This window comes from Petromyzon marinus, chromosome 16 (assembly GCF_048934315.1).
Source record: "Petromyzon marinus isolate PM22_M1 ecotype Great Lakes invasive population chromosome 16, UKy_Petmar_22M1.pri1.0, whole genome shotgun sequence".
NCBI lineage: Eukaryota > Metazoa > Chordata > Hyperoartia > Petromyzontiformes > Petromyzontidae > Petromyzon > Petromyzon marinus.
Genome location: NC_133682.1, coordinates 17,974,759 through 18,046,847, shown reverse-complemented (window position 1 = coordinate 18,046,847; position 72,089 = coordinate 17,974,759). Strand labels below are relative to the sequence as shown.

At 47.2% G+C, this 72,089-nt stretch overlaps 1 protein-coding gene across 1 annotated transcript; it reads left to right on the top strand.

The window, feature by feature from the left end:
- Positions 1-29,143: 29,143 nt before the first annotated feature.
- LOC142924705 (exosome complex exonuclease RRP44-like) lies at positions 29,144-49,695 on the top strand. The gene is made up of 6 exons (XM_076067360.1): positions 29,144-29,257; positions 29,609-29,746; positions 30,900-31,061; positions 41,823-41,966; positions 43,370-43,544; positions 49,688-49,695. Exons 1-6 carry the CDS (start codon positions 29,168-29,170, stop codon positions 49,693-49,695), a joined length of 717 nt encoding a protein of 238 aa, XP_075923475.1. The 5' UTR covers positions 29,144-29,167.
- The last annotated feature ends 22,394 nt before the right edge of the window (positions 49,696-72,089 follow it).

The following is a 72,089-nucleotide window of genomic DNA, read 5'->3' as shown; positions in this document are numbered from 1 at the left end:
TGTGGATATTTCAAGCTTATTACACAAATAAATTATTGGGCTTGTTAACACATCAACTAACGTTTGTTAAAAAAATTCTCATCAACTTTAATTGACTGAATTTATGAAGTAATTGGGCTTATTAACAAATGAAAACGGTGTGTATATTTTAACTCACCTGTAATGGGAATAATGTTACGCTCAGTGGGAGCAGTGATGCTGCGCTTTGGTCTGAAGGATAGCTGGCAGGTCAGGAGTAAGTTTGGTGGTTGAGATGCGAAGGACGTCACGGAGATGGCTGTCGGTCGTTCTGGTTCTCAGCCTGCTTTTGTTCAGCGTTAACAGAGATAATGTCTGCTCACATATGTATGTTGTTATTATTCTGTCTCTCACTGTTCAAATAGACCTACCATTAAAATTATAGACTGATCATTTCTTTGTCAGTGGGCAAACGTACAAAATCAGCAGGGGATCGAATACTTTTTTCCCTCATTGTATGTGAGGAGTCTGTGGGTCGCAACAGCACGTACGGCTGGAAGTAGGACATTCCAGACTAAGAGGGTTCATAATGGCCGTGTCAACGAGACTGAACCAGCCAGCACAACTCACTGCCAATAACACATCACGTAATTCACCCTCAAGCAATTGTTCAATCAATTAATTGAATCACTACAATTAAAATCAAAGAATATCCCAGAACAAACACTTCGCACTCTCCTCCGTCAGCCACCTGCATCCACAATAGAAACGCATCAGTCCAGCATTGGATAAAACCTGGTGTGGGAGGTATGGGGGGGCGGCTTACACTTGCGGTGGACAGCAGGGGGGTGGCTGCATGCAGTAGCCATCGCAGATCAAGCGGTAGAACTTGTCATAGACTGCCATGCGCCAGGGTAAGGGGCCTCTCCTACACCCACACACATCACACACCGAGCGGTACACACGTCACACCGAGGAGCACGCACGTCACACACCGAGCAGGTTGCACAGGTCTCCTTTATCAAGACAAACGTCGAGCAGATTACACCTACTACAATACGCCTGTCACAATGCCCCCCTCTCCCCCCCCCCTCCAGTTTATGGGGGGGCACGGGCCTCACTCCCCCCTTCGCGTCAGCCCCTACTAATAAATGGTCCGGTTGCATTGTGAATGCACCACTCGAATGACGTGCAGTCCCGTGGCGCACTGTAACGGGCTCATGATTTACTCAATACAATTCAACGTAAAAAAATGAAAACGATCCCAAGACATTATTTAAAATAAAGTATGGCCATCGTGTGTCAGCATCACAGGCGAAAATTGGCATGTAAAAAAAAACTTCACTGCGAATCACTCAATTGGGATTGCTCGCAGCAAACAGCACTTGACCTGCTTGCAGGTTAGGTGCTGAATAACCGTGTGTCGCACAGAGAACAGTTGCCACTGAGGGTGCCCTTTTAAAATGCTTGATGAGATGTGATTATCGCGTGTAAATGTGCACACTAAAATAACCAAAAAATTATAAGCGAACTATTATCGTTTCAGGTGGCAGGGTGGTGCACCGGTGATCTTTGACCCTCGCAACAAGAAGCGCCTTGGTTAATTAATTATCCAGTTTGCTCACATAGCTAGAAAACACACAATCACAATGTAACTGGGTATTGGCCAAGCATCCCAATGCTAAAGTTACCTGCAAATTACTTCATTGGGATGACACTCGGCAGCAGAGCCGGATGATGGCATTGCTGGGGCCCTATGCCATTGTCAAGTTTAAGAGGCCCCTTCTAAGAATGCCTGTATATTTTTGTCAACAGAATGAAAATAACTGCTTTGGAGAGTCTTTTTTTCTCACCGATCTTTATTTATTAAGCAATTATGTTAAAACTCGAAACCTCGTGTCCATTTCTTGTTTCGTATTTAGAGATCCCCCCCTCTCTTAATGCGAGGCCCTAAGCTGCAAGTGTGGCCGGTGTGAGCTCGCCTGTGATGAATCACACTTATAATTGTGCACTCTAATTTTCTATGGGTGGCCAGAAGAATGGTGATCAGGGGATTGGATCCAGAGCCCCACGTACACAGTAGAGTACAAGGGAACGCCCACAATACAGATTTGAGCTGACCTGCGGATTGAGAAATTTAACTGTTTTGTGACGTGGAGGGTGTTTCTGAACGCTATTGTGACCGACCCGTCCCGACGGGAGGAGAGAGGACAGGGTGGACGGGCTGCATGAGCATACTCTCCGGCACTGCACAGCACAACATCGCCTCCCTACTGCAAAAATACTCGGCAGGACCCTCCTGAAAATGAAAGTCTTCGGAATCAGTGAGGCCTGTCCTTTGGAAGACAGGTGTAGTCTTGGTCGTCACAAGCGAACATTTGTTTCTCCACATTAATTTGTATCCCCGGGTTACCATCAGGGCTGGGCGCTGCAAGCTTAGCTTCTGAGATCTGATGAGATTGGTAGCCGTTTTTTAAAAGGTAATTTCGGCATCTGGAGCCCAAGCATGCAACAACTCTATGCAACTTCTTGGTTCTTTTGGTAAAGTTACGTAGAATAGAAATAAAATAATAAAAATAAAACATAATAAAAAATAAAATTCTCACGACGTTTCGGCCACAACACAAGTAGCCTTCTTCAGGTGAAGGAACAGAACTGTCGGGACGACAGCGCTTCAATAACTGCTGCTAAAATTCGCAGCGTCTTTTAAACTAGGTGGGAGAGGTAAAGCGCCTTGACAAAGGAGTTTACATATCAAACAGGAGAATTTAGCATTGAAATAGCTGTGTTAAAGTGTTGGATCAGCAGGGTGTTAAAGTCAGAAATTAGCATGTAACTGGGAGATTAGCATAATGTTAATGTGAGCGATTAGCATGCGACTGGTCACGGAAATAGCCATCTCAACAGAGGCATTTAGTATATGGACGCTAAAGGACTGCAACTACCCAACTATTATACAATTAACCGATGTGAAAAAAAACTAAGTATAAACTACATCAATATAATAAATGTACTCAATATGTTCTTCAATACGTTGAGCTATAAACATAAAGTAACTGTGTATACACTACACTATATAATGAATACCATATAGTAAACGAATTAATAAAACTAAAATATAAACTACATCAATGTTATTAATAAACTCTATATACTCTCCAATCAGCTGAGCTACTAACAATAAGTCATTATACATTACAATGCCATATGGCGAAAAAATGGGTGGCGGTTTTTTCCTTCTTTCCAACGTTAGCACCACGGAGAGCGACGAGCCTCGTTCAGACGGACGAGTCCATCCATGCTCGGAACGGAGGAGGGGGGAGAAACAGCCACGATGTGCTGCTCTGTCCTGTGTTGCGTTACAACCATGCCATAAACTAGACTACTATACATTGTAACGTTATACCTTCCAATCTAAACTACATTGTATAATATCGTATACACAGCCCAATGTAAGCTCGAACATTATGCAGTATATTTATATGTCTTCAACTAAACTTTTTCCTACATTACACGACTATACACCGTAATATACACTATCATAGACAAACCCACCCTTTAATTACACAATGCGTTACTTTACACTACCCTATACTTTAGACTGTAAAATGTTAGACTTGTAATATTACACTATGTATTATTCTACCAACCCTACTGTATACCACACTGCTGTATATTCACAATACAATTACGATACTATATATTGCCTTATGAATTATGTTAAACATTACAATGTTATACTATTTATTATTATATAACATGCTATAAACCATACCATTGACCGTCGTGTGAAGAGGCAGTGCCAGCGAATGGACTGCAGTCTGAATGTCACCATAAAATACAATCAATTAAGAACTGAAATTGTGTATAACGTCTTTCCAATGAAATTTTGATTTAAAGCTTTCGTGACTGCAGTAATTCATAATCTTAGTTCTTTCGGTAAAGTCACGTTGAAGGGAAACAACAAAATAATAATATATATAAAACAATAAAAATTCTCACGACGTTTCGACCATAACACAAACCAATTCCTCGACCACATCAATTCCATACACCCAGCCATCAGATTCACCATGGAGGTCGAAAAAGATGGCAAGCTACCCTTTTTGGATGTCCTAATTAAAAGGAGACCTGATGGTTCAATGAGCCACTCTGTCGACAGGAAAGCTACGCATACGAATGCTTACTTAAAACCGGATTCCCACCACCATGCATGCCAGAAGAACTCCCTCATCAAGACTCTATACCATAGAGCCCAATGCATTTCCGACCAGGAACACATTGCCAGTGAACTTAAGCACGTACACCAAGCTCTCAAGGCTAATGGTTACTCCGACTACACAATCCGCAAAGCCATCACTCCAGCCATGAAGAAGGATCCTCTTGAGGAGCCTTTCAAAACCATCACCTTACCCTACATTGCGGGGGTCACAAAAAAGATCTCCAAAATCCTGAATAAACACAATATCCAGGTCCGATTCAACACAGTACATAAAATCCGTGATCTGGTTCCGTCTGTAAAAGATGTGGTTCCAGACATATAGTACCCGGACGTCTACAAACTAAGTTGCCTCTGTGGTAGCAGTTACATTGGAGAAACCAAACGACATATCTGGGACCGCATCCGTGAACATAAAGCAGACTTGAAACACGGTAGGACGAGCACCTCAGCCGTGGCAGATCACTTTTATAATTCAGTGGGCTCACATGACATTGACTTCTCCAAGACGGACGTTCTCTGCAAGCCATCCGGCTACCATGAGAGATTCGTTCATGAGGCCATCCACATATACAAACACAGAAACAATTTCAACCGAGAAGATGGATTCTGGCTTAGTAACCATTGGAAAGACGTTATAAACCATTTTGGTACTTAATTGATTGTATTTTATGGTGACTTTCAGATCGCAGTCCATTCGCTGCCACTGCCTCTTAATACCTTTCACACGACGGTCAATGGTATGGTTTATAGCAGGGGTGTCCAAACTTTTTTTCCCGAGGGCCACATAAAGAAAAATATACGAAGGATTGGGCCACTCATTAGACGTGAGGTATACTGCCTCACTTCTCATGCACTAATATTGTCAAAATCAATCAAATGCAGGTAAATTACGTTTGATTATTGAACATGTTTGAAGAAAAAAAGCCTCCATCATAGCTCTTCATTAGTAGATTTAAATTTTATTTTTTACAAAAAGGTTGGCAGGTAATTCTCTCAGTGACAGCCTCAGATTGGTTCTTAGGGTGCTGATCCCCCTTCATTGTCCACATGAAGGGAGAGCCAAGAAGACAAATAGGGGATGTGGATATTTCAAGCTTATTACACAAATACATTATTGGGCTTGTTAACACATCAACTAACGTTTGTTAAAAAAATTGTCATCAACTTTAATTGACTGAATTTATGAAGTAATTGGGCTTATTAACAAATGAAAACGGTGTGTATATTTTTAACTCACCTGTAATGGGAATAATGTTACGCTCAGTGGGAGCAGTGATGCTGCGCTTTGGTCTGAAGGATAGCTGGCAGGTCAGGAGTAAGTTTGGTGGTTGAGATGCGAAGGACGTCACGGAGATGGCTGTCGGTCGTTCTGGTTCTCAGCCTGCTTTTGTTCAGCGTTAACAGAGAGAATGTCTGCTCACATATGTATGTTGAGCCGAACAGACTCATCATTCGTTTTGCATGGCGTCTCGTCAGAGGAAACTTGGCCTTTTCCAAACTCCGGTAGAAGTCAGGTAGGGAGAGAAGCTGATGCTGATTCTTCAGAGAATCATCACACTGAATTTCGATCAGTTCTAATTGCAGACTCTCCTCCACTTCTTTTGCATCCATTGAAAACGGAGCCGCAAACAGTGTGATTTCCTTCTCAATGACAGAAAAATCTTGGAAGCGCTGACTGAATTCTGTCATGAGAGATGTGATCACAGACACATATTCTCCCATTTTTGCAGAGAGCTTGGCATTCGGAAATGCGCATTGATTTCGGTCAGCGTGGGGAAGTGCGCTACATTGAAGTTGCGCAGTTGTGACTCGAAGAGACGGAGCTTCGCACGGAATGCTTTCATGTGCACATACAGCTGTGGTACCAGCTGCTCTTTGCCTTGTAGTCTCTTGTTCGGGGTGTTGAGATGATCAGTGAGATCAACTAAAAAAGCCAGGCCTGCCAACCATAAAGGGTCACTGATCTCATGGAGAGGTCTGCCCTTTTCTTTCAAAAACTTGTCGATATTTGATCTCAGGGAATAAAACCGCTGCAGCACGGAGCCGCGACTGAGCCAGCGCACTTGAGAATGGTAGAGTAGGTCCCCGTATTCAGCATCGACATCAGAGAGGAACGCTTGCAATTCTCTGTGGTAAAGCCCTCGGGCCATAATTTTTTTTGACATTTTTCACAACTGTGTTCATCACATCGCCAAGCTGGATTATCTTGGCACAGAGGGCTTCTTGGTAGATGATACAGTGCATTTTAACAGTCTCACCTCCGCTCTCCTGCACCTTGGCACTTACCATAGAAGCCATTCCTTTGCGCTCGCCTGTCATTGCTGGAGCCCCATCGGTTGTAATTCCACACAGCTTGTCCCATTTAAGTCCAGCCTGGTTAATTGAATCTGACACATCTTCAAAACATATCCTTCCCAGTTGTTGTCCCCTTTAGACTCCGAAGATCAAGCAGTTCCTCCGTAATGCAAAAATTCTCATCAACTCCCCGCAAAAAAATTAACAGCCGTGCAGTGTCCGTGGCATCTGTGCTCTCATCACATGCAATCGAGTAAAAATCGAAAGCACAAGCTTTATCTGACACTTGCTGTTTTAAGTTAGCCGACAAGTCTTCAATTCGCCGCACAACCTTATTTCTGGACATACTAACATCGTTAAAATCCTGCATTTTCTCCAGGCACATTCCCACGACTTTAGTGAGGCACTGTTTGATGAAGTCACCGTCTGAGAAAGGTTTCCCGTGTAGGGCAATGAGTTGAGCTACTTCATTGCTGGCTATTGTTGCATTTTCTTGAGCTTTGTTAGCACGGAAAAAAAAACCCTGCTGCTGCGTTAGCAGGCTAGCTTGCCATTTGCTTTACCTTCTCTCTCCGCTCAGCGCCAGTGTAGGACGTGAAGGTCTGATGTTTCGTTTCATAATGCCGTCGTACATTGTACTCTTTCATCACGGCAACACTCTCATTACAAATCAAACAAACACACTTCCCCTTGGTTTCTATGAAAAAAAATTCATTTTTCCACCGAGTCTGAAATTTTCTGCACTCGCTTGCAATCTTGCGTCTCTTTGGTTCCGGCATTTCTGGTGACCCTGAGCAAATGTTTTCTTCGATTGCTTGCTTTGTGGAGACGCTGCCTTGTTCAAGACAATAGCGCCATCTAGTGTTTAAATTAAGAAATGCAATACAGTGGGCCATAGTCCATTATATTTTTAAACTTTGATACGGGCCAATTAAAAATGGATGGCGGGCCGCAGTTGGCCCGCGGGCCGTAGTTTGGACACCCCTGGTTTATAGCATGTTATATAATAATAAATAGTATAACATTGTAATGTTTAACATAATTCATAAGGCAATATATAGTATTGTAATTTTATAGTGAATATACAGCTGTGTGGTATACAGTAGGGTTGGTAGAATAATACATAGTGTAATATTACAAGTCTAATATTTTACAGTCTAAAGTATAGGGTAGTGTAAAGTAACGCATTGTATAATTCAAGGGTGGGTTTGTCTATGGTAGTGTATATTACGGTGTATAGTTGTGTAATGTAGGAAAAAGTTTATTTGGAGACATATCAATATAATGCATAATGTTAGAGCTTACATTGGGCTGTGTATACGATATTATACAATGTAGTTTAGATTGGAAGGTATAACATTACAATGTATAGTAGTCTAGTTTATGGCATGGTTGTAACGCAACACAGGACAGAGCAGCACATCGTGGCTGTTTCTCCCCCCTCCTCCGTTCCGAGCATGGATGGACTCGTCCGTCTGAATGAGGCTCGTCGCTCTCCGTGGTGGTAACGTTGGAAAGAAGGAAAAAACCGCCACCCATTTTTTTCGCCATATGGCATTGTAATGTATAACGACTTATTGTTAGTAGCTCAGCTGATGGAGAGTATATAGAGTTTATTGATAACATTGATGTAGTTTGTATTTTAGTTTTTTATTAGTTTACTATATGGTATTCATTAGATAGTGTAGTGTATACCCAGTTACTTTATGTTTATAGCTCAATTTATTGAAGAATATATTGAGTACATTTATTATATTGAAGTTTCTACTTAGTTTTTTTTCACATCGGTTTATTGTATGATAGTTGGGTAGTTGCAGTCCTTTAGCGTCCATATACTAAACGCCTCTGTTGAGATGTAAACTTTGACTTTAACATAGCTATTTCCATGACCAGTCACATGCTAATCCCTCACATTAACATCATGCTAATCTCCCAGTTACATGCTAATTTCTGACTTTAACACCCTGCTGATCCAACACTTTAACGCAGCTATTTCAATGCTAAATTATCCTGTTTGATATGTAAACTCCTTTGTCAAGATGCTTTACCTCTCCCACCTAGTTTAAACGACACTGCGAATCTTAGCAGCAGTCATTGAAGTGCTGTCGTCCCGACAGTTCTGTTCCTTCACCTGAAGAAGGCTACTTGTGTTGTGGCCGAAACGTCGTGAAAATTTTATTTTTATTACGTTTTATTTTTTTTATTTTTTTTCCATTCTACGTTACTTTATCGAAAGAACCAAGAAGATGAATCCCTGCAGTCACGAAAGCTTTAAATCTGAACTTTACGCAATTAAAAATCATAGTGTAAGATAAGACTAAAATCGTTGTCTGCTGTGAGGATCTTCTGTACTCAGGGCCCCGAATGTTTGTGGCAAGTGAAAGTTTGTCTCAGCAAAATATAAGATTTCTCACAGTAGCATACCGTATGACCACACGTCGCTCTGCACCTTGTAGAGCCCATGGAACATGCTTTCTGAAGACATCCACTTTACAGGCAGAGGCACCTAATGGACATGACCGCATGGCCACAAGCACAACAACAATACGTTCAGTAAATTCAGTTCAGGCCGATGCATCGCGATTCGTCATACGTTTTTTTGCGTCAGGCCACATTCATCTGGCCAAATTAGCGTCATCTAGCCCTCCACTACCCTGAAGGGTTAAATGTGTAGTGACATCACGGGATGTCACTGTGTAGTGCCGGCCCTATTGACATCGCGGATACCACTCTGGTGTGGGTGTAGTACCGGCCCTAGAGGGGCTCGGTCAGCGCTGATTGATCCCGCTGGATGGCATCACGCTTGGCGTGCAGTGCCAACCCAACAGGATAGGGTGTGGGAGTGCCGGCCGTAGGAAACGGGTTACTAAATGCCATGGCACTCTGGTTGACCCGAGAGGACACGTGACCGGTTAAGTCTACAAAGGGGCCCCAAGTGGGGGCTAGGGGTGGTCACGTGGTCGGGGTCCAGATCCTGCTGCTCGATGATTCTAGAAGGTGGTCGTGGCCAAGGGCGGAGCCAGCCACGCCACAGAGAATATAAGCTGGGTCCCCCAGAGGGACCGGCGTTGTTGTTCATCCTGAAGAACCTTTGTCTACGTCTACGTTCTACCGAGTCTCCAACACATGGACTGGGACCCGAGCTGTGGTCCCGTTCTGTCGTAGCTAGTCATGTTGTAATTAGTGGAGTTAGCCTGGTGGTCACCACCACAGGTTGTTATTCTGGGCCAGTTACCCCGTGTACCACACGGGGGGGGGGAGGAGGAAGGGGATTTGTGAAATTGCATCCATATTTTGAACTGTCGGCAGAGCAGGGAGATTGAATCCAATTGCCGACCTCTGGATTGCAAGTCCAGGGTGGGAGAGCCATTGCACCACCGTGTGTGGCAGCACCACCCACTCTTTTTTTCTTAGGGGCTGTGCAAAATAAAATAAAAACATTGAGTACAATTAAAGTGATGGGCCTTCCATTCCGATGATGGTGATGACATTGGCGATACTGATAATGATGCTGATGATGCTAAGTAAGGTGAAGGACTCACTTTGCCCTTCACCACGTAGTTGGGGTCAGTCTGGACGTTTGAAATAGGTGTAGCCCAAGGGTCATAAAGAAGTGGGCGGGGATAGTGATGTTAATGTGAGAAATTAGCATGTAAATGTAAGATCGGAGAGCAGCCTCCTCGACGAGGGCTTCAAATCAACACAGTTAAACACGCGCAGTCACATATGGTCAAATTGAAACACAGAGGTGAATTTCCGGAGGTTCTTAAAGATGGTCATGGCCCTGTAGGGATAGAGACAGACAGGCACGGAGATACATACAGAGAGACACAGAGACAGGTTAAAATCATCACGTATTTTCATCATTATGTTCCACCACTCTTTCAACCGAGGAGAGAGGCTCACTGCTGATTCACTCATCTCGCGACTCACGTTCTTGTGAGCGAGGAAGGCCATACCGCTCGCGACCTGCTCCGAGAAGCTCGGGAGGTTGTCCACCCCGGATGGAGTAGAGTCGCTCACGATCGCTTCTCTCTCCGACGACGACGCGTCCCAGCCTGCGGCGCACAAGGAAGCCCGGCTATTCAGAAATTCCCTAACTATAGAGTATCTATAGTAGATCATCGATTATTCGGCGGCTACGGGGAGGAAGGGGACGCCAATTTTTTTTTAACAACGCCGGATATTCACTACATAATAATTTTAAAAAAGCTAATTTTTTGCACATTCTTGCATAGCATTGTTTTTAAATGTTGTGAATGTTTTGTTGTCTTTTAAATTAGTTTACTATATGAAATTGGTGTGAATAAACATACAAATACACAGGAATAAATATCCTACTGTAAAATGTAACCTATTTACTGTACCGTACTTACCAATCCAATCTCGAAGACTCTGAATCGAGTGATGTATATACGTGCAGTATTGTCATTTTTTAAAGTTGTATTTAGTGTATAATGTACCGTCTGTAATATTTAACACTGAAATGAAGTCGGTGGCCGCTCTGGTTAATAACGCGGTCTACTTCGCAGTAGACACAGTTAGAGCGAACACGTACATGATTAGAAAAAGAGAGCCGGCCAAGTGTTGTGTGGTGTAATTACCCAAATTTGAGAAATTTACTCGCAAATTATTCCATCGGGGAAGCTGCCTAATAACATCACAAACCCACTTGGCAGGGTAAAGCCCGCTTGCAAGGCTGTGGCTGCACAGGGGCAGCTGCCCCCAGTCCATGGAAACTGGTACTGATATAGTTTACGAATCGCCATGGGCGGCATGGTGGCACATTGGTAAGTAACCCTTGCGCCTTGCAGCAAGAAAGCTGGGTTTGATTCCCGACTCGGGCGCGTTTCGGCGTGGAGTTGTCATCTTCTCTCCCCCTGTTCGTCAGAGTGTGTAAGTGCAATGAAGTGTTTGAGTGAGTGTGTGAGCGAGTGAGTTAGCGTGAATGTGTGAGTGTGTGAAGATTGTATGTTCTCCCCCTCTTCTGGGTCTCCTCCGTGTTCTCGAGTTTCCTCCCATAGTAAAAAAAATACTCAATACAACGAGTCTGGCATTGGGCAAAACATCCCAATACTGAAAAATCACCTGCAAATTACTCAATTGGGACTACACAGTGACAGCAAAAACTTCGCAGGACCCTCATGAAGAAGTCTTGAGTTTTTGCACAGTAAACAAATGTAATAATAAATCTTGACTTAAAGCTTTTGTAACTGCAGGAAGACATTCTTTGGGTCTTTCGGTAACGTCACGTAAATAGGTTCAAATGAAATAACCAAAAATAACAAAAAACTACGACGTTTCGATCACAACACAAGCTTTTGTCATCAGGAAGAAAAAAAGAGAGGGGGACAGCTGCTGAGGCAGACAGTCTGCCTTATCTCAACCGGTGTTGTCCCTATCCTAGGTAAACTCTGTCTTAAATGAGTACCTGGTGCAGTGTGTAGACATGAGCACTGGGGAGACAGAGGTGGCTGCATGCGCGTAGTGCTGGCCACCCACCTCCTCGTGGGCCACGCCGCCTAACAGCAGCACAGTCTGTTAAGGCTTATTTGGGTGATCTTCATCTTTGTTGTACGCTTGTGCCATCTTGTGTGTCCGCTGTCACAGATTCCAGGCTACAACCCTCCGGAGTCCACCCCATGGGGCTCCCCTTCTCCCCGGCCCAAAAAACCCAGACAGTACTCGTGCATCATGCATGCGGTGTCAGCAAGAGGTAAGAGGTGCATGAGTGGGCACACACTCTGGGTTTTACATCTGCAGAGTTAGTTAAGTGTACAGTGTTCTCGCAAGCAGAGGTGAACAATAAAAAAAAATCAGTGGCGGTTATGAGAAACGCTACCCTGAAGTAACGGGCGGTTTGCACTCTGAACTTGCAATCCAGAAGTTACTGGTTCGTTTTCCCATCGCAGCGTTTGAAACAGTGGCGCAATTTTCTTAAATTTACAATTTTTACCTTGCCAACCAGTGCAAACAGCCAGGTGAGGTGTATAAGCGTCACTATATATGAATAGTTTAGGACATCTTATGCTCACAAACTCACCCGTTCACGCACTCAACCACCAACTCAATCTCACTCAAATCACCAACTCACTCTCACTCAAACCACCAACTCACTCAACCATCAACTCACTCAACCCACCATCTCACTCAAACCACCAACTCACTCAACCATCAACTCACTCAACCCACCATCTCACTCAAACCACCAACTCACTCAAACCACCACCATCTCACTCAAACCACCAACTCACTCAAACCACTATCTCAAACCACCATCTCAAACCACCAACTCACTCAAACCACCATCTCACTCAAACCACCATCTCACTCAAACCACCATCTCACTGAAACCACCAACTCACTCAAACCACCAACTCACTCAAACCACCACCATCTCACTCAAACCACCATCTCACTCAAACCACCACCATCTCACACAAACCACCAACTCACTCAAACCACCATCTCACTCAAACCACCATCTCACTCAAACCACCATCTCACTCAAACCACCATCTCACTCTAAAAGGTTGAAGGTTAAGGTGCAGGCAGCCCCGAAAATATATTGGCTCGTGCCACTGCAAGCTCCCTTCTGGAGGATATGTTGTTGAGCCAGACGTTTGGAAGAGGTGGGAGTAACCCACATTTTACCCCACCACACACGACCTGCCGATGGACTACCCATTGACAGTGCTGAGTGGACAACGGCAGGGCCAGTGAGGGGGGATTTAAGAAACGGTTCAATCACCTGCCGCGCTTGGAGGATGAACCGGCGGCATTTGGGTTGCCAAGCCCAGTGTGATAACCGTCACATTATGGCAGCATCATAATCTGAATATTTTTCCTGGATCAATCCGATGAGCTATAAAGCTCTTTTTCACAGGTGTCCAGCACCACTTCATCATATGGATGAGGGGTTCCTGAATCAGGTGAGAGACAGATTTGTCCTCCTCTACCAGGTGAGGTCAGGCAATTTTACTTCTCACTTCACCTTCCTCACCTCAACTGGTAAGGTAGGAAAATCATTGCTCCTGAACTAGGTGAGAGCCCAATCAGGTGTGACCCGTGGTGCATAAGGGGACCACACCAATGATAAAAAAAATACTAAACTATTTTTTATTTTCTTGGTTCTTTCGGTAAAGTCTCGTAGAAGATAAATAATAAAAATATAAAACAATACAATTCTCACGACGTTTCGACTGCAACACAAGCAATCATCATTCCTTCTACGTGACTTTACCGAAAGAACCAAGCATATGAATGCCTGCAGTCACGAAAGCTTTAAATCAAGATGTATTTTTTATTTATTTACCAAGGTCACATCTATAACAGCAGCCACTATACCTGACCAGTGTTACTCATTTCTACTGTTACCTATTATTATGATTAGTGTGTGGACCCACCACAAAATTTCATCCTTAACTTGCAGTTCATCAATCTTTGTAATAGCGTAATCAACCAGACTATGCGTTAATTGTGTTTTGACCGACCGTCTGTGTTGCTTTATATGGTTTCCAAATTTTGCTAAATACTGTTTGTTTGGTATGCTTCTCTCTCTGTGTCCCCTGTTGTATCTGTGTTAGTTTCCCCCTACTTGTGTGTCTGTATATACATATGGGGTTATGTGTTTCCTCTCTCTCGTAAATTTAGCTCTTCTGTACCTGATGATGGCTGCTTGTGTTGCAACCGAAACGTCGTACGCTATTATGTTATTTTATTATTTCTTATTTATACGTGACTTTACCGAAAAAAAACAAAGACTAATTCCTGCAGTCACGAAAGCTTTGAATCAAGTCTGTAGTGCCTCTTGTTAAACAGTGCTTCAGTTAAACAGGAAAATTAATAAATCCAGCGGGCATGACTTGAAAAGTAACACATTTACATTTTGGGTTGCACTCGGTAAATCGTGTCGCCAATTATAATTTCTGCGTTTATCTGCGCGTGTCTGTGTACCCCCAGTGGAGGAATACGTGCGCAGCTTGCTGGACAACCCTGAGTTGATTGACCGTCTGGCACTGGCCTCGGAGCAGGTGAGACTTCGTATGCGTGCATCAGCTCTGCCCCCCCCCTCATATTTATGGTGCGGGCCTGTACCCTTGTCCGACCCCTCACTTCCGCGTTGCATCCAGCTGCCTCACTGAAGAAAGGGACACTTGCCTTGCGCTGAGTACGACGTTTCGCTGGTTGTAATCGCCAGGGAAACGATATACTCGATTTGTAAGTGTTGTGGGTTTACTCTCCAATACACTGGCGTGCTGCAGTAGTAACTAATTGACACGTTTTGTTTTACGTAACAAACCTTACTAATTGTCTGTGCCGGGTTAACTACGCACATTTACGCGCTCTTACCCAAAAAACCTTTATTATGGATAATATTGGTCGCAAAAGAACACGTGTTAAAAAGCTCCCGTTTAGAACGTCTCATCCTCACCATCAATGGTCAATCAATCAAATAAATCCTAGATTTATAACGTGGCATATTTACCAAAAAGCAGAGACGGAAGGGTGAAACTCTAGAGGTAGCTCTATGATATCCGCTTTTGTGGAACGTTCTCTAACACGGATGGCCGTACTGCTCTGAGATAAATCAGACTGGATCCTTCGTCTCGTTACGTGATGGCGGTTGCAAAATTGTTGTTGACGCGTGCATGTGCCGTGCGTGTGCTGTGTACGTGTGCAGGATGTGGTGGAGTCCCGGGTAATCTTCCCCGAACATCTCCCGCTGTCCCAGCTGCAGCAAGGTGTGCGCTCCGGCCGGTTTGTCCAGGGAACCTTCCTTGCGAGCCGTGAGAATTATCTGGAGGGGACTCTGAGGGTGCGAGGGGACGGTGACAGTGATAAAGAGGTACACGTTTCACAAGCCTGCGTCTGGAAGGAACAATGCTGTCCGATCGTATCTGTGTGAGTTTTAAAAACAAATTTATAATGAAGCAGTGGCATAGCGTTCTTGGCATGAGCAGTAGCTCTTAACCTTTACTGCAAGGCTGCAGTAAAGGTTAAGAGCTACTGGGCTAAAATATTTGTATTTTGAACGTCTTTTGCACCCTACGTAGGTGTCATAGCCTGGCTCCTGCCCCCCCGGCCTGTGAGTCTTGGTGCAGTTGCACTGCCTGCACACTCGATAGCTACGCCACCACAACTACAGTATATACGTTAATTGTGACTACTTTAATAACAGGGTTTTTCCCTTTTTTTTCTGGCAACAAAACTGAAACCTTTTACAAGGAATCATGTGTGCATTAACCACAATACTTGTGGTCAAAATGCAAACAAAAAACACACTATGATAATATATGCATTGTCCTTGAGACTGACTGGTTCACACCAGGGACGGCTTTCTTTTGAGCCTCGACCCAATTGGTGCGAGACCAGAGGACGCCAAAAGGCGTACGCATATATTGCAAATATTATCAGTGTGTTTTTGTTTGCATTTTGACCACAAGTATTGTGGTTAATGCACACCTGATTCCTTGTAAGAGGTTTCAGTTTTGTTGCCAGAAAAAAGGGGAAAAACCCTATTATATTTTTTTCTACTGGCAAAGGAGGTCTAATGATGGTTGTGACTACTTTGTTAACAAAATGAATGGTCTATTTCCACCTCCAAAATGTAACGTTAAATAACAATTAGGTACATTGGCCCTTTGTTGGAAAAAAAAACCCAGTCTAGAAATTGCCCTACTTGAACATATGTTACTGAAAAACATTGGTTTCAGAAGATTCATGGGCTCATAGTCCTACATTTTAAATTGTTTATTCGTGGTATTAAAACTCTTGTACAGTAAAACCTTGGATTGCGAGCATAATTCGTTCCGGAAACGTGTTTGTAATCCAAAGCACTCGTATATCAAAGCACTCGTATATCAGTTATGATCACGTGACGCTCGGCAGTACAAAGCTGCTCGTATTGCAAGACCCTCGCTCGTTTATCAAATTAATATTTATTAAAAATTTTGCTTGTCTTGTAAAACACTCGCAGACCAAGTTACTCGCAATCCAAGGTTTTACTGTATATGCTGCTCTCTAACAGCACTTGGCCCAGCGGTCTGTTAAGACTATACGGGGGATCTTTTTTGTCTGCGTGCAGGTGTTGATCCAGGGGCTGCAGCATTTAAACCGCGCGATGCACGACGACATCGTGTGCGTGGAGATGTTCCCCGAGGAGCGCTGGGTTGCCCCCTCCTCGCTGGTCCTGCACGATGAGGGCGTCGCAGGGGACGTTGCAGAAGAGAATGAAGAGGATGTGGTGAGTGGAGCGTCAACACTGCCGAACCAAAATCAAACCCAGACACCTGCAGTGTGCGTGTCTCTCTCCCCGTGGTCGCATGGATTTTTCTCCAGGTCCTCCGGCTTTTCCCTCCACAGTTACAATCTGACATGCACTTAGAGTATGTGGCTGCTATCAATTTCAAATGTGATAAGATACTTCACTGAACGATCATTTGTGGCCAGGTCACTTAAAAAGAGCTATAGAGCTCTCAGGGTCCTTACCTGGTAAAGTTATTTAGTTTATAGTTTTTAAATAGTTTTAATATAAATTTTGATTTAAAGCTTTCGTGACTGCAGTAATTCATATTCTTAGTTTTTTTTCGGTAAAGTCACGTTGAAGGGAAACAACAAAATAATAAAATATATAAAACAATAAAAAAAATTCTCACGACGTTTCGACCATAACTCAAACGGTCGTCTTCAGGTGTGTTGGTTTGCATAAATTTATTTTTAAACGTCGCATTTATTTATTTATAAAAACGTTAGCGCCACGCGCAACGATTTGGCAGTTTATTTAGGACTAGCCCATCTATATTCTGAAAAGAGGAGGGGGGAGACGAAATTTTTTATAATGAATGCTGTCTGAAAGCCACTGTAAGCGTGAACAATCAATTAAGACCTGAAATGGTTTATCAAATCTTTCCAATGATTGCTAAGATAGAATCCATCTTCTCGGTTGAAATTGTCTCTGTGCTTGTATATGTGGATAGCCTCATGAACGAATCTCTCATGGAAGCCAGATGGCTTACAAAGAACCTCTGTCTTGGAAAAGTCAATGGCATGTGAGCCTACTGAATTAGAACAATGATCTGCCACGGCCGAGGTGTTGGTCCTACCGTGTTTAAGGTCTGCTTTGTGTTCACGAATGCGGTCCGAGACATGGCGTTTGGTTACTCCAATGTAACTACTACCACAGAGGCAACTTAGTTTGTAGACACCAGGGTATTGTATGTCCGGAATCACATCCTTTACAGACGGAACCAGATCACGGATTTTATGTAATGTGTTGAAACGGACCTGGATCTTGTGTTTATTCAGGATTTTGGAGATCTTTTTTGTGACCCCCGCAATGTAGGGTTAAGTGATGGTTTTGAAAGGCTCCTCAAGAGGGTTCTTCTTCATGGTTTGAGTGATAGCTTTGCGGATTGTATAGTCGGAGTAACCATTAGCCCTAAGAGCTTGGTGTACGTGCTTGAGTTCACTGCTTATGTGTTCCTGGTCGGATATGCATTGGGCTCTATGATACAGAGTCTTGATGAGAGAATTCTTCTGTGATGGATGGTGGTGGGAATCCGGTTTCAGATAAGCATCCGTATGGGTAGCTTTCCTGTAGACAGAGTGGCTCATTGAACCATCAGGTCTCTTTTTAATTAGGACATCCAAAAAAGGTATCTTGCCATCTATTTCGACTTCCATGGTAAATCTGATGGCTGGGTGTATGGAATTGATGTGGTCGAAGAATTGGTCTAGAGCAAGCCGGCCATGTGGCCAGATGACAAAAGTGTCATCCACGTACCTCTTCCATAAGGTTGGGCGCAGAGTGGCAGTCTGGATGGCGTCAGTCTCAAATTTCTCCATGAAAATGTTAGCTATAACTGGAGAAAGGGGGGAGCCCATTGGGGTGCCCTCAGTTTGTTTGTAGAAAGTTCCATTCCAAGTGAAGTATGTATTGGTTAAACAGTGTCTCACCAGGGGGGGTACCTCAGTGTTTAGTCCTTGATGAACCAAGTCTTCAATGATTGCAATGGTGTCAGGTACAGGAACCTTGGTGAATAAGGAAACTACATCAAAACTGATAAGCAGGTCGTCTGGGGACAGGGAAATACCCTTGATTGTCGATACCAGGTGAGTCGAATTTTGTACCACAGAGGTGGTCTTTCCAGTGAAAGGACGCAGGATTTCAGACAAAAAACGAGCTAGTTTGTAGGTGGGGGAGCCGATAGTAGAGACTATGAGACGAAGGGGTGTATCTACTTTATGTATTTTTGGTAAGCCGTATAATCTTGGTGGCCTGGCAGCAGAAGGTTTCAACGAAAACTGTTTAGATTGATCAATTAATGCGGTTGAATCAGAAATTATTTTGTTGGTTTGTGTGACGAGGCTGTTGGTGGGATCTCTTTTTATTTTTGTATAACTACCATCGTCGAGTAATTATTTAATTTTGTTGTTGTATTCTATTTTATCCATGATGACAGTAGCATTGCCTTTGTCAGCTGAGAGGACTACAATATCATTCCTCTTTTTTAATTTATATAATTTAAAACGCTCATCTTTGCTGAGGTTGCTAGCTGGCATCTTAGCGTTTTTGAGGGTTGCAGCGATTTCAGATCTTGCTACGTCTGCAGCGATGTGACCCAGGCCCCTGAGAGCAACGTCTACTTGGGCAATTATATCATTAACTGGTATGTGTTTAGGTGTGACTGCAAAGTTTAGACCTTTAGCTAAAACGGATTTCAGACTATCGGAAATAGAACTGTTACTGCGATTAATTACGACTTTGTTAACGTCTAACTATAAATGCACCGTTTAAAAATAAATTTATGCAAACCAACACACCTGAAGACGACCGTTTGAGTTATGTTCGAAACGTCGTGAGAATTTTTTTATTGTTTATATATATTTTATTATTTTGTTGTTTCCCTTCAACGTGACTTTACCGAAAAAAACTAAGATTATAGTTTTAATATAGTTTAAACAAAGAATAACAACAAAAACTCAACCACTTCAAGAGAGACCTTAAACATAATGAACACCGTGTGACCAGACAACAATCCACATTAGAGATGCTGTTAGCTTGATTTTGCGTTTATTAAATGACTTTACATTACATTACTTCAAAATCAAGTCAGGAGTGCTAATCATTTCGTACTATTTTTGTATGTACGTAGGGGTTATTTGACCATACTTCGATGCGGGTTGGTGAACGGGGGGGGGCATAGATCAGGAGCATAGAAGGACAGGACAACAGTTCATTTTGCTGTACTGCGCTCTGCTGCCTGCCATTTTGGCGCAGAGCCTATACCACCTGTTATGCATATCCAGGCTCAACACGGTGGCGCTTCCACGGTCTGAGCTCCTTTTTAATGTTTATTTTAATTAACTTAATTAGAACTCAAGAGATCAGGACACGTATCATTTGCGAGAGTGACCTGGGTCACAGGGTGGCCTCTATATTGAAAACTAATTTCTTTAGAACTGCTTTTTGTATTTAGATTGTTGTCCTTTCCGCGCACCTCCGATTAGCATGGTTGGCTGTGTACGGTGCGAAATAAGTTCTACATGCATACATACCACAGTGACAAAATGCAAAACATAATAAAGTACAGCAATGAAGTTAATTGAAATTGGCACGAAAACAACTGTGGTTTATGAAAAGTCGACAATATTGCACAAACATAAACAAGTGTTAGATATTAAATCGCATGTAGTGCAAGTTGGCTTGGGCAGATTATTTATAGGCTGATCATTGCACAGTTATACTTATTAAAACGTTACGTAAACATTAAACACATATAGGGTGACTGATGTGCTAAGCAGGTAAGAGAAAATGTCAATCAGTGAAATCATAAAGAATCGAGAGATTAAGCATCAAATTGTGAATTAGATGGGAGGGTAACCTTTGTTGTAGATAATATTGGTCGCAAAAGCTTATGTTAGGGTCGCCGGCCCCCGGGATCTCCCCTGCCTGCGACCCTGTCCGCGAAGTACCGACGCTCCCAGACTCTCCACTAGTGTGGGAGCTGCCGCCGCCGCACTCCTCCCCTGGCGGGGAAAGGTCGTCGCGCTCCTGTTCCCCCCCCTGTGCCGTCCCCCCCCGAGTCCGGGTCTCCTGCCGGTGGGGCATCACCCTCGACCTCCCTGGGACCCGCTAGCGCTTCGCCGGCACCCAAACGCGACGCTCCCCGCCCGCGCAGTCCCACGCACCAATCACACGCGGGTAACAGGGGGTCAAAGGTCGGAGGGTAAGCGACGTCGTTCGTGCTCACTCCGACGCTTGGGGGGGTTGGTTTAAACGGGTTTAAAGGGCTATGCGATGGGCATGCGTGCGAGACGGGTATCCGCTCGCAACGCAGGAGTCCGCAGCCGACGGTTCGTAGCGCACACAATCCACGCGGCGCCGCTCCACACACGCGGCGACCACCGAGAACAGCAAGCGAACCCACGCTTCCACTCTCTTTCCACACCCTCGTAAAAACCACCACACCAGTCTGTTATGTAACGACCACCGCGACAGCAAGCGCACCCACGCTTCCACAAAAACCACACCAGTCCGTTATGTAACCGCCGACGATTTATTCCACCGCGTCGGCGAGCCCTTATTTAACCGAGTCAGTCGGGATCAGCGGGGCAGGACCGATCTATCTCTCGATAGTCGGCACTACACCCTACCTGTCCTTCTCCCCTTTACCCTCTCCGGTTTTGCTCTTAAGCTAAGTCCCAACTCCCTCTCTCTCTCTCTTACTCACGGTTCGTCGTCACTGCTGTCTGGTCCTCGCGGCGCGTCGATACGTCCCACGGACGTTCGCGCGGCTGGACTCGGGAGTTGACGGGCCTGGGGTTGACTCGAGTAGCCAGAGAACCTTTTTCCTTCGCCCTGACCCGCTTTATTCTTTCTACATCAAAGGGGCTACCTGGTGCCGACTCGCGGGCCAATCAGCTCGCTGGGATCACCCGCCAATCGGTAGGCGCATCTGTACCCCAGCATCCCCCGGGCCGTTGCTTTCAGCGACGTCCGCATCTAAATTTACCTGCTCAGCGACCCTCCAGCCAGAGGGCGACCCTGCTTTCCCGCCGCTTGTGGCTCTGCCCTCCTACCTGCCTGCTGACCCGTGTGTGTTGTGTGTGCTGTCTACCCGCGGTGGCTCGGCAGCCCCGTCGTGACCATGTAATTACAACCAAAGTCACAGCGCCGCGGTGGGTGTTAGCGTCGGGGGAGACCGTCCAATTCCCTGGCTGCAGGAAACCGTGAAGATTATCCCTTTACGAGGGCTTCTGGGTGAAAACCTGTCGGCCAGGGTGTCTCCCCACGCGCTCTAATGGTGGGGGGGAGTGCGTGCGTGTGTGTTCCGGTGGGGGGGGGGGGGGGGGTGGGGAGGTGGTGGGGTGGAGCAATGTCGGCCTCGCCGCGGCGAGATCGCAGGTGGGCCGCCCGCCGATCGGCTCCGTGGCGGCGGCATCACATAGCCCCCCGAGGTGCCAGTCCCCGTCCCGGGTTGACTGGAGCACCTCGCCTGGGCCGCGCCCACGAGGTAGCGCTGCGGGGTCCGGGGGATCCGCCCGGATCTCGTGGCTGGCCTCGGGGGAGGTGGCTCCGTCCTCGGGGTTTCCTGCAGCGGTCTCCTTCTCCACTCCAGTGGCTCCTCCGATCCCTCGGCACCTGGGGGCTGGGGGACAAACTCCGCGGCAGCGGGGTTTAAGGGGCGGCGTCCCCGCCGTCCTCTGGCGGGGCCGGGACGCCTCGGGGCTGGGGGCACGGCGGGGCCCATGTAGTGCGCGAGGCCCCCGAGCACGGGTGGCGCAGGGGCACCGGGATTTCGCGGTACTCGGGCAGCGAGGTTCTCCCCCGCCGGGGCTGCCCTCCATGGTTTTAAGCGGCGGACGTTAACCACCGTTTCTCGGCCCCTCTCTCCACCCTGGATTAGTACCGTCCAGGGAGAGATCTGCCGTACCACGGTCCAGGGGCCCCGCCAGTAGGTGGTCAGCTTCCCCACCTGTCCGGCCCCGACGCGAGGGGTGTGTAGCCACACCTTGGTACCTGTCAAGAAAAGGGGGGGCTCCACGCGGGGTCGGGTGCTCTGTTCCTGTCGCCGATGCGCGGCCTCCCCTTGCGGGTAGGCCCGGTCCCGGACCCCTCGTAGGGTCTCCATCAGATGTTCCACGGGGCGACTCCCTTCCTCCGTTTGGGGTGGAGGAATGCCGAACAGCAAGTCTGCGGGTAGACGAGACTCACGACCAAACATCATTAGGAACGGGGTTTGGCCCGTCGATGTGTGCACCGTGGTGGCATAGGCGAACAGGGCATAGGGGAGGTGTTCGTCCCAATCCCGTTGGTTTGCGGCCGCCATACGCTTGAGCTTTCCGGCCAGAGTCTGATTCATACGTTCAACCATACCGTTCGCCTGGGGGTGGTACGCCGTGGTTCGGTCTTTCTGGATCCCGAACTCCCGGCACAGCGCCTGAAACAACTCGGCCTCGAACTCGCTACCCTGGTCGGTAAGGACTCGCTCCGGGATCCCGTGCTTAAGTACATAGTGCTCCACGAACGCCCGGGCTACTACCAGGGCCGTTTTATCGGGGATGGCCACCGCCACGGGGTAGCGGGTGAAGTATTCCACCGCTACGAGGATATAGCGGTTGCCCCGGTGGGATCGTGGGAATGGCCCCTGGAGATCGATGCCGACCAGCTGGTTAGTCCGACTGACGCGGAACGGCCTTAGGGGTACTTGGTATCGTGCCGGTTTCGGCCCGCACTGCTGACAAGCGCGGCAGCCCTGTACCCAGGCGGCCACATCTTGCGTCAATTTGGGCCAGAGATACTGGCGACGCAGAGTCTCCCGAGTGCGACGTTCCCCGTCATGGCCCCCGAGCGGGTGGTCGTGTACCAGCCGTAGCAGCTGGGGTCGCACCTGGGCGGGAACACAGATGCACCCCGGCTGGCCGGCCTCGGTTAACTCCCGTACCACCCCGTTCTGCACACACAACCGGGCATACAAACCGCTCCAGGGCCCTGGTAGGGTGCTTTTCCCCTCCCGCAGGGCCGCTTCCACCGCCGCCAGATCCGGATCCCGCTGCTGGGTCTGCCTCAGCTGCTCGTCGCTCAGGCCCGGGAAGGCGCAGCCGACGTCCTCCTGGATCCGTCCGATCGGGGCGGGGTGGTCCACGGGGTCCCGAGTCGTGGGCCCTGCGCTCGCCGGGCGGCCGACTGGGTCCGCGCCTCCACCTGTGGGGGTCTCTGTGGCGCATACCGCACTCTCTCTCGCCGGGGGGGGGTTAGGTTCAGCGGGTTCCCGGGGGTCCGTTGCCTGTCGGCAACGTCCCCCCGTGAAGCACTGGCAGGCCTCCTCCGCCCTCGTCTCGGCACACACCGCGGGTCGCCGTGATAATGCGTCCGCGTTTGCATGCGTCCGCCCCGCCCGGTATTCGATCTGCAGGTTGTACTCCTGCAGTTGCGCCAGCCATCGGGCCATCTGCCCCCGCGGTTCCTTGAAGGTGAGGAGGAACTGCAGAGCATAATGGTCCGTGCGCACTCGACATTTCCTGCCGTATAAATACGGCCGAAACTGTTTACACGCGAAGATCACAGCGTACAATTCCTGACGGGTCACACAGTAGTTCAGCTCGGCCCCGCTCAGGGTCCGGCTGGCGTACGCAATCACCCGTTCCACCCCTTCCTGCACCTGCGACAACACCACACCCAGCCCGCTGCTGCAGGCGTCGGTGTCCAAAATAAAGTCAGTGGTAAAATCGGGGAAAGCCAGTGTGGGGGTGTGTGTGAGGTGGTCTTTGAGGGTGGTGAAGGCCGTCTGGCAGGCCTCCGTCCACTGATAGGGGTTCTTGGGGGAAGTGAGTTGGGTGAGGGGGCGTGCAATCTCGCTGAATCCCTTTACAAATCGACGGTAATAGGTGGCGAGCCCCAAGAATGACCTGATCTCCGACAGGTTTCTTGGCTGTGGCCAATCCACTACGGCGCGTACCTTGTCCGGATCGGTGCGCACCCCCGCCTCGCTGACGCGATGTCCGAGGTACCCCACCTCGCGCTGTGCGATGTAACACTTACGCGGCTTGAGCTTGAGATGAGCCGCTCGCAGTCGCTGGAACACCTCCCGTAACCTGGACCAGTGCTCAGACAGAGATCTACTGAACACGATCACATCATCCAGGTAAATCAGGCATTGCTCCCACTGCAAGCCCCGCATCACCAACTCCATCAGCCGCTGGAACGTCGCGGGCGCGTTGGTGAGCCCGAACGGGAGTACTCGAAACTCGAATAGCCCCATCGGGGTGGTGAATGCGGTTTTTGGCCGATCCTCCTCCGTCATCTCCACCTGCCAGTACCCGGACGCGAGATCGAGGGTGGAAAAATACCGCGCTCCGGCGAGGCTGTCAAAGGTGTCGTCGATGCGCGGTATGGGGAAGGCGTCGCCGAGGGTGACTGCGTTTAGTTTGCGGTAATCGACGCAAAACCGGGTTGACCCGTCCTTTTTTGTTACTAGCACCACCGGGGCAGACCAGGGGCTCGCCAAGGGCTGAATTATGTTATCGCGGAGCATGTCCCTGACCGCCTCTTTGATCTGAGCGCGTTCGGGTGCGCTCACGCGGTACGCGGGGAGTTTTATGGGTCGGGCGGCCCCGGTGTCGATTTGGTGCTTAACGAGATCTGTGCGACCCACGTCTGAATCGTGTTCGCTGAACACGTCGGCGTACTCCCGCAGTAACCCGCGTAGCTGATCGGCCTCCCCCTTGGGTAACTCTGCCCAAGGTACGTGTACCGCGTCAAGAAGGGGGACGACCTCGGCGTGGGGAGTCGGGCCGACTCGCCAGGCCAGGTCTTGTTGGTCCTCGGGGCGACCGGGGTCCTCCGCCCAGAGTGCGAATACCGAGTCGCTGGAGTGGCGCGCGTGTAGGGGGTGCACGGTGGCTACTGTGGTGCGCCGTCGTAGTATTGCTGGGGTGCCGTGGGGGTTAAACACACGCATGAACAATCGGCCCCCATCGGCGTTTACCAACGTGGCTGACCCCACAACCCCGTATCGTTTTGCCAACTCCGGGTGAGGAGTTAGCATTACCTCCCCCGATGGTCGGTGCGCGGGGTCGGTGGAGGGTGTCGCCACAGGTACCAGCATCTCGGCGAGCGGCCCGATGGTGACGGCCGTCGTCAGGGTAGCGGCCACAGGTGTGAAGCGGGGGCGATTCGGCTCCCGTCCCAGGAATGGAATCCGTTCCCCGCTGCCTTCCACGGTGGCGCACCGCTGTCGGGGCTGCACGTTGAGCCCCAGCTTTTCCAGGAGGTCGGTACCTGCGATACACTCGTGGCACAGCACACTCGAGACGTAGAACTCCTGAGTGCACACCTGGTTTCCGAGACGGACCTCGAGGGAGATCCTTCCCAGCAAACCCATCCCGGCTCCGCTCGCTGTGTGCAGCGCGCAATCCGGGGCCGGCAGGCGGCTCACGTCAACCCCGAGCACGCTGCAGTGCGCGGCGCTCACGAGTGAGGCTACGGCCCGCGTGTCCAGTAGGATCCGGGTGCGCTGCCCGTTCACCTGTCCTTCCACCAGTGACGTGGCCCCCGTGATTCCTGCCACCAGCTCCCGTAGCCAGTCGCCCGTCCTCACCGCGTCCTTGGGTGTTGTGGCCGTGACCTGTGTGGGTGTCACTTGCTTACCATTATTATTATCGTCGTTTTGTTTCGGGACCTCGGTGATTGCACCCCTAGGTGGTCCACTCTCTAGGGGGCGTTGGCGTTTTAACCCTTCGGTATATCTAGCGCGGGCGATCTGTGGGCAGTCTCTCATGAGATGCCCCTGACGGCCGCACATATAACACGCCCGGGGGGGGGTGGCGGCTCCATAGTGGGCACCCTGCCCGCTCCCTCTCCCCCCCGTGCGCCGCTGCCCAGACTCTGCTTCTAGTCGGGCTACCCTCCCAGCTAGCCCTCCCAACTCGGTCTGAGTCGTCTCTACCGTAGTCTGCAGCGTAGTCACATGTGCCCGTACTTGGGTTACGTTGTTGTCGATCCCCCCGATGTCCGCCTGTATCCCCGCTACCCATCCCGGGGTGGTCTCACGGGATACCGGAGGCCCCCTTTCCCGACCCCCTACCATCCTGGTGAGCTCCTGTTCCTCCTCTTCCTCCTCGGTGGACAGACTTGCGATGGTGCGCTCCCGTCCCAGTCCTCGGAGCTGTGCGCGTTCGCTAGAAATTCTTTCACATTTGCGCGCGCGCTCGACAAGGGCATCAAAGGAGAGGCGCGTACAGTTCACGTCTGGCTGCCACCACGCCGTGCGCATTAAGTATCGCTGGATTTTCTCTGTGGCCAGCTCCTCAATCGCTTCCGTGGTGTGCCTCGGGCGTGCGATCTTTGTTAGCTCACGCACATCCTCGGCATAATCGCGCAGGTCCTCGCCGGGTTGGCGACGGCGTGCCTCTAAGGCCGCTTTTGCCTCCTCCTCATCGCGCGTACCGAAGCGCAGATCAAGTCGGCGCATCAGCTCCTCTAGCTGTGTCTGCGCGCTTGCGGGTAGGGCTTCCACAAAATCGGCTGCCCGCCCATCCAGATTCATATTAAGTTGACGTAGCGTCTGCGCGTCCGTCCACCCATTAATTTCCTTAGCCCCTAGGACGTTGCGGGCAAATGCTCTCCACGAAGGTGTACCCCGGCCAGTGAATATATGCCTTATTTTCGCGTGGGGTAACGCGGGGGTTCGTACCGCTTCTGACACCATATTGTTAGGGTCGCCGGCCCCCGGGATCTCCCCTGCCTGCGACCCTGTCCGCGAAGTACCGACGCTCCCAGACTCTCCACTAGTGTGGGAGCTGCCGCCGCCGCACTCCTCCCCTGGCGGGGAAAGGTCGTCGCGCTCCTGTTCCCCCCCCTGTGCCGTCCCCCCCCGAGTCCGGGTCTCCTGCCGGTGGGGCATCACCCTCGACCTCCCTGGGACCCGCTAGCGCTTCGCCGGCACCCAAACGCGACGCTCCCCGCCCGCGCAGTCCCACGCACCAATCACACGCGGGTAACAGGGGGTCAAAGGTCGGAGGGTAAGCGACGTCGTTCGTGCTCACTCCGACGCTTGGGGGGGTTGGTTTAAACGGGTTTAAAGGGCTATGCGATGGGCATGCGTGCGAGACGGGTATCCGCTCGCAACGCAGGAGTCCGCAGCCGACGGTTCGTAGCGCACACAATCCACGCGGCGCCGCTCCACACACGCGGCGACCACCGAGAACAGCAAGCGAACCCACGCTTCCACTCTCTTTCCACACCCTCGTAAAAACCACCACACCAGTCTGTTATGTAACGACCACCGCGACAGCAAGCGCACCCACGCTTCCACAAAAACCACACCAGTCCGTTATGTAACCGCCGACGATTTATTCCACCGCGTCGGCGAGCCCTTATTTAACCGAGTCAGTCGGGATCAGCGGGGCAGGACCGATCTATCTCTCGATAGTCGGCACTACACCCTACCTGTCCTTCTCCCCTTTACCCTCTCCGGTTTTGCTCTTAAGCTAAGTCCCAACTCCCTCTCTCTCTCTCTTACTCACGGTTCGTCGTCACTGCTGTCTGGTCCTCGCGGCGCGTCGATACGTCCCACGGACGTTCGCGCGGCTGGACTCGGGAGTTGACGGGCCTGGGGTTGACTCGAGTAGCCAGAGAACCTTTTTCCTTCGCCCTGACCCGCTTTATTCTTTCTACATCAAAGGGGCTACCTGGTGCCGACTCGCGGGCCAATCAGCTCGCTGGGATCACCCGCCAATCGGTAGGCCCATCTGTACCCCAGCATCCCCCGGGCCGTTGCTTTCAGCGACGTCCGCATCTAAATTTACCTGCTCAGCGACCCTCCAGCCAGAGGGCGACCCTGCTTTCCCGCCGCTCGTGGCTCTGCCCTCCTACCTGCCTGCTGACCCGTGTGTGTTGTGTGTGCTGTCTACCCGCGGTGGCTCGGCAGCCCCGTCGTGACCATGTAATTACAACCAAAGTCACGGCGCCGCGGTGGGTGTTAGCGTCGGGGGAGACCGTCCAATTCCCTGGCTGCAGGAAACCGTGAAGATTATCCCTTTACGAGGGCTTCTGGGTGAAAACCTGTCGGCCAGGGTGTCTCCCCACGCGCTCTAATGGTGGGGGGGAGTGCGTGCGTGTGTGTTCCGGTGGGGGGGGGGGGGGGTGGGGAGGTGGTGGGGTGGAGCAATGTCGGCCTCGCCGCGGCGAGATCGCAGGTGGGCCGCCCGCCGATCGGCTCCGTGGCGGCGGCATCACACTTACGCGTTTTTTTTTAAACGTGTGGTATCTGATGGGCGTGTTCCGGTTGATTCTATCAATCGCCAAAACTGTTTTAACTTATAAATATTTACGGAGGACTCCTCACTGTGATCTTTTGTCATTTTAACAAAGCGTCAGTCTCATTATTGACATTGATGAGACACAGCATGAAACCACATCCGCAGGTTAAGCGCTATTGTTTTGGATTGCTCCTTCCCCTTCAAGCCAAATTGTATTGTGTTATGCAGTGAGTTGTTTAAAAAAATAGTTATTTCATTATTTCAGTGTGTGAGAGAGACGCTACTGTGGTGAGTGCTCATTTGAGTTTGCGTTGTCATCTCCCGGTGCTATCCCAGCTGCTGCTGCTGTCGTCGCTCTTGCTTAGATTACGCAACACGATGTTTGTCCTTTGTTATGGTCTCCAGCTGAAAGCCGAAAGTGGGAAGATGCGTCGGCCCACTGGCAAAGTGGTCGGCATCATCAAGCGGAACTCGAGGCCGCTGTGCGGCATGCTCATGCCCAGCCCAATCAAGGAGGTGGGCTGATCTCAATGTGTGTGTGTACGTGTGGGGAGCGGTAATGTAGCGGTTAGCGCGCTGCGCTACGAATCCTGGGACCCGAGTTGGATTATATTTATCGCTCATAACCAATAAACAGCGCCAAATGTCTGAACCTGTCTTGGGCCCTTCCCTAGGTCGACTCGGCCATAAATGAATTTCTGATGTGGCATGTAAACATCAGCGCTGTGGAGACAAAGGCGGTCGGGCATGGTGCTGGCCGTACCCACCCCGTCGTTTGCCGTACCAGCTTGAATAGGTGTGTGCTGACGGCACTTGCCCAAACAGTTTGTTGAATGCCTTACTGGGGGCTCTTTGGGCGTGTTGCAGGCCACCCGCCACCTGTTCACGCCCGCGGACCGCCGCATGCCACGAGTGCGGGTGGAGACAAGACAAGCAGCGTCCCTGCAGGCCCACCGCATCGTGGTGGCCATCGGTGGCTGGCTGCGACACTCCCGCTACCCGAACGTACGACTGCACCGTGACGCCCCGGACGCCGTGACACCTCACCCATCTGTCCCGTGGTCGGCATCGTCGGGCTCATCCTTCTGTCACTTGACGCGCGGCCACGCGGCTCTGTATGCAATACAGCCGTTGAACCCAAAACACGAACGGTGACACGGTGAATTGGAAGTCAGGGTGGATGAAGTGGCACCACTGTGATATTTTTTTGTTTGAAAGCATGGCAAACTCACCTGTGATTCAACCTAGGTTATTAAGGTGTTGTAAGTTGATAGTCTCAGCCCAGTCACCAATAACTGCACCAAAAACGATATTAAATTTGGTCGTGCACTTCGATTGTTTGATTTCCATCTCTGAGAAAACTACTGCGTTTGACTGCCATGTGATGAACATTACTTTGATTGGCAGAGTGGTTGGAAAAGCACTGCCCCCCTACAATTTGGACTGCATTTCACTTCAATGGATCTTAGAAGTAGCTCTGTTATGTCTGCTCCTGTGGGTCGTCCTTGACCACGAAGGGTTTGTATAGATTGCTTGTCTTGTGCGATACCATTAACACAATGAGAAACAAAATTGGTGAAAAGTTAAATATATTGTTAAGATGTATTCTTTGGGTTGTATCTTTGTTTAAACAGATGTCGGTTAATATTCTACATAATGTACGTTAGGTACAAGGTTGGCATTGTGGTTATGCTTTTCATACCTATTTGCCACTGCACAACCGAGCGACACCATGGCTGGCACGGTTTAGTAGGCTGCAGGTTGTTTATCCACTGCAAAAGCGGATCCATGCCATGGACGGTCAATGCTTTGAACAAGGCTAGGCACGTGCAGATGACGCTGTGGTGCCACGTCCCCGCGGTGTACTGACTGCCGTCACACAATTAACGTGTCGCTAGCCCCGCCCCTGGCCCTGCTCGGCCCCCGGATATATTTGGATGGCTTGTGGGGCCAGCATACTACGGTTTGGTTCTGGTTCGACATGGCAAAAAGCCAGTGGGTGACCACAGACACTTCGAGAGATCTGCACTGTCTGGGTTCCAATGTACCAGTGGAAAAGGGATACCGGTGACGATTGGCCACGTATGTGCATATGCATGTTGAACTTCTTCCGTACCATACGTAGACAACCGTGCTAATCGTCGGTGTGCTTGTGCAGGGCCATTTTGTGCGCTCTCTGGGCGAATGTGGGGATAAGGAGACGGAGACGGAGGTGCTGCTGCTGGAGCACGACGTGCCACACCAGCCCTTCAGCCAGGCCGTACTTGCATGCCTGCCCCCTCCCACGTTCAGCATCACAGCAGAGGTACGCATGAGACGTGTGACGATATGTCAATTCATCGATTGAGTTCAATTCTTACGCCTGCGGTGTGTTGGTGTGTTCGGTCGTGCATGTGAGAATCCTTTACTTCAATGTTCTTTATTACAAGGCCCACGGGCCACTGGTGGCCCCTGGGTGGCCTTTGGTGTGGCCCATGATGTGTGGCCCCCGACGTATAGGCCCCCGACAATAGACAAATGCGAAAACACCCCCCATCATCATCATCGTGCTGTCAAACCTCAATAGTTTCAAGATGTTTGGCCTGCGTAGAATACCTTCTAGAGGGCCTCTCTGGAGCTCTCCCTCCAGTCGAGGTCCTTCCGTTGCACTGTCATGAACGAGAAGCCACGGGGCTCTACGCCTTTACCGCAGACCGTATATAGAAAAGCCGTCGACCTGAAAGAAAGTCGATGGCTCGGACACATCATCGTAAGAAGAGAGGAAATTCACATCGGAGGAATGAAGGCGATGGACTTATGGAAGCACCAGGGCGGAAACCCGAGAGGCAGGCCTCGAGAGATGCGGATCAAAGTGGTGAGCCAGGATATGGAGGACTTTGCAGTAGCCGTGGAGATGGTCCAGTACATAAATGAATGGAGCAAGGGGACTACAGACTTTTTTCCTGTAACGCTGTACTTGCGTTCCTGAAGAACACCGAATTGTGGAAAAATCGCATAATAAATAATATAGGGTAAAGCACAGTCCGCGATAACACGTGAGATGCGTACGCAGGCTTAACAAAGACTTCGGGTACGTGAGTAGCATCTAGAAGCATCCAGAAACATCCCGCCTTGTGTGATGCTACACCGAGGCAACCGTACAACCGCGTATTCTGCCTCGCACAACGCAGTTCTGTTCACTCGATCGCCTTTTATCCAATTCGCATCCATGTTATGAAAAAATGTGTTCCCTAATGCATTCATCGCATTATATCTAATTCACGATATGAAAACACGCAGAGTTATAGGAGAACGGACTGTACTTTCAGAATATTCAGTCGCCTATTGAGAAGATAGAACGCCATTAGAATGAAGTTGGTTTACCCATGTATGGCTCACCCTGTGTTTTGTTTGTTGTAAGGCAGCGTTTTGTTGAACCTGGTGCTGTGTGTGTCCCGTACAAGGACCAGGCTGGCAGGGAGGACCTTCGTGCGTTGTCCATCTGCAGTGTGGATCCTCCAGGCTGCACAGACATCGACGATGCCCTACACTGCAAACCGCTCGACAATGGGAACACCGAGGTATTCATTTGGTGGTGGTAATCGTGGTCACGGTCGCGGTAATTCGTGCCTATTCCTTTCATGGTTTTGTCAATGCTAGCGGAGGTTACAAGGGGAGTTTAAGTGGCAGAATGATAAGTGCACTGCACATTCATCCTGTCAAGCTGGTTTAGTTCCAGTCATGGCTAACACCGGTACAGAGTGATATCTAAAAAAAAACTGCCCAAGTTCTCCCCTTCACCACCTGCATTGACCATCGTAACAAAGCAAGGTCAAATGACAATCGCAACCCATTACGGCATGGAGAAGCCCTCATCCTGCAGTGGATTGACAAAGGGGTGGACAATATTCCTGTTATTAAGTTTCCAAACATTGTTGCCTTAGTGCCCGTATTCTTGGTCTCTGCTCGGCTCAGGACTGACTTCAACATGGCTTGGTTCTGGCTTGATCTGCTCCGTTGCCTCCAAAGAAGTATGAGTGGCTCAGCTGTGCCTTGGCTCAGGCTCAGCTCACGGAAATTCTGAGCGTGGCTGGGAGCATGCAGAGATATACGTGGAGGCACAAGGGACACGGAGGCTCAGGGCTGGAACCATGCTTAGAGGCAGCTTGGGTTTTAAGCGTTGCTTTGATGTGGCTTATTGAGAATTAGAATCAGAATATTTATACTGGAGGAATCCAATGAGCTATAAAGCTATTTTTCACATGTCCAGTAGAGGCGGGTAAGAACGTTACAACAGCAAACAGTACAAAAACATAATAGTAGTGCAAAGTACAAGAAAGATCAACAAATAACCCAAACACAAACAAATACAACTAAACCATCCCCATCTTACCAGGAAAAGCCCACTGAGGTATTGATTTATTTTTTATTAGTGACCTGGCCACAACTGAATAGCTCAACAAAGTGGCCCATCATTTGGACATTTATAGCAGCCAAAATAATAGAAATAATCTCAATGCATGTTGCGCGAGAGCCAAGCCTGAGCCAAGCCATGGCTAAGACCCCACTGGCCTAAGTGTCCACGTCACTGGCCGAATGCCTGGTTCACAATGAATGCACCAGGTAGTAATGGGTGTGCATTTCATTTCACATTATTGTGCTTTGGTTGGAGTGGCTATGGTGGAGGTTATGCATGCATGTGGAGTGAGCGACTTCCGCCAGACGTCTAGTAGAAGGCGTCTTATTTATTAAAAGCACACAGGGCGATACACTTCGTAACGCGGCTACACCTAGGCTGTACAAACACGCAGCCCATTTGCGTCCTGCGTAGCTACGCTGGCTGGTTGACGAGCGTAGCGGCGGAGACAGAGCTGCTCTTGCAGAAGAACCAGCCACGTGGTCGGAGACGAAGAGATGACGACCGTAGCGACGCAACCAGGACCCAGACCCCACGCTAACAGCCCCGAAGTTCTGATTCGGTGCTCTTTATATCTGCCTGGAGTGGCCAAGCTCCACCTCTGGCCACGCCCCCTTTCTAGAACCTTCTAGGCCCTTCGGGATGGTTCCTGGAGCTTCTCGACTGACTCCGCCGTTGACCTTTACCCCAGATACGCCCCTTCATAATAAGGCATTATGTAATGCAGCTATAACCTTAATTACCCTTACAGGCCGGCAGGTATCACCCTGTCATTACACATCCATGCATGTGAGGGTGGTGACGGTGTGTTAATGTGTGTTCTAGGTTGGGGTACACATCGCCGATGTGAGCTATTTTATCCGGCCGGGGAATGCCTTGGATGAGGAGGCATCTCTGCGTGGTACCACAGTTTACCTGTGTGAGAAGGTGAGATGTGGATTTCTTCTTGCCACAATATCAAGTGTTTTACAACCCGCCGATTTCATCCTTTCATTCTTAACTTTACGACATGATGTAAAATATTACGATGTAACGATCATCGCGGTACCAGTTTCCCCACAACTTTGTAATTGTATTTGACATTTTCACCACATTTTTTTGCGTGCTTTTCAGTACTTCCCGTATGAATAACGATAACTTAAAAATGAATTAGAATTTAAAAAATGTGCAACAACAATGCTAAATATCTCTCATGATGTTTTAAACGAGGTGATTTTTGTGGATTTCTTATAATATGATGTACCGTGACATCATGAGCGGCAGGCTATCGGCGCATTGGTAACACTCGTGCCTTGCAGCAAGGAGACGCTGGGTTTGATTACTCAACTCTTGTGCCTTTTTGCTTGCAGCTTTGTTTGTTCTCCCCCCTGTTAGTGAATGGGTTTCCTCTGGATTAATCAGATTTCCTCTAAATAAAACCCATACAATCTTAACTGGCATTCGCGAAAACATCCCCTTGCTGAACAGTTACCTGCAGGTGACTTAATCATGTGTGGGTTTGCTTGCAAAACACTCGTTGAGTTGGTGCATATGTATTTGCCAGATTGTGTTTATTGACAGAGAAGTTGTTGCGTTTATGTGTTTGTGCGCCTGCAGAGGATTGATATGGTGCCAGAGTTATTGAGCTCAAACCTGTGTTCCTTGAGATCCAACGTCGACCGGTGAGATGCACCAACAACTGTGAACTCGCGAGTGTGCACATTGCAACCCATACTCAGCAGCTAACGTGCGTTGTTGCCAGGTGCACATGTAATCCCATGATGCGTGACACTGTTTAAGTGTCATTGTACAGATCCACACAAGCATGTGTACATACATAAGCAGCCAAACCAGGATGGCACAATGGTAACACATGTCTCACAGCAAGAATGGCCTAAGATTGATGCCCGACTTGGTTGCCTTTCCATGTAGATTTTGTATGTTCTCCCCCTATTTAGCATGGGTTGACTCCAGGTTATCAGGTTTCCTCTCATCGCTAACATAAACGTGTTATTACTACTATGATCCTTAACCATGGAAAGCCTCACTGAATCTTATAACTTCGGGAGGGTACTGCAAAGCTTTTGCAGTCGAACAATGGTTGCTACATATATATTCCAGTTGAGTAATTTGTAACAACCCAAACCGGTATTTGGCCAAACATCCCGCTGCTGAAAGAATGACTCGACTACCAAAAACTTGGCAAGACCCTCCTGAAAAAGAGTCTCGAGACTTTGCGAGGCTTTCCTGAGTGAACACCCTGCACCACTCCAATGTCGACGACTCTGCCACTCGACGGTGAATGGCGATGGTGCATGTGCTGTGCGCGTGCAGGCTGGCGTTCTCGTGCATATGGGAGATGACTCCAAAGGCTGAGATTGTGAGCACACGTTTTACCAAGAGCATCATCAATTCCAAGGTGATTCCCCCCCCCCCACAGACGTTCAGTTTTTGTAAAACTCTCGTTTGCTTTCACGTCTATTGTATCGGTGCCTTGCTATGTTAGTGCAGTTGAGGTTTCCGGATGGCTGAGAGGTCAGAGCGTTGAGCTTGCACCTCTGGGTTCACAAGTGTAGCGAGATGAAACGGGTTCACAAGTGGTAGTATGTATGTTGAACTTCTTTCGCACCGTACGTAGCCAACTGTGCTAATCGGAGGTGCGAGGTAGGACTTGAAAGTAGTGAGTTGATGGTCTCTGTCCAGTCAACAATCACTGCACAAAACACAGGTTTGTTTTTTTAGGTTAGATCGTGTAAATATGTAAATGTGTCATTAAACCCACCCCCACCCGACACAGCCAACTAATAAGGGTTGTCACGTAAACAGAACATGCCAATTCGTCACGAGTACAGCACACCGGTGTGTTGTACCAGTGACGAATTGGCCACGTTCTGTTTATGTGACAACCCTTACTAGTCGGCTGTGTCGGGTGGTGGCGGGTTTAACGACACATTTATGTATTTACACAATCTAACCCAAACAACCTGTATTATGGATGATATTGGTCACGAAAGCCTACGTGTTAAACTCACTGCACGAAAGACCACCAAATTACATTGCACTAAATTTGGTTAAATTCCAGCTTTGAGAATTAAAAAAATATATATCAATTTTACTTTCTTTGGGTGAGCGTAACCCTCAGTGGTCATCGGGAGCCACGTAGACATCTGTTGAGTTCTGGCTTGGGCTTGGATCAGGCGTGGGCATTGTGTAATTGCGAGGACCCCATGGTTCACCCGTGGTGTGTTCATCGTATCCCCGCAGGCGTCTCTGACGTACGCAGAGGCTCAGCTAATGATGGACGACGCTGGGCGGAAGGATCCGGTCACCAGCAGCTTGCGTGGCCTCAACTCCCTGGCCAAGATCCTCAAGCAGAGGCGCATTCAAAACGGGTAACTCATTGTCAAGATCCTCATCCCCTCCACCGCCACTGGAGCGATGAGCCGTATTAATGTGTGCACCGCATTTAGTCGATCGGCAGGTCGCCTGTGGCGCGGTAAAGTGTGGTTACTCCCGTGTCTTCTAAGACATCCGGCCAGCGTGGAAGAGTAGGCTAAAATACATTGAGAGGGACTGTAAAAGGGTGTATCCCTAGAGGGGCCGCCTCTTATGGGAGCCCCCTTCTTCCAGCAGTGGCTTGAGCAAGCAATTGCAAGGCTGCACCTGTTGCTTTTTTGACCCCATGATGCATGAGGCTTGGGTGAATATCATGCACAAACAAGTGTTACAGGATTCATACTCTGGTTTTTTTTCGGTAAAGTCACGTAGGTAAAACTATAAAATAAAATAACAACTAAATTAAATCACGACGTTTCGGGCGCAACACAAGCGTCCTTCTTCAGGTGGGACAACCACAGCCAGAAACAATTGCTGAAGTGGGCAAAAAAGGGCTGTTATAACAAGAGGCTATATAGGTAAGAGAGTGGGGGGGGAGCAAGGGGGGAGAGATAGAGATGGGGGGTGTGGGGTAGGGGAAGTGGGGTGCTGCTAGAGGGATTAAAGGGGCGAGCACGGCAAAATGCCGGGGGGGGGGGGAAGTGAGTGGGGCTGGGAGTGGGAGGCTGAAGAAGCTGGAGATGCGGAAATGAAGGCAACAATAAAGAAGTTAAGGTTTTACCTGGTTAATAACATCCTTCTAGATTGGAGTGTTACAGGCTGCTGCGGGGCTACATTGTGGGCAATAGAGGACAATGCAGTGACATAAATTGTTTTACTCTTCTTAATGCTCCCATGTCTGTGCTCCCCCACCTTTGCCAACGCGTACTGACCACCACGGTTAAGTACGGTAAAACCACCCCACGACCCGTATGACATGGGGCGGCCCTCATCCAGCAGTGGATTGACTTAACGAGCTGTGCATGTTCAACTCAAATATCTGAGTTTGTGAAGTGTCTTATATTAAGATTCTGTGTTGTTTTGGCTGGACATGATAATCGCTCATGTCCCTTCTCCACCCGTAGGGCATTGACTCTGGCATCCCCTGAGGTCCGATTCCACATGGACAGCGAAACCCACGACCCGATCGACCTGCAGACCAAGGAACTCAAGTGAGTCTCGTCAACAAGACACCTCCCATGACTGCGATCCGACTGTTGTGTAGATCTCTCTATCAGAATCAAAATATATATTTCTACTGGAAGAATCCGATGAGCTATAAAGCTCTTTTTTCACAGATGTCCAGTTGGGGCAGGTCACAACGTTACAACAACAAACAATACAAGCACACGTTAGGATTGCAAAGTATTGGAAAGGTAAACAAATAACTTAAACAAATATACAAATAAAACTAAACTATTTTTATCTTACCAAGTAAAACCCTGACCACAAATGATAGCTGAACAAAGTGGCTTATCACGTGGGAAATTTATTATCAGCAAAATAATCTAAGATAAAGAATCTTGACCCTTGTGGTTGATGTGTTGTGGTGGCGGAAACTGGTGCGTGTACACAGGGAGACCAACTCGATGGTGGAGGAGTTCATGTTGCTCGCCAACATCTCCGTGGCGGAGCGCATCGTAGGCGAATTCCCCGAGTGTGCGCTGCTCCGACGCCACCCGGCGCCTCCGCCTTCCAACTACGACATCTTGGTGAAGGCGGCGAAATCAAAGGTAGAGTTAGAACCCCTTTTAACGACCACCCTTGTTAACTAATCGCTTAACAACGGGCCTCCATAGAGCTCAATGTGTAGGCTTAACCGACCATTTCCCTGTTAACGACGGGCTCTTGTAGGTACAGTAAATATGAATTAATGCCACGTAGAAGGAAAACAATAAAATAAATATAAAACAATAAAATTATCACGACGTTTCGACTGCAACACAAGCAATCATCATTAGGTGTGAAAACCACAACAAGAAAATTTGAAAAAAGTGGCAGTTATTTTTAACGTTAGCACCACGGAGAGAGATTTGACAGTTTGTTCAGATGGACGAGTCCATCTATGTTCGTAAAAGAGGAGGGGGGAGACAAAAAATAATGGATGCGTTCTGACAGCCACCTTAAGCGTGATCAATCAATTAAGACCCGAAATGGCTTATCAAATCTCTCTCCGTGGTGCTAACGTTAAAATAACCGCCACTTTTTTCAAATTTTCTTGTTGTGGTTTTCACACCTGATGATGATTGCTTGTGTTGCAGTCGAAACGTCGTGAGAATTTTATTGTTGTATATTTTTATTATTTTATTGTTTCCCTTCTACGTGAATTTACCGAAAGAACCAAGAATATGAATCCCTGCAGTCACGAAAGTTTTAAATCAAAATTAATTCATGCATTTATTAACAGTGTTTATTTTAATATGATGTGTTTATAATGTTAGTATCTTTATGTATTAATATCCATTGTTTAAATATTATAAAGTACGTTTTTTGGGTGAACAAGGGAAACTTTCGATGCTATCGGAACGAATTAAGCTTTTAACACGTATTTCCTATACTCGCTTAATGACCAAATCCTTTAATGCTCGTGTTCGTGGAACCAATTACCGTCTTTAAGAGGGGTTCTACTGTCTCTAGATTGCTGTTAACCTTCCTTCAATATCATCCTCCTCGCAAGGAATTCAGAGGTCGTCGGGTGGCTCAAATTTTTGTTTGAGGTCTTTTGGTTTAACCGGGTGAGAACTCAAGGGAACATAATAGTCTCATTTGCAAGGGTCACCTGGGTCACCCTATGACCCAGAGATTACAGCTGGGACCCTGGCTTCAAAATCCAGCAGCCACATTGAACATACTGTGTTATCAAGTGTAGGGAGTTGAAGGACTCGGCTCGTTTCCCAGCTACTCCACAGAAATAAGCAACAAAAAACCATCACGATAAATGTAGTACTGTATTTAATTTTAGATAAATTCCAGCACTGAAATGTTGAAATATCAGGTCGACTTATTGTGATGAACATTATGCTCAAAATGGGTGGGAATGTGCTACCCCCTACTGTGAAGCAGAGGTGTCTTGAAACGATGTCAGTATTGGCCTGAGCGAGCAATTGCAGGGCTGCACCTTTTACCTTTATCTTGAGATGTAGCCGTATAGTTTCCACTCGCCCTTAGAGGCAGAACAACTCAAAAGGTGTGACGAACCACAGACAACGCTGGAAGGCAGCCAGGCACTGTGCCAGATGTAGATTAATCCACTTGCTGTACTGCCTTCTCCTGGCAAGCCAGGTTATGGAAACCTGAATGCCCACAGGAAGTGCGCTGAATAACGTTTTCTTTCCAATACACCACAACCCTTGCTGCTTCCCCAGCACTGAACTACAAGCCACGTGCGGGATAGTCACCTCACAAACGCCGGTGTGCCCGATTTTTTTGCGCAGAACATCGAGATCCAGGTGGACTCGGCTAAGGCGTTGGCCGAGTCCCTGGACCGGGCGGCGGTGCCGGGAGCGCCACCATACCTCAACACTCTGCTGCGCATCCTGGCCACGCACTGCATGATGCAGGCCATCTACTTCTGCTCCGGCATGGAGCCCGACACCCACCACTACGGGCTCGCCACCGCCATCTACACCCACTTCACGTCGCCCATTCGACGGTGACGTGCTCTGGCGTCAGGCACACGCGTGAAATCGACCTTCGCGATTATTGAGGGGACTATGTTGTTGTCTTGGTGTGGTCTGGGACTGTGCTGCCTTTCCCAAGTTTAGGAATTTATTTATTAATTGATGTACTTATGCAATGTTAACTTGTGATTACGGCACACCTCCAATTAGCACGGTTGGCTACGTACGGTGCGAATTAAGTTTAACATACAACTTGTATATCTTTTTTCTATTATTTACTTTTACTGATTTGTTTACCTTTCCTCTTCTTAGCACTCCTATCATATACCTACTGGACATCTGTCAAAACGAGCTTTTATCGCGAATCGGATTTCTCCAGGATAAAGATTCAGATTTTGAGTTATTTTTCTAAAAGGTCCTATAAACGGGAAGTTTGGCCAATTCCTTAAATGGTTGTTTGGCTTGTGTTGGGGAAAAACTAGAGGATCCGGAGAACACCAACGCCTACAAGGAGGGTGACAGTGTTCCACGTGCAGAATCAAGAATCCATTGCCGTGTTGCAGCGGCGGCCAAAAGTGAAATGCAATTCTGCCATGGATCGCTAACGATTTTGTTGTGGATCTTAAATAAGAACACAGATATGAGCAGGCAGCAATTTGCGCTCATCTGTTGACAAATAAAAAATCCTCAACAAAGAATTAAATTCATACATTAACAAAGATAATTTCCACCAGCAGATGGTGCTAGAACGTGGTATGGCCAGAGTACAGTATTCTATCACAGCGTTAAATCCATCTGAGTCATTGTTTGCGTAGCTTTCTGGTGGATCGTCAAACCCGCTGAGATCCACCAGAATGAATCGCGGTGCTTGGTGGATTAATACCGCTGCTCCGTTGGCATCTCGTGGCCATACCGCAGCCTGTATCTACTGTAAATTTAATCTTCATATTAAATAGAGGCTACAACAAATGTGAATATTGTTGTTGTTGTCTCCCTGTACCGTTACAGATACTCAGATGTGATTGTGCACCGGCTGCTGGCCGTGTGCGTGGGCGCCGACCCCACGTACCCGGCGCTCACCGACAAGCAGAATCAGCAGCAGCTCTGCAACAACCTCAACTACCGCCACAAGATGGCGCAGTACGCCCAACGCTCGTCTGTAGCTTTCCACATGCAGGTGGGAGGCGGAAGTGTGGGCCACGTGGAGCTTGCACGGTGTGTGCTTAGGCACCTGATAATGCGTCCATTCGTCTCTTGAAAACCATTTTTAGGGTCACGAAAGCAGGCATCGTGTTGTGCGTGTAGTAAGAATCAATTGTTTTCTATTCGCACGCTTACGTGTGGTGGTGCCGTGGCTGTACTGGTTGGCTACACTTGACATTGCTTTTCAGCATTCTTCTGTGTTTGCTGAAAAACCTGGTTACTTGGCACATTTGCCCATGATGTGACAACTTTATTTGATTGGCTCTGTCAGGTGATGGAGGATTATAGTCAATACAATTGACATTATACCTTCACGATTGAACTCAAAATAATCCCCATGACATGATGCCAATAGCACAACTGGAATTAATTAGCGGGGGGATGCAGAAAAATACCTTAAATTTTGTTAAATAATTGTGGGCCTGGTAAGTGATGCGCGTGTGTCTGCTCTTGGCAACGTAGCGGTGATTAACGGCTGCTGTTGTTGTGGTCTCAATTGTTCTTCAAGACTAAGAGAGTGGTGAGCGAAGAGGGCTTCGTGCTGTTTGTGCGCAAGAACGCCGTGGTGGTGCTCATTCCCAAGTACGGCTTGGAGGGGACGGTTTTCTTTGACTCCAAAGATCTCAAGCTCAACGTTACCTTCGACGAGGAGGTAGGGCATGTGTTCACTTAACCGGGAGGCATTGGCATTTCCCGAACGGCTGAATTCTGCATTTAAACCCAGGACTGGCTTAATGCACTGGGACCCAAGCCCCCTGACCATCTCTCTACGATTAGGTTTCTATCAGACACACAGACACTTGGTTTAAGGTGGAAGAACGCAGTGAGATACGAAGCTCCGTTTTTTTGCCATTTGGCAGTGTGGACTATTACAGAGGAAGTTACACCGGTGGATACATTAGAGCCGGATGGCTCACAGGGCTATACCAAAATAAACTGAAACTGAATTTAATGATGTAAATGCGTTTCAATTATAAAACGGTCACAATTAAATATGCTTTGGAAATAACTGCCATGACGGAGCCCGTATTGTCACGGAGAGGACATCAGATTAAAAATACAGTAAAATCCCTCAGATCCGGAAGAATTATAGAGAAAATCTAATGCTTTCTGTAAACAATGAGAAACTCAAAGGGCAGAAAAGTACTTGTAGAATAAAAACAAATGAGGGAAATAGTAGTTGATGCAAAAAGTGATCTCTAGATGGCAAAAAGCACATGTGTGACCAGTGGATCCGGTCCTTTCCAGCATGCCTTGCATGCCGCATTACATTGTCACTCTGCGTGGATAATGCACACAGCCTAATTTGGACCAGAAGCTCAAAAGGGCTTCTCATGCCTGGTTTTCAGCTCGCGCTGAGGTGGCCCAAGCGGTATTGCATTCGCTGTGTGTTGTGGAGGTTTGCGTTTCAAACTCGGTGGCCACTCCGGTTAATACTGTGGTGTGTATTAAGCGTAAAATATTTACAGGCTATCCGCTTTAACAGTGTACGTTAAAAGATCCTGTAACGTTATTCGTGTGCCAGCATCATGGTCCAAGGTTGGCAAATTACATGCAAATTACTTATTTGGGGAGCACATATCAATCGTTCGCCTCCTTTTACAAAGACGTAGCAGTGACCTTGAATGCAAACGTTTTGAGAATCAGTGAGGCTTTTCTGAGTGACCCATGTAATAGTATGAATAATAACGTTGGGTTTACGTCAATCCGTGCTTGTGTGCAGGGCACTTGGCAGAGAGCAGTCAGCGGTAGTGTAGTGGTTAGCGCTCTGCGCTACGATCCCGGCGACTTGGGTTCAATTCCTTCGCACGGTCAACACCAGTGATGATTATCTGAACCGGTCCTGGGCCTCCCCTAGGTTGACTCGGAACTCAATTGAATGCCTGGTGTGGTGTGTAAACATCGCCACTGGGAAGACAAAGGCGGCCGGGCATGGCGCTGGCGACCCACCCCCTTGTGTGCCGTGCCGGCCTTCATCTGTCCTCCTCGCCAACAGCACTTGCCCCAACAGTCTGTTAAGGCTACATTGGAGATATGTCTTTGTGTTTTGTGTAGGGCCCCACGCTGTGCGTGGAGGGCATCGCGCTGAACATGTTCGACCGCGTGTGCGTGCGCGTGTCGCTGGATTCGTCCAACCTGCAGCACCAGCGGATCCGCATGCACCTCGTCTGCCCGGAGGTACTCACCGTGCGGCGCGACGCGCAACCTCGGAATACCACCGATTTGTATTGTGACCATGCTGCTGTTGCTGCTTGCTGCGCCAGCAGTAGTGCACAAAAAACAAACGCTCGCCGCATCGGAACGTCAGCGGGCCGAAAATTAATGACACAAGCCACAGCATAGCGCTTGTTGCCATGCAACCCAAACTGTGGGACCGTATAGTAAACCCATAGAGACACAGAGATACATAGGAGATACAGAGAGACCCATTATGATTCCTAGAGATTCATAGAGACTCATACAGATACATAGCAGTGCATTAAAAACAAGCTACTGTACGATTGTGGCCATGCAACCCAAACTATGGACCACATTTTACACCACTGTAGTCTGCGCTCCTTCAATGGAGGGGGCGGCAAGATGACACAAACTCTCTCCTGAGGCTCTCCCGTGGCTATCAGACCCATCCATTGGCATTTAGCCCCTGAACGTAATACCCTTATAACACAGGAATAAAATATAAACTCTGGTCTTGGATGGAAAAAATATATGTATAGCTAGCATTTTGAGCTGCAGTCTGTTGTCCTATACCTCCTGTAACTGGCAAATTGGATATAACGCGGTGATGAATGTATGAGGGAACGCATTTTTTGTATAACGCGGATCCGAACTGGATATAACTCGGTTGAATGAATGGAACTACGTCGCGCGAGTAGGAATAAGCGGTTGTAACGGCTGCCTCGGCGTAGCATCACACAAGGCGGGATGCTGCTGGATGCTTCTAGATGCTACCCACGTTCCTTAGTCTTTGTTCAGCCTGTGTTACGCATCTCACGCGTTATTGCGGACTGCGCTTTACCCCATATAATATATTATTTATTATAACACGATTTTTCCAAAACGCGGTGTTCTTGAGGTACGCAACTACCGTATTATAGAACAGACTGTATATCCCAAGACTATGGGACACTATCCCTACCTATATCAGTTGTGACTGTCCGTGTGTTTAAATCCAGCTTGAAAACGTCGTTATTAATTGGCTTTTCCTGGATTCTTATTGGTTATTACTGTGAGGGGAATCATTATGATTAGCTTGTATTGCATTTTGCATGCTGTGTAAAGTGTCAGTATTACTGTCATTATTGTTATTATCGGCTTTTACTTTATTTCTATTGGCTTGTATCTATGCTTGAGTAGTTTTTTAATGTCCAGTGCTTTTTTGAGATATTTCGATATGCAAGGTGCTGTATAAAATAGATTTTTATTATGGCCCTAGTTCATTGCACAAGAAGGGCCATTATCTGAAACGTGACCTATTTAAATGATCGTTTGGGGCTGTTGTTGATGAATGCGAGTTCTCAAGATACCAAGCTAAGTCAGGGTGTGGGAGCCTTGGTAGATATCAGATTTCTTAACAAAACTCCATGAGTCTGTTCTGCATGGGTTTCCTCCGGGTTCTCTGTTTCCTCCCATATCTAAAAATAAGCATGCGTTGAAACTGGTATTAAGGTAGTTTACGTATTGCCATGGGCGGCAGGGTGGCACATTGGTAAACCCTTGCGTCTTGCAGCAAGAAAACTGGGTTTGATTCCCAACTAGAGTGTGTTACTGTGTGGAGTTGTCATCTTCTCTCCCCCTGTTCCTCAAAAGTCTTCAGACTTGGCAAAGTTTTTCAGTGTTAATAAGTGTAATAATAACGTATCACTTGTGTTGGAAATACTCGCATGTGTGTGTGTGAGAGCATTGGTGTAGTGGTTAGCACGCTGCGCTATGAACCCAGAAACCCAATTCCCACTCACCGCCAACACCAGTGAGGATTATCTGAACTGCTGTTTTGCCTACCCAAGGTCAACTCTTTCTTAAATGAGTACCTGGTGCAGTTTGTAAACATCAGCACTGGGGAGAGGTGTTGGCCACTTACCCCCTCGTGGGCCATGCCGCCTAACAGCAGCACAGTCTGTTAAAGGCTTATTTGGGTGACGATCTTTGTTGTACGTTTGTGCCATTTGTGTGTCCGCTGTCACAGATTCCAGGCTACAACCCTGCGGAGTCCACCCCATGGGGCTCCCCTTCTCCCCGGCCTAAGAAACCCAGACAGCACTAGTGTATCGTGGATGCGGTGTCAACAAGATGTCGGAGGAGGTGCATGAGTGGGCACACAGTCTGGGTTTTACATCTGCAGAGTTAATTAAGTGTACATTGTGCTCGCAAGCAGAGGTGAACAATTGAAAAAAAAGCAGTGGCGGTTATTAGAAATGCTACCCTGAAGTAACAGACGGTTTGCACTCTGAACTTGCAATCCAGAGGTCACCGGTTCTTCGTTCTCCTGTCGCAGCGGTTCAAATGGTAGCGCAATTTTTTTTTTTATTTAGAATTTTTACCTTGCCTTCCAGTACAATCAGCCAATTAAGGTGTGTACACGTCAAGATGTATGAAAGGTTTAGGATATCTTATGCCCCACTTCTTTGCCAGCCAAGACACTGACCCCCTTGTGATGAAGGTGATTTCACAAAAATATTGGTTACTGAATCGGTGGTGTTTATTGACTAACACAGCAGTGTCCAACCCACAAAGCACTGTGATCCATTCTGGTATATCTCAACATGTTCCGTGATCTACCAGCAATATATGACCAACAGTTACCCGGGTGGATTTAACCGACTAATAGAACACTGGAGACATGCCAAGTGCAAGTGCGATCTATTGGTTTAAAATATATATTATTAATCCATTAATTCTTAGTTGGGGATTTTGTTTTGCCATCTGCTATAACAAGATTTGCTTTATATTAGAGGTGTTTATTCCTATTTGTCCCGAGATCCACAATCAAAATCTTTTGCGATCATCCACCCATGGATCGCGATTCACATATCGGCTACCACTGATCTAACAGTTGAAAACCAGTTTAACACGTAGGCTTTCGCGACCAATATCCATAACACGGGTTTTTTGGGTTAGATCGCGTAATAAATATTTAAATGTGTCGGTAAACCCGCCACCACCCGACACAGCCAATTCGAAAGGTTTGTCACATTAACAGAATGTGCCAATTCGTTACTAGTAACATCACACCGGTGTCTTGGAGAGCAAAGCCACAACATTTACAATCTGAGTACAATGTTTCACCAGTAATTACAGCCAGCTTCATCAGGCGACAGCCAGATTCGTGGAGAATCCTCGTTCCTTAATGCGCATGCATAATGTGTGTTGATTAGCATATAAATAACCCAATCGGCAATGGATACCCATAGTCATATGCTTTCATTGATTCCCCTCCCAATTCGCGAAAGAAGTGCTCACAAGTGATGGCTGTCGCCTGATGAAGCTAGTTAGTGCTGGCGAAATGTTGTACTTAGATTGTAAATGGTGTGGCTTTGCTCTCCAACACACTGGTGGACAGTACTAGTAACGAATTGACATGTTCTGTTTACGTGACAAACCTTACTAATTGGCTGTCGGGTGGTGGTGGGTTTAACAACACATTTATATATTTAAACGATCTAACCCATAAAACGTGTATTATAGTTGAAAACCTACAATTGTGCCAGGTTTGGCCTGTCGGAGTGGGCCATTAGGGTGGCCACTCGGAGGGCAAAGTTCTGGGGAATCCGAGCAAGAGCTTCGAAGTATGATTGTGCACGGTGACACCCGCAGGGGTCTCGTGATGGATGGCAAATGGAAGATTTTTTTATCGCGAGAGGATTCCCTGCAAGGGATGTTAGGTTACTTATTCTTGTGAGGATGCCATTTACTGTATGAAGGGGCAGCGGTCAGCTGCATAGAACAGAGTATAAAATTCCCCGAGCTGTTGCTGTTTAAATCGTCGGTTTAACGGAGAATTTCACCTCAGGTTTTTTTTACACAGCTGCCCCACCCCTCATCGGACTCTGTGCAATCACACAAGGAATCTTTTTGGAAAAAATGTCGGTGTCAGAAAATTTTAAGGTTTAATCGTTTACAAATGCGCATTTCGTTACAGCTTCTCTTGTCCTTTAGACGTGCAAAGATAATTTCTGACAAAATATTGACACGTTTTCAAATTGTTTCGGAAATGGTTATAACTTTGCTCACGTATATATAGTACTTGGGCAATAATTCTAAGCTCCTGGAGTAGTGGTAAAGATTTAAGCGAGTTGATGTCTTTGTGACTTTGTGTAAATGTGTTTAACATTTTTTAGCTGAATCGTATATTTACAAGCATGTACACATGAGTTATATGCGTTTATATACAAAATTAGACCGATTTATTTTCCATGCATCTTCTGTTATTTTGGTTACTTTAAGTTACGTTTTCCACTGCTGGATGAACATCTCGCCACGTGATGTTGGATGTCAGGTTTAGTTTGACCATACTTGACCATGCTGGTCACTGTTGGATGATAATAATGTCCACTTGCAATGCACCACCGTGCAGTATTCACTTGCCTTCGAATCGAGTCCTGCACCGCCGTTTCACATGCAAATTTGATTCTCAATCCCTGGGCCAACTTGCTCCTAATTAGCATGCGATTTGCCACATTTCGATCTCGGAGGTGATTAAATGCGCCGGCTTCCAGGCTTGTTGAGCCGCTCGGAGCCCAATTAACGAAAATTGTTGCCAAAGCAAAAGCGTGAGCTCGAATGTTTGTCCGTGTTCTTTTCAAACCACCAGTCGAACGCCGGCCTCTGCCCACTCCGACCGTGCGGAGGCCCTGGCCGTCGGGGAGGCCCTCATGGTGCCTCACGGCAAACGTGGGGCCCGGGTGGGCGCGTCGACGGTTGATCGCGTACAGGCGGTGCAACTCCCACAAATGAAACATCACACCTTGCTGATCTCGTGTCCAGGAGCATAAACGATCATCACGCAAACTCCGGTCATCCTCGAAGCAGCAGCTCTTAGCCATCGAACAAAGACGATCACCGCTTCCTTCTGATATTAGAAGCCACGAGCTTTAAAAGACTCGGAGGTTCGAGCAACCACAGCCGAGTGGGAAGGCAGCAGCAGCCCAGGCGGTGAGCCAGCTCCAAAATCCCCCAAGCACTGAAGTTCTCGATTTAGTACATTGAAAAACACGACGGTAAGTGAAACAACGTAAATCGAAACCAATTTTGCCAATCACTTGAGGGGCCGTCCATAAATGACGTCACGCAATTTTTGACCTCTCGTCACTCGGCGTCACAAAAAGTCAGACCCCCCCCTCAAATATGACGTCACAAAGCTCTGCCCCCCCCCCCCCCAAAAACCATATTTCCATTTTGAAAATAAAACATGCTTCAACTATTGTCATTGTAGTGCGTGGCGCTGCACTGATGTTGTAGGAGTGTAATAACAATTAGTGTTATAACAATTATATACTTAAAGTTGCGCATTTTGATGTGACGTCACATTTCTCAAACCCCCCCTCCCCCTCGACACACATCGTCATAAATGTCTGACCCCCCCCCCCGAGGTTCATGACCACGTTACCGTGTTCATTCTGTGGTGAAGGGATGAGGAAAAGGAAGAGGGAAAAGCATCCAGCGTCGCCGCACGCAGGCAACGTGTTTATCGCACAGTGGTCAAAATATAAAAATACATATATATGTAGTGGGTTCCACGGAGACTGGAGACGTCTTTAGAGGCAACACGGTTTATTTGTAACTATGAACAGAACTCCCCTTAACTCCCACTATCTAGGGAGGTACAGCCTCCGGGCTAGCGTGCCCTCGCACTGATCAAACCTGGCTCTCAGCCCTCTGGCTATCTGTGCCCTAGGGGAGGCTAACTGACCCGACCCAGCCAAGGTACGGGCCCTGACCACTGGTCCGTGCTCGGCCCGGCCCTTACAAGGACGTCGGGCTCGAGGTCCCAGGGTCCTAGCTAGGGAGGCTACTCTGACCCGACCCAGCCAAGGTGCGGGTCCTGACCACTGGTCCGCGCTCGGCCCCGACCCTTATAAGGATGTCGGGTCCCAGGGTCCTAGCTAGGCTGGTCTTCTGTTCTTCGTCTTCGGAGCACTGCCCCGAGCTGTCCCAGAGGTGCCCCTTTAATACACCTCTCGGGGGCTCTCCGCCCCCGGTACCGCCCCCTCTCTAGAACCTTCCAGGGGGCTCTGGAAGAACCCCCCAACCCCTCACCTGGGGCCTGGCTCTCTCTGTCCTTCCCCAGCTCAGGGTGGCACCCCCTATGGGCTTGTGCCGGCAACTGCAGGTAAGTATACCGACGGTATAGGATGTGCATTTATTATGCTACAGCTATGTGAGAGAGGTTGTGGACAAGAGTCTGCTCTGCGGGAAGCAAGCAATGCCATACGAATGAGATGAGCTCGCGTTCGATGCGGGCAGTCTTGAGGACGACCGTCGACAGGCACGCGTGGAGGCACGCCGTGGTCACAGCGCAGCGCCGACTCGTGTAGGTGGTGATGGCCCAGTTGTAGAGAGGAATGCCGGAGCTTGGAGCAGATGTAGCCGAATGTAGGATAGAGCATCTTGAGGAGCGTTGCCCTCGACCCCCTCCGGGAGGCCGTATGGTTTACTTGGCACTCCCGTCCCTTAGAGTCCAGTCTGATGTAAGCCTCCTCAGGTTCCAGCAGCCTGGCTTCGTAGGTCTTCATTGCACCGCTCTGCTCGTCTAGCATAGTCTGAAGGGTCATATGTGGCTGCCTCCTGAGTCTTCACCCTCCTGCAAACCTTACTCGACATCTCGTTGAGGACCCGAAGAAGGGCAGTATTCTCTTTTTTATTTTTACAAAAGGGCTTGTAAGAGCTCTCGTTCCTGCCACCGGGATCTCTGGTGTCAACTTGAACGGGGGGGGGGGGGGGGGGGAGACAAAGCTATGGCTTTTTTTCCCAGGGGATCTGTCTTCCATGGAGCACAAAGATACAGGCGGAAGGTCCCCTTGGCCTAGCCATGAGGTCAGGCTCGAGTTGCTTACTGAGGACCCTACACCTAAGGAGGCTGTGGATCGCCCTAGGAAGCTCCCAAGTAGAAAACCAGCTTTCCAAGGCCCACTATAAAGTGCCTGAGGCCAGGTAGAAAAATAAGAAAACTATCAAACAGGAAAGCGAGTGGTTATGTTGGGTCGAAAAAGGTAATGTTCTAATGTAGGGGTTGGAGCGGTCATTGCTGCTTACTCGACCATGACGTCACTGCAACTCGTTTGATTAACACTTTTAAAATAAAAAATCACAACGCGTACTGAACATATTATTCCGAATCGGTTTTAGCACCACTACCACCATGACACAGTGGCAAGGCTGGCACATCGCAGTGCAGCTGCTAGGCTGAATCATATGAATAAATATAATCAAATCTAGAAAATCCTTTATGTACCCAGGAGAGCAACATTGAGTCTCGAGACTCAGTATTAGCTCCGTGCTGCATTAAGGAGGAAACCAGAGAAACCCGCAAATGTTGTGAAGCTGGCTTGGTGGTAGAAGTCAGTCCAGAACATTTGGCCCCACACCTATCACTGTAACGAATCGGTGTTCTACGGGGGCATTCTAAGCGAGGACTGATTGTATTAAAATCTACTTTGATCTACAAATCGTAATGTATCAATAATGTTAACGTGTAACTTGCCCTACGGTTTTTCTTAATCTGGAAGGAGAGAACAACGGATGATCTGTGTGCTGATGATGTTGGTGATGATCTCGTAATGGCTGTTCACTTCGATGAGTGGGAGAGTCTGATGGTGAACCTGGATCGTGCCAATAAGAGGTAGGGCCTTACCATTCGCCCTACCAAATAAATCAAAGCAGTACCTGCCTTGATATTTTGTATGTCTTCAAGGACTCCACCCCCTCAACTCCGCATGATAGGTAGTTGTGGAAAGAGTGGAGGTATTCCCATATCTGGGCAGTTGTTTATTACCAGCTCCGATTTCAGAGCAGAGGTCTTACTCTGAATTAGTTCAGTGGCATATCCTTTTTTTCAGCTGCATAGCGCTGTATAAAAGTAACATGGCCTATCACTTCATACAAAGCTCTGGTTCTTTTCTGCCAAACTTGTCCTCTCCCTCCCAGCTATAACCTCCCGAAGCAACATGTGACCTTTGTTTTGGCGTGACAAACACCATTGAAAGCAAAACACCGAAAGTGTAATGACTACATGTAATGCAAGAATCTCAGTTGTATTTCTCAACGAGTATTGAATATGAAGTCCCAGGAGTTGTGAAGGTGCATCAGCCTGCAGACCCACAGGTGGCAGCGGTGGATTGGCCTGCAGACGCAGGGGTGTCGGTGGTGGATCGGCCTACAGACCGAGGAGTGTCAGTGGTGGATCGGCCTGCAGATGTAGGGGTAGCAGCGGTGGATCTTCCAGCAGTAGCCGACCAGTGAAGTTCTCGAATAAATTTACGCAATTTGCCGAACCTGGTGGCTTTGGCACAGGCGGTGGTGGTGGTGGATCTCCCAGCAAAAGCTGGGGAGGCAGTGGTGCATCTGCCAGCATGAGCTGGGTTGGGATGACAGCGTTGGATCTCCCGGCAGCAGCCGGGGTGGTGGTGGCGGTGTTGGAGATGCCAGCAGCAGCCGGGGTGGCAGCGCTGAATCTGCCAACATCAAGCGCCATGGCGGTGGGGGTGAATAATATGCCAGAAGCAGTCGGGGTGGGGGTGTCGATGCATCTCCCAACAGCATACCTGGTGGTGGCGGCGGAACTGCATGTGGCTGCCAGGATGGCGTTGGAGGCAGTGGTGGTGTTGGTGGAGACCGTGGCCGTGGCTTTCTCCAGCTCCTTGAGCTATCGACGCATCATTTCCAACTGCAGATGGCGCTCCACATTCTCCTGTTTGTATACTTGAGTGCAGGGAAATCATCGACAGTTTGGTCAACATTAGCCCCTACACGAGCCTTCTAATCATCGCAACTCTTCAAACTATATCGCTTATATAATGTACATCATTTCAGTCACAACAAAAATTACATATAACACATCGGGGCTGTGAAAATTACGGCTTCGTATTACCAATATCTTGCCTGTCCAGAGAAGCCCATGAACTAACGTTGTACATACAAACTCATAGACTCAGAGGCCCGTAGACTGAGTCACAAAGAGCAGTGGATAGGGCCCGGAACGGTGTGGTGGTAGTGAAAATATGAACCCAACTGCGTCCTTTTCAATGGAACCAGGGACCCAAGTGTCATCATAGGCTTTCCCTCGCAATCGAGGATTGCCTTCCAGAGAAAATTTGGATTTTCTGTGGGTCCAAAGATGGCTGAAGAGACGAATCTGGGATCGACAGATTCTGCCGCAACTCTGGCACATGTGTCCAGAAATAGTGGTGGGTGGAACTGCATTAGTAAGTCGGGCTGCAGGCTGTTGTTTCCGCCATTCCCACTTTTTCTGTTTCTGCTGTTAAGCTTTAAAATGTTTGGCTTCTTGAAATAGACTCTGTCTCCATCTGAGGTGATCCTGGAAAAGATACTCCCTTGAGTTAGTATCGATGGAGCACTTCTTCATGTTGGACTTGAGGACATCCTTGAAGCACTTTCTCTGACGAACTACATTCTCCCACTTTTGGTTAATCAAGTTTGACAGTTTTTCATTGAGGCATTGGCGGAAAAGGTCTTGCTTAATGGATTCCTATAAAGCTTCAATGTTAATCTTCTGTAGACATCTCTTCCGATGAAGCCGTCATTTGGGAGACAGTTTTATGAGCATGGTTGAGCAGATGAGTCGATGATCAGTCCAGCCACCAGCAGCTACTAGAACAGCCTGGATGATGCAGACATCTTTGGGATCCTGGGCATGGACAATGACGTAATCGATCAAGTGGCGGTGCTTAGATCACGGATGATGCTATGATGTTTTGTATTTGTTTTTCTGGCGTAACAGGGTGTTGATGATGATGACTCCATTTTCCGTGCATTTAGTCAAGGGAAGGATGCCGTTAGAATTGACTTTACCCACTCCTTCTTTCCCGATGGTTCCATTACAGAGGTTTATGTTTCTTCCAACTCTGGCATGCATATCACCGAGCAGAATAAGTTTGTCTCCCACAGGAACAGTAGAAAGGACCTGATCAAGGTTGACGTAACATTCATAATCGGAGTGAAGAATCAGGGCATATACGCTGATAACAGTAAAATATTGGCTCCCCACCAGTTTGAGGGCAGCTACGTCAGTGTTGTGTCATTTGAGTTTCCAGGCCACGATTAAGGTGCAGCTTTCTGGGCGTTCACTTTTAGTGTAGTCCATAAGGGTCCTGACATTCCAGTTCCCAAAGGTAATTATCTGACTTTTAGTTTTGTTTCCACCACAGTAATGGGGATCCTTCTAAACGTGGTTATCCAGTCGGGAAGGAGTGAGACAGACTATGTTTAGGGCCACTTTCCTAGCTCCTTCCCCACGTGGGGTGAGCAGCGTGGATCATTTGAAAGGACTTCTTAGTCGCAGGTACAGCTGCAGAAACACACTCTTGTTTCTGCTGAGTGTTAGACGACCTTCTTGTAGCTGCCACTAGAAGCTTCCAGACTTCACAATCATGCTCCCGTCGTCACTAGCTGGTCACCAAAAACATTGTATTGAATAGGTCAGAAGATGTTGTTCCTTTAATGAAACACGCCTGTGCATAATTTATTTTATTGTGGAGAAGCTAATAATTGTTTTTTACACTGTTATTTGGCAACAAAACTGACACCTTTTTTTTTACAAGGAGTCATGTTTGCATTGACCACAATACCTGCGGTCGGAATGCAAACAAAAAACATAACTCAGATAATGTATGCACTGTCCTTGAAATTGATTGGTCCACACCCGAGACAGCTTTCCTTAGAGCCTAGTCTCACATGGTGTTGGACCAGATGACGCTAAAAAGCTGTTGTACAGTAGCTTCCACAGTTCTTGAGAGAATGGGACCATGAATCCAATGGCAAGGAGACCAGTACGATTGGAGATATCGTTCTGCTGCAGTCTTGGTCCGCCTTCACAGCTGTTGAGATGTTAACATCTTCTTCCTCCTGCTCTGCCGTTGAGGACTTGTTAACCCATGGCTGGTGGCAGACATGCTTATTATAATGGCGGCCTATACTCGCCATCCACATATACAGACACAGTCACAATTTCAACCGAGAGGATGGGTACAAACTCAGCAATCATTGGAAGAACGTCATCAACCAGTTTAAGTCATAACTGGTGTTGTTCTCATCCTGCCACCTTCCGATGTTAGTTTTTATTTTCCCCATAGGTTCGGCTCTCCGATCTTACATTAACAGGTGAAACAAATTTCACACCAACATAGCCCCTTCCGCGTGCTGACCTCGACGTGGCGGCAGCTCTGCGATCTTACATTAACATGCCAATCTCTCACATTAACATAGCCACCTCCGCACCCTCATCATGGAGGCCGCTCTCTGATCTTACATTAATGTGCTAATTTCTCGCATTAACATCACTAGCCACGTCGTTTATGACCCTTGGGCTACACCCATTTTCAACCTTTAAAACAGTCTGCCTCAGCAGCTTTCCCCCTCTTTCTTCTTCCTGATGACGATCACTTGTGTTGTGATTAAAACGTCAGAGTTTTTTGTTTATTTTATTTTTATTAATTTGAACCTATCTACGTGACTTTACCGAAAGACCCAAATAATATGAATTCCTGCAGTCACGAAAGCTTTAAGTCAAGATTTATAGTAATGACTCTTCCTCAGATCTAATTAGATGAAATCATTACCAGATGTATTTGCACCATTCCTACAATGCAAGGCTCTCACGAAGGTGATATGTTTTACAGACGGGTAGAGTGTGCCATGGTTTCACATTAAGGGCAATGCTGCTCTGTGGTTTTAACCAATTGGATAATTGGAAAGTATTATTTAAAGTCCGGTAAATTTGGACTGTGGCACTGACGCAAATGGCCGGCTCTTTTTTTGAATAACAATCACCATTAGTTTAACAAGCCTAACTGATGAAACCCAAATGGAAGCCGGTATAATTATATTGCTTAAAACAAATGCTGCTGGGGAATGTTGGTGGGAAAAGCCATTAGGCTGATGTATTTAAACATCGTATTCTGATTTATGTGGAGACACAAAAAGCGAGTTATGCTTCTACAGTATTTGCTTGTGCAAAGCATGGACAATCATTGCCACAGTGAAAGAATCAGCTCGGTGGCTAGGAGATGTTAACTACCTCACCTGGTATGGAGGAGGCTGAGGGTTTGATCCCGACCCTGATGCCTTTATAAGGAGTACCTTGGATATCGAGGTGGTTAAATTTTTGGAAAGTGCAGCAAAAGCCAAAAGCGTGATATTCAATACTTAAGCTTGACCTAAATAATGAGCTTACATACACGGCAACCAAAATTAGACACATCACAATAGAAATGTGCTGTACTGAATGCCAAATTTACTACTATAATAAGTAAAGAATGTCTGTGTCCCGCGCGTGACGTCACTCACGTCGAGCAGGCCCCCTCATTAATACTCATGAATAGACTAATCTCTCACAATACAAAGGCCACTGCCACAGCCATTGACATGCTAATCTCACAATACAAAGGCCACTGCCCCAGCCTCTGTGGTTGGACCATCTCTAGCTCCACCCACCTACCTTGATGCACTCATCTCAGGCCTATATAAGACCTTGTCTCAGCAACTTTTGGGTGACGTCACTCCACATGGGGGGGGGGGGGGCGAGGCGCCTCCTCCCCCCTCCTCAGCGTCAACTTAGAAACTCACTACAAAGGCAGAACCCTCACGTCATGCGATCTCCCTAACGCTATTGAGACATCGAAGTAAAAAGGACGTCATGATGAACAAGGGATTATAACCTTTAAATGAAATAGGTCTGTCACCGCGGCCTTACAAATTGCACACAAATGGATGCAATGAATATCACTTCGCGGTCTGCTTTGCGCTTGCAAGTTTCAGATTCACTGCAATACACCCATGCTTGGAAGGGCAAAAGGCTAGTAAACAAATAATCCCCTCGCCCGCTCCCCACCACAATATCACACAATGATATAGTACTTCCTTGTACAGTATACCCACTAAAGACCAAATCTAATCCCCATGATAGGTAAATTGATATACATAGAGCTTGCCGGCAATAGGTTTAAATCACGAACTATGAACTCGTGATATTCAAGGGTCTCCCGTATTTGGAGTTTGCATATTCTCCCCATGGTCACGTATCCTTTTCTCCAGGTCCTCCGGTTTTTTTCTCCACATCTAAAAACATGCGTTGAGATAATGACTGCTAAAAATTTTCACATAATCCACCTCGTTGAGCAATCATATGTGGGCAGGCTGCTTCTGGAAATAAAAATAGGTCGCTTACAGGAGCTGAATGGATTGCCACATCACAGGGATGCGAGGAATCGCAGCATGGAGAGGGCTTCATCCAGCAGTGGATTGATCCTGGTTTGCTTTGCAAATAGGTGCATTTCAGCGTGCACTTCCAAATGGTGTCTAAAGTGTCTGTTTAGTCAAGTACACTTTTTTTTACATACGAGAGAAAATAATGTGTGTACTCGTGTGTCACGAAGCACCTCTTTTACTCCCCAAATGCATTAAAATGTTATAAAAAGCCTACTTGAGCAATGTTCAATCCACAGCTGGACGAAGGCCTCTCCACATCATGTCATCCATAGGTGTTTTATAACCATGTATCACCACGCTGCTCAGTGCAGATTAGTGGAGGGAAGGGAGGACACGATATCACTCTCCACTGATGTTAGCCATTGCTTGGAACAGCCACCCCTGGTAATGGCGAATCGGGGCAACTTCCCTGGGCCTCAGGCTGTGGGTGGACCCTGTGCTTTGACGTTGCGGTATCAGATGTAAAACTTCTGGTTTAAATTTTGACTTAAAGCTTTTGTGACTGCAGGAATTCATATTATTTGGGTCTTTCGGTAAAGTCACGTAGATAGGTTCAAAGAAAACAAAAAAACTGTGACATTTCGATCACAACACAAGCGATCGTCATCAGCAGGAAAGAGGAAAGCTGCTGAATGCAGACTGTTTTATAGGGTGTCGTCCTAGGGTCATAAACGAAGTGGGCGGGGCTAGTGATGTTAATGTGAGAAATTAGCATGTTAATGTAAGTTCGGAGAACGGCGTCCACATGGAGTGCATGTGTGGCGACGTTAATGTGAGAGATTAGCGTGTTAATGTAAGATCGCAGAGCCAGCTCGACGTAGAGGTCGGCATCCGTAGTTGGCCACGTTGGCGCGAGAAATTCAACCTGTTAATGTGAAATTGGAGAGCCGAAGCCACAGGAAAATGTTTTAATTTACATCGAAAGGTGGCATTAAGCATCACAGCCAGTTATGCCTTAAACTGGTTTATAACGTCCTTCCAATGATTGCTAAGTTTGTACCCATCTTCTCGGTTGAAATTGTGTCCGTCTGTATATATGGATGGCTTCATGAACGAATATTTGTTGATAGCCAGTGGGTTTGCAAGTACCTTCGTCTTGGAGAAATCAATTTTGTGAGCCCACCGCATTAAAACAATGATCAGCCATGACCGAGGTATTGGTCCTTCTGTGTTTCAGATTTGCCTCATGTTCACGAACACGGTTCGAGACATGTCGCTTAGTTTCCCCAATGTAACTACTGCCACAGACACAGGTTAGTTTGTAGACGCCGGGGGTATTGCATATCAGGGATCACATTCTTCACAGATTGGATCAGATCACGAATTTTACGTACTGTGTTAAATCGAACCTGGATCTTGTGTTTGTTCATGATTTTGGAAATCTTTTTAGTGACCCCTGCTATGTATGAACCTATCTACGTGACTTCCGGTTTAGTTTGAAGGCTTCAGGAATCCCACACGGTGAGATTTGCACCAGGCCCCACACTCCCTCTGGATGGCTGACTGGATTATAGTGCAGTGCACCAAATAAATATTCCACCACCGTGGACGACATCGTTTTGTGTGTAGAGCTGCCGTGATGTCACCTGTATAGCTGAACACGAATGGGAACTGAGCTGTGACTTCATGTACGACTTGATGCATGGAAGGAGACTGAGAGAAGCGATCAATGATTTTCTGAATTAATGAATGACTAAATGGATTAAGTGCCTAATTAATGAATTAATTGACAAATAAATTAATTAATGAACCTATGAATTGAAGAATGAACAGATGAAAGACGAAATGAACGAACCAGTGAGTTACTCAATTAATGCTGGTGACGCGCTCCCTTTTGTGCTGTCGCTATCTGCTGGGAGTGCACAGACTGCGTGAGTCTCGGGTTCAATATGAGACTGGGGACCATGGTGCATCATCAATACATCGATTACAAGCATTTCTTGAGGCGACCCCATACCTGAGCGATAAGTGTAAATTGGTTGCATGCAACTGAATAGGGTTAGATCGCGTAAATATGTCATTAAAACTCGGCACCACTTCACACAGCCAACTAGTAAGGGTTGTCACGTAAACAGAACATGCCAATTCGTCACTAGTACACACCGGTGTGTTGGAGAGCCAAGCCACAAGATTTACAATCTGAGTACGACGTTTCGCCAGTAATTACAACCAGTTTCATCAGGCGACGGCCAGATTTGTGGAGAAGTCCACGTGTTTCGTTCCTTATATAGAGGCATAGATGTGGTGACCACACTTCTGCGAGCCCTTTGATCTTGTCCTTCCTGTCCATTGTGTGTGTTAAAATAGTCGTACCAACAGTAATCCCTCTTGAAGTATGGTACTCTGTATAGGCATGCATTAAAATCAATGTATTATTTGATGATTTGCTTCCACTCAGCACTAAGTTCGTAGCTATCGAAACGGTTAAAATTATTTTTATTTATTTCAATTTCGATAGATTCTCTAATTAGTCTTGGGCAGTCGTAGCTAGTTTTGCACATAACTTCAACAATATCAAAATCAATTGAGTGTTCTTGTTGACACGTGTGTATTTAATATTTCTCTGATGTTCTTTTAGTCTCGTGCTGATAATTCGTCCTGTTTGCCCAACATAACATTTGCCACAAGTGCAGTTAATCCTGTACAAACCTTTTGTTGATAGCTTCAGTAATACATATTTTGTACCAGAAGTCGAGTTCAAGAAACATAAGTACGTTTTTATTACAATTGAAATATATATATAAATATCCATGTCCATCCAACCACGTCTCAATGTCTATGTCTGGGAGAACACGCTAGTTTCTCCCTCTGCGGAGTCTCCACCACTTTTCTTTCTTCTTGTTTCCCGGCTCCTGGTCTTGGTGCTCCTTCCCTCTGTCTCCTCCTTGTTCATTCTCCTCTTCCTCATCTTCCTCCTCTTCCTCATCTTTCTCCAGCTGCCGTGTGCAGCACATGAAGCTCCAAATTGCCCAACGCCAGAAACTGTTCTTTCTCTCTCCCTTAGAAGATGGGATGTGCTTAATCTCTTTCTTCTCTTCCTGAACACTCTCTGCCCTCCAAGGTTGCTCACATCTTCCTTCCTCATTCACCACTTGCTGCTTTATATCGTCTTCAATCGTGTCGACCTCCTTCAGCTCTACCTCATTTGCCTTTAACTCAATAGCTCCTACTTCTTTTGCCTCTACATCATTCTCCTCTACCAAAATCCCCTCACTCTCCTCCACCTCAATAGCCCCTACCTCCACTTCTACCTCAATCACCTCTACATCATTCGCCTCTAACTCATTCGGCTCTACCTCCATAACCACTTCCTGCTTGGCCTCTCCCTCAATCTCCTCTACCTCTTTTGCCACTTCCTGGATGGCATCTACTTCATATGCCTCAACCTCATTTGCCCCTTCCTGCTTTATCTCCTCCACCACCTTCTCAACTTTTTTTGCCATTTCCTGTTTGGCCTTTACCTCATTCGTATCTACCTCATTGATCAAGACCTGCATGGCCTTTTCTTCGATCGTGTCGAACTGAATTGCCTCGACCTGTTTCACCAATTCCTGCTTTGTATCTCTCTCAATCGCTTCTACGACATTGGCCACTACCTCTTTCACCACTTCCTGCTTGGCCACTGCATCAACCTCAATCACCACTACCTCTACCTCACTCGCCACTTCCTTCTTGGGCTCACCATCATTCCTCTCTCCCTCAATCTCGTTTTCCTTCATCTCTTCTACTTCACGAACTTTCATCTCAGTCCTTCGTAGCTTCCTATTCCTACGTTTCCTCTGAACACCATCTTCTCCCTCTTTCTTTGTCTCCACAACATTATCAACTTTCTTAGCCACTTCCTGTTTGGCTATTCCCTTATTCCCATCTACCTCACTTGCCTCTACCTCTTTCCCTAAGTCCTCCTTGGCATCTCTCTCAATCCCTTCTACGACATTGGCCACTACCTCTTTCACAAATTCCTGTGTGGCCACTGCATCTACCTCAATCACCGCTACCTCTACCTCACTCGCCACTTCCTTCTTGGGCTCGCCATCATTCTCCTCTCCCTCAATCTCGTTTTCCTTCATCTCTTCTACTTCCCGAACTTTCATCTCAGTCCTTCGTAGCTTCCTATTCCTACGTTTCCTCTGAACACAATCCTTTCCCTCTTTCTTTGTCTCCACAATATTATCAACTTTCTCCACCACTTCCTGTTTGGCCATTCCCTCATTCCAATCGACCTCATTTGGCTCTATCTCTTCTGCTAATACCTGTTTTGCATCTCTCTCAATCCCCTCTATGACATTGGCCGCTATATCTTTCACCACTTCCTGCTTGGCCACTGCTTCTACCTTAATCACCGCTACCTCTGCCTCATTTGCTAATTCCCGCTTGCCATCTCCTTCTAACACCTCTACCTTATTCAACTCTACCTCATTCATCACATCCTCCAAAGCCACTGCCTCAATCATCTCTACCTCAATCGTCCCAACCTCCACCACTTCCTGCATGGGCTCTCCCTCACTCCCCTCTCTCTCAGCCACCTCTTCTTTCACTGTCTCCTCCAGAACTTTCTTCTTGTTCTTATGTTTCTTCCTACTCCCACGTTTTCTCTTCATACCATTTCTCTCCCCCACTTTCTCCATCTCTTCCATCTCGTTCTCAACCTTGTTGCTATTCTTAAATGTCTGCTGAACATCCTCATTATTGGTGCTGACTTCTGCCTGCTGCTGCTCTTCTGCCTTTTGCTGCTGCTGCTGCTGGTGGTGGATGATGAAGTTCTTCAGCTCGGTGCTGTTCTGGAATTCCAGCAGCTCCCGCTGATACTTGGCCTGCTGCTGTGCACAATGATCCAGCAGGATCATCTCGAGCTCCCGAATCTGGCGCTCAGCTTCTAGTTTTGTAGCACAGAGCATCCTCTTGTGCTGCCTCTTCGAGCGACGGTCTGGGGAGTCACATGGGGAGGAGAGAGCAGCACCACAATTGATTCGTTAATGGGTGTTTGAGTATTTCCAGTATGATAATAGGTTTTTCCCATTTTTTCTGGCAACAAAACAGGTATTAAGATGTTAAAACACCAAACTGAAACCTTTTACAAGGAATCATGTCTGCATTAACCACGATGCTTGTGGTCAGAATGCAAACAAAAAACATACTCTGATAATATATGCATTGTCCTTGAAACTGATTGTTCCACACCAGGGACAGCTTTCTTTTGAGCCTCGTCTCAAACGGTGTTAGACCAGAGGACGCCAAAAGGCGTATTTCCTGTATGTTATTTTGGTAAAGAAACTTGGCACCATTGACAGGAATCTAACTTAACTTGAGACCGATGTAACAATGATAACACTGTAGGGAGGTCTGGAGGTTGAATCATATGCCGGAGACACCTCCTCCTCCAAAGAACTTTATTAGATTAATGGGCTGGCTGGGGAGGCCATATTAAGTTTGCGAGGTCTGGAAACTCCAGGCCAAACATAGATAAACTTCCATTATCTCCGAAAAAGTAATATGGATTGATGACCAAGCTGTGGAGGTCTGGCTAAATTTATAAGATGTCCATTGTTTCACAAGAGAGAGCATGAATCGGATAAGAAATCCACTTTTAATTCTTATACACTGGTCCATTCATACAATTAGTATATTAGTGGGCTACGTTAGAGAAGATAAAGGGAGGAGAGGAGAAGAGGAGAGCCGGGGTGCCCGGAGCACAGAGAGTGCCCAGAGGGGCCAGAGAGCCAGGGGCAACCCTGATGTTTATGTTGGTTGGATAGCATGTGCTCCCATGCATGTGAGGTTGCTCTCAACAGAAGTCATTCCTTGCACGAGAATGGCTGAAATGCTGAGTAACCACTCAGAGGTATAGTGGTTAAGTAGTGGAGACGGTATAGTGGTAAAAGAGTGGAAATTTTAAAAGCAAAGTTTAAGATTTGCAGTTGTCAATTTATATTGAGCCGATACATATGGCAAGTGAAATTAAGAAGAGTTAAAGTGAGTTTTGCAGAAGAAATCTTGGAGGAAAGAGAGGATACATGTGTGCCTCTTGGAGAAAGAAAGGCATTGCTCAAAACTGCTGCAAGGTCGCATGCCATGAATCGGATGAGTTTAGAAAAACGTGACTGTAAACCAACAAGCCTGTGAATAATTATCATGGTAAAGACACCTCTGTACGTTGGATACTGAAGGAAATCCATCGTGCTACACATCGTCAAAGCCCGACAACAACTGACATTCGAGAAAGAAGTACAATTTCATCGTTCTGCACATCCTCAATACCCCACCACATCTGGAAAGTCACCAGCTGCATCAAGCACCTGACTGTTGTGTTGTTCGAAAGACACTGTGTGTAACGACTTTACATCCACCGGCACAGCGGGTTTCTAAACGCTTGCCATGTCACCTTCTCAACACTAGCGTCAGAGACCATCTGATACAGACTGAAAGCTGATTTCCTTTGTTGCACTGTTTGCCTTTTCATGAATGTCATATTGTGCACTGGGTTATGCCTTATTAACCTAAATTCTGAATTTAGCTATTCATGTATTTCTATTACGGTATCACATATTCTTTGGACCAAGTGTCAATTGCCTATTTGATGACTAGTACTCTGATTCTTTTTTTTACAAATCAGGGACATGTTTTAATTAAAATGTGTCTGTGTGTGTGGTTGAAAAGTGTAACAATTCCATGCGTTACATGTGTAGTGTTGCAGCGCCGACCTGGTGAAGGCCTATGATACAATCAGTAGGCCAGGGCTCTGGATTGTTATTCATATTTTCGGAGTCCCTAACCCTCTGCTCACAATCATTAAGGACCTTCACGATGGTTGGCAGGCCCGGATAAAGTTGCATGCCTGGGAGTCAGAGCAATTTCCTGTTTACAGTGGGGTGCGACAGGGATCTACTCTGGCTGACACATTATTTAGCATCATCTTCGACCACATAGTTGTAGAAGCTTTTTATGGCTGTACCGGTGGATTTTTTTCTATTTGCTACAGATACAATGGGAGGCTGATTGATGCCTGGGTGAGGTCAAGGGATTGCTCCCTACTGGTCAACCATGTTATGTATACTGATAATTTGGAAGTTGATGCTCACACTGAAAAATAGTTGGAGGTTCTGCTGCTAAGCCTGGAGCGTGCGACAAAGAGGTGGGGCCTTACCATCAGCACCACCAAAACTAAGCACCGGCTGAGTATGTTGTGTAATTTAATACTCCGCCCCCTCAACTACTCTTCAGTGATGGGGTAGTTGTAGAGAGAAGAAGTTTACGTACCTGGATAGTGTGCTTATGCAAAAATTCCAGTTTGGCAGCAGAGGTGTCACTCCGAATCGGCATATTTTAATCAGCTTCGTAACACTTTGGGGAATCTACCTGGTCTGTCACTCGACACAAAGTGCTGGGTCTTCTTGGCCAATGATGGAATAAATTAAAAATCTGAACCAGCTTTAAACTTTCAGACTGGCCTGCCTATGATCCACCCTGGGTTTAACTAGGCTGGAATGTGTGAAGAGCTCACAGTGAGCTCCACTGGTGGGCAGGGCTGCATTGCCTGGGTCATGTAGCCCGCATGCTCAGCCACCGCATGCCCAAGCAGCTTCTGTTTTTCTAGATAGAGGGGGCTAAATGGGCGTGGCACGGCCTGGAGAAGAGATGGACTGATGCAGTACAGGAGGATACGGAACTAAGTGGACTTGCCAAAAACTGGTACCACTGGTGTCAAGATCTGCCTCTATGGAGGAAGCTCGTGAAGGATGCTTATGGGAAGTTGGTGGCAGTTGCCCTCCAGCAAAAAAGGAGGGTGAGAGGAGCGACGCTCACAACAACAGATGGTGCACTGAATGACTAAAACGCAGCAAGTTGGCACAGTAGGATGCAAAGGTGATGCGTCTGCCAGTCATCTCAGTCAGTCAACCCATCGCACTGGGGTCTGTCCCCTGATCTCCTGTCGGCAAGCCTTCGACACTTCAAGTGGCCTCGGAGTGCACCAGGCCTGGCACAAGCGCCATGGTGATGTCTCCGTCACTTAGTGGCGAATGAGGGCTGTTGTTGTTATCTGAGTCGGTTAGGGGCCTCCCCTAGGTCCACTCAGCCTCAAATAAGTATCTGATGTGGTGTGTAAACATCGCCACTTGGGAGACAAAGACGGACAGGTGTGGTGCTGGCAACCCACCCCTCGTGTGCGGTGCCGGCCGTCATAGGTGCTCACTAACAGCACTTGCTCCTACAGTGTTTCAAAGCTATACACAAGATTTCTGTCTTTGTGTCTATGTGCAGTGTCTGTATGAGTGGTTGGGAGCAGTTGTGTCTGTGGGGATTGACCTGAGTTCGATTCCCATTCACAACCATCAGTGACTAATAAATAAAACCGGTCGTGTGCCTCCCCTACATCTACTCAAATTTAAAATAGTACCTCGAGCAACGTATAAACATCAACACTGGGGAGACAAAGGCATCCGGATGCGGTGCTGACCACCCACCCCATCATAGGTGCTAACTCGCTAACAGCACTTGACTCAATAGTCTGTTAAGGCTATACGGGGATCTGTCTTTGTATACAGGTGCATGTGTCTGTGTGTATGTCTGTGTGTGGAATTACAGTACTCACTTCCCGTCGGCTTGCTCTTCTCTCCACCCTGCAACAAAATCACAGCAGCGCACGTGAGACTCTAATCACATCACAGCTTACAACCACCACCACCATCATCATTACCGTCCTCATCATAACCACCATAACGATCACCATGGTAACCATCATCTTATTTCTGACTCCCCGTGCCCCTCCCCACGTGTGTCACTCCCCATACCTAACTTCACGTGTGTGGATACCGCTTAGACCAATTACTGCAAAGTATTGCAAGTCTACGAAAAATAGCACAACGGGACGCCCCCCCACTTGCCCTCTGCCCCCCCACGTGGATCCCACATCCCCTCTCGTGCCCCCACCCCTATCCCGCCCGGGCAGGGGGGGGGCGGCTGTAGGGGGCCACGCGGGGGTGAGGGAATAGAGAAAGGTCGACTAAGCTTTCACTGATGACCCAGTGCGGTGTATAAGCATCAACACTGGGGAGGGAAAGGCAGCATGGTGCGGACCAAAAGGATCACTCGTTAGCTGCCTCAGTCTAAATAGAAGCACACTAACGATGCTTTCCCCAGCGGTCCATATGAATCTAGGGTGACATTCATCTGTGTGGATGTTTGTGTGAAGGCGACACGGGGGTGTGTGTAACATATGTGCATGTGTGTCGACGAATGCGAGGGGCAAATGTACTCACGGGAGACATGGTCTTGACGGTACAAGAGATGTCGTGGATCTTCACCTTGTCAACGACTTTGTTAACGATGTTACGGACGTGTTCAACCTCGTTAATGTTAGTCAACGAAATTTATCAAGTCAGTTAACTGTCAACGATGTTTTTTGGCAATGTTGTCAAAGTGTGGTCCCGTATGCGATGTTGAAGTGCACAGCGAGTACGTCGGATCCTCAAGGTGAACTGAAGTCACTACTTGTCAAGACCGCGTACCCACAGCACCTAGACGCCACAGATAATGAAGCAGAGTGAGCTCGGGTCCAATGTTGCCAACTAACTCCACGACTCACATCTTATGGCACCTATACATATACGTACAGTGTCCACCATGTACGGGTCAGTACCGAAAGAACCAAGAATATAGTGATCAAGCTATGACATTTTAATATGTATGTCGAAATTATTGATCATTGATTCAGCAGTGATACAGATATGACATTTTTAATACAGGTGTCTATGTGTTCGAGCTATGAAATTTCGAATACACGTGTCTATATGATTGAGCATTGATTGAGCAGTGATCGAGCATGTGTCTATTTGTTCGAGCAGTGATCAAGCCATGACATTTTTAACATGTGTCTATCTGATCGAGTAGTGATCGAGCTTTGACATTTTGAATAAGTATGTTTATGTTTTCGAGCAGTAATTGAGCTGATATTTTGACAATGAACTAAAAACTATAAATATATATTTTTTATTTTACCAGGTAAGGCCAACTGAGCTATATTGTGCTTCTTGGGAAGCAACCTGATCCAAAAATTATAGCCTGGCCATAAATGATAGCGCAACTAATTGTTTTATCGTGTGGAACTGTAGAGCAGACAATTAATCAAAATGCATGTTTCAAAATTTGAAAAAAATAATGGAGGACCTGAGAAAAACCCACACGACCAGGGTGAGAACATGCAAAGTCTGAATATGCAGGGGTCAGGGTTAGGATCAAAACCACAACCTCCTGTGTCTGTGTAATGAAGCATTGATCGAGCAGTGATCGAGCTATGATATTTAATACTTGTGTATACGTGATCAATCAGTGATTAAGCAAAGGTGATTTTTTTGATCGGTATAGTGATTTCTGTAAGACGATTTACGTATCGTAAAAAAGACGATTTGTAGATCAAAAAAGCCCAATGGTGGATTTTTTTGGCTGTCAGCCCTCCCATTGTACCTGATTGGCTTCCCTAAGCATGAACATAATGTATCATTAATTTTGTCGTAGATTAATTTAATTCTGTTACAGCGCCTGTGTGCATGAATGCGAGGGGAGAATGTACTCACTGAAGATGTCGCCGTGACGGTACAAGAGATGTCGTGGATCTTCACCTTGTCAACGACTTTGTTAACGATGTTACGGACGTGGTAAACCTCGTTAATGTTAGTCAACGAAGTTTACCAAGTCAGTTAACTGTGTCAACGATGTTTCTTAGCGATGTTGACAAAGTGGGTCCCGTATGCGATGCTGAAGTGCACAGCAAGCACGTCGGACCCCCACGGAGAACTCAAGTCACTACTTGTCGAGCCGCTTGTGGAGATCACGTACCCACAGCACCTAGACGCCACAGATAATGAAGCTGAGTGATCTCGGGTCAAATGTTGCCAACTAACTCCATGACTCACAACTTGTGGCACCTACCGTATACTTAGTGTCCACCATGTATGGGTCAGTCGAGAACGAGCTATGACATTTTGAATACATCTGTCTATGTGTTAAAGCAGTGATCGAGCTATGACATTTTGAATACATCTGTCTATGTGATCGAGCAGTGATCAACCTAAGACATTTTGAATACGTGTCTATGTGATCGAGCATTGATTGAGCAGTGATCACGGTGTGACATTTTGAATACATGTGTCTATATGATCGAGCAGTGATCGAGCAATTACATTTTGAATATTTGTTTCTATGTGATCGAGCATTGGTCGAGCGTTGACAAATTAGATAATAAAAAACGATTAATTCTTAATTTACCAGCTTAGGCCCACTGAACGACATAGCTCTTTTTCAGACGTGTCCTGGCCACAAATGATAGCTCATTGAAGTGGCTTATCACGTGGAAATTTATCTCAGCCAGGGCTCAAACCCACAACCGTCTGTACACCAGACGAGGTCGTTAACATCTCGCCACCATGGCACCACATTACATGTGTCTATGTGATCGAGCATTGATCGAGCAGTGATCGAACTATGATTCTTAATACTTGTGTTTACGTGACCAAGCAGTGATCAAGCAGAGGCATTTTATTTCAATTGGCAGTGATTCCTGTCACACGATTTGTGGATCAAAAAAGCACACTGGTGAAATTCCTTGGCTGTTAGCCCTCCCATTGATGCTGATTGGCTTCCCTGAGGATTAACATAATTGATCAGAGATTAGCTTTACTACCCGGCTTCGCCTGGGACTTGGATTCTTGTCTTGGATTAATACACGGCCTACGCGGAGGGTGGGGGGGGGGGATGCGTGACGTCAGCAGGCACACTGCGTAACGCTGCCGCATGCCGGTGACATCACAGATGTGACGTCACTTGTGCAATATATTATATCAATTATTCCCCCCCCCCCAAATTAAAAAAGTATATTTTTATACTTTTTACATTGTGTACAGTATGGAAGCTAGCCACATGCCAAATGTAAAGTTTGTAGCCTAGTATATTATATCCATTATTTCCCGCCACCCCAGCCGCGCATTTGTGCGGGATACACGGCATACAAGGAGGGTTGGGGGCGGGGGATGCGTGACGTCAGTAGGCACACTGCGTGATGCTACTGGATGCGGGTGACGTGAACAGTGACGTCACTAATGTGACGTCACTAATGTGACGTCACTGCTCACTTGCCGTGCAATATATTATATCCATCTTCTTTGGTTCTTTCGGTAAAGTCACGTAGAATGAGAATAAAATAATAAATTGATAAAATAAAATAACAATAATATTCTCATGACGTTTCGGCCACAACACAAGTGGCCTTCATCAGGTGAAGGGGACGAGACTGTCTGGAGGACAGCGCTGGAGTGAGAAAGCCACGCTGAGATCACGACCTTTAAGCTGTGTGAGAAGAAACAAAGCGCCTTGACAAAGGACTTAGCATATAATTTAGCATTGAAATGGCTGAGTGATTAGCTTGTGACTGGTCACAGAAAAGGCTATGTTAAAGTTAAAGCATACACATCCGCAAAGGCACCCCTTGACAAAGGAATTATCATAGAATTTAGCATTGAAATAGCTAAGTTAAAGTATACACATCCACAGAGGCACTCCTTGACAAAGGAATTAGCATAGAATTTAGCATTGAAATAGCTGAGTGATTAGCTTGTAACTGGTCACAGAAATAGCTATGTTAAAGTCAGAGCATATACATTCACCGAGGCAACTAGTACAAATCAAACAGGAGAATTTAGCATTGAAATAACTAGGCGAATTTAGCATTGAAATAACAGAGTGATTAGCTTGTGACTGGTCACAGAAATGGCTTTGTTGAAGTTAAGGCCTACACATCTGAGCTATTCACAGTAACTGGGTATACAATACAATATATAATGAATACTATATAGTGAACCAATAAAAATACTAAAATATAAATTACCTCAATGTTATCAATAAACTCTATATTCTCCAATCAGCTAAGCTACCAACAATAAGTCGTTATATATCACAATGCTATATGGCGAAAAAATGGGTGGATTCTTACCCTCAACTTTAGCACCACGGATAGCTACGGGTCCCGTTCAGACGGACGAGTTCATCCATGATCGGAACAGAGGAGGGGGAGAGAGACAGCTGCGAGGCGCTATTATACTCCATGTTGTAAAACCATACCATTAACCGTGGTGTGAGAGGTATTAAGAGTCAATGCCAGCGAAAGAGCTGCGGTCTGAAGGTCATCATAAAATACAATTAATTAAGAACAGAAATGATTTAAAACATCTTTCCAGTGGTTACTAAGCCAGAATCCATCTTCTCGGTTGAAATTGTCTCTGTGCTTGTATATGTGAATGGCCTCATGAACGAATCTCTCATGGTAGCCGGTTGGTTTGCAAAGAACCTCCGTCTTGGAGAAGTCAATGTCATGTGAGCCCACTGAATTATAACAGTGATCTGCCACGGCAGAGGAGTTCGTCCTACCGTGTTTCAAGTCTGCTTTATGTTCGCGGATGCGGTCCGAGATATGTCTTTTGGTTTCTCCAATGTAGCTACTACCACAGAGGCACTTTAGTTTGTAAACGCCCGGGTACTGTATGTCTGGAACAGCATCTTTTACAGATGGAACTAGATCACAGATTTTATGTACTGTGTTGAATCGGACCTGGATCTTGTGTTTATTCAGGATTTTGGAGATCGTTTTAGTGACCCCTGCAATGTAGGGTAAGGTGATGGTTTTGAGTGGCTCCACAAGAGGATCCTTCTTCATGACTGGAGTGATGGCTTTGCGGATTGTGTAGTCGGAGTAGCCATTAGCCCTGAGAGCCTGGTGTACGTGCTTGAGTTCACTGGTAATGTTTTCCTGGTCGGAAATGCATTGGGCTCTATGGTATAGAGTCTTGATGAGGGAGTTCTTCTGGGATGGATGGTGGTGGGAATCCGGTTTCAAGTAAGCATCTGTATGGGTAGCTTTCCTGTAGACAGAGTGGCTCATTGAACCATCATGTCTCCTTTTAATTAAGACATCCAAAAAGGGTAGTTTGCCATCTTTTTCGACCTCCATGGTAAATCTGATGGCTGGGTGTATGGAATTGATGTGGTCGCAGAATTGGTCTAGAGCAGGCTGGCCATGTGGCCAGATGACAAAGGTGTCATCAACGTACCTCTTCCATAAGGTCGGGCGTAGAGTGGCAGTCTGGATGGCGTCAGTTTCAAATTTTTCCATGAATACGTTGGCTACAACCGGAGATAGGGGGGAGCCCATTGGGGTGCCCTCAGTTTTTTGTAGAAAGTTCCATTCCAGGTGAAGTATGTGTTGGTTAAACAATGTCTCACCAGGGGGGGTACATCAGTATGCAGTCCTTGATGAACCAGGTCTTCAATGATAGCGATGGTGTCAGGTACTGGGACTTTGGTGAACAAGGACACCACATCAAAACTGACAAGCAGGTCGTTTGGGGACAGGGAAATGCCTTTGATTGTCGATACCAGGTGAGTAGAATTTTGTACCGCAGAGGTGGTTTTTCCAGTGAAAGGTCACAGTATATCAGCAAGAAAACTTGCCAGTTTGTAGGTGGGGGAGTTGATAGTAGCCAACGTATTCATGGAAAAATTTGAAACTGACGCCATCCAGACTGCCACTCTACGCCCGACCTTATGGAAGAGGTACGTTGATGACACCTTTGTCATCTGGCCACATGGCCAGCCTGCTCTAGACCAATTCCGCGACCACATCAATTCCATACACCCAGCCATCAGATTTACCATGGAGGTCGAAAAAGATTGCTGATTGGCCGTGTCGGGTGGTGGAGGGTTACGACACATTTATAAATAAACGCGATCTAACCCAAAAACCGTTATTATGAATAATATTGGTCGCGAAAGCCTACGTGTTAAACTGATTCATAATCTTAGTTCTTTCGGTAAAGTCACGTTGAAGAGAAACAACAAAATAATAAAATATATAAAAAACAATACAAATTCTCACGACGTTTCGACCATAACACAAACCAATTCCTCGACCACATCAATTCCATACACCCAGCCATCAGATTCACCATGGAGGTCGAAAAAGATGGCAAGCTACCCTTTTTGGATGTCCTAATTAAAAGGAGACCTGATGGTTCAATGAGCCACTCTGTCGACAGGAAAGCTACGCATACGAATGCTTTCTTAAAACCGGATTCCCACCACCATCCATGCCAGAAGAACTCCCTCATCAAGACTCTATACCATAGAGCCCAATGCATTTCCGACCAGGAACACATTGCCAGTGAACTTAAGCACGTACACCAAGCTCTCAAGGCTAATGGTTACTCCGACTACACAATCCGCAAAGCCATCACTCCAGCCATGAAGAAGGATCCTCTTGAGGAGCCATTCAAAACCATCACCTTACCCT

What these genes read in the sequence shown, in the direction of transcription:
- LOC142924705 (XM_076067360.1), top strand. Translation starts at nt 29,168, where the DNA reads ATGCGTCGGCCCACTGGCAAAGTGGTCGGCATCATCAAGCGGAACTCG. An exon ending in TGCCCAGCCCAATCAAGGAG is followed by an intron (nt 29,258 to 29,608) that starts GTGGGCTGATCT and finishes GGCGTGTTGCAG; the next exon opens with GCCACCCGCCACCTGTTCAC. An exon ending in CAGAGGTACGCATGAGACGT is followed by an intron (nt 31,062 to 41,822) that starts GTGACGATATGT and finishes TTGTTCTTCAAG; the next exon opens with ACTAAGAGAGTGGTGAGCGA.